General features: G+C 43.8%; 2 protein-coding genes and 1 pseudogene across 3 annotated transcripts; all 3 read left to right on the forward strand.

The window, feature by feature from the left end:
* Positions 1–23,148: 23,148 nt before the first annotated feature.
* On the forward strand, positions 23,149–27,480 carry LOC136536788 (poly(ADP-ribose) glycohydrolase 1-like; annotated as a pseudogene).
* Positions 27,481–28,288: 808 nt separating this feature from the next.
* On the forward strand, positions 28,289–30,762 carry LOC136526755 (transmembrane E3 ubiquitin-protein ligase FLY2-like). Of its 2 annotated transcripts, none has more exons than XM_066519341.1 (4): positions 28,289–28,433; positions 28,538–28,631; positions 28,985–29,152; positions 29,659–30,762. In XM_066519341.1, the coding sequence occupies exons 1-4, from the start codon at positions 28,410–28,412 to the stop codon at positions 29,910–29,912; spliced, it is 540 nt and encodes a 179-aa protein (XP_066375438.1). In that variant the 5' UTR covers positions 28,289–28,409; the 3' UTR covers positions 29,913–30,762. The 2 variants fall into 2 exon arrangements, with proteins under 2 accessions (XP_066375438.1, XP_066375448.1); XM_066519351.1 differs by having other exon boundaries at positions 28,985–29,054; positions 29,659–29,790.
* A 1,468-nt stretch (positions 30,763–32,230) lies between these two features.
* Positions 32,231–33,078, forward strand: LOC136536789 (ethylene-responsive transcription factor RAP2-4-like). Its single transcript, XM_066528969.1, has 2 exons — positions 32,231–32,801; positions 32,882–33,078. The coding sequence occupies exons 1-2, from the start codon at positions 32,231–32,233 to the stop codon at positions 33,076–33,078; spliced, it is 768 nt and encodes a 255-aa protein (XP_066385066.1).
* Positions 33,079–72,089: the final 39,011 nt, after the last annotated feature.

A 72,089-nucleotide genomic window follows, 5' to 3' on the forward strand; every position in this document is an offset into this window, starting at 1 on the left:
TTGAGGTCGATTTCTTTGCAGCCCAGGGAGGATGATGCAGACAAATAAACTCAAATAATGTGTCAGTTACTTTTCTCAGGAAGCCTAGTAGCTATAGTATTTATTTTTCCAATAAAGCTTAAGACTGTATACATGCATTAGTTGTAAGCTTTTCAGCTGCTATCTTAATGGTCCTGCATAGTCCATAGCTCTATGGAGGTGTTTGGTTCTTTAGTCGCTCCTAAAATTCATGTTACATCAAATGTTTAGATACTAATAAAGAACATTAAATATAGATTAATTACAAAACCAATTACATAGATAGAGGCTAATTTACGAGACAATTATTTTAAGCCTAGTTAATCTGTCATTAGCACATGTTTACTGTAGCACCACATTGTCAAATCATGGACTAATTAGACTTAAAAGATTCGTCTTACAAATTAGTCGCAAGTTATGTAATTAGTTTCGTAATTAGTCTATATTTAATACTCCATGCATGTGTCTAAATATTCGATGTGATATAAATTTTAAAAGGATATGTAGAAACCAAACACCCCCTATATATGTTAGGAGATTTAGGAAGGAGAACAATAATTTTTTGGAGATAATAAAATTACTTACCATTATTGGTGACGACTACAAGAGAATTGTGAGTTACGAGTGCGGTCATTGCCAGGCCATGTCAAAATAAGCTGGCACGATAGTATGCCACCTAGCAGGTCCGTGATGGACGCCGTGACATCATCGCCGAGCTGTTGTCCCATGGCCATCAGTATATGAACTTTTATTTGCGTTTACAGTGCTGAACCAAACAAAATCAGTGATCTATTGATCCACATATATTGAAGTGGATTGAAATAAAATTTAGTTTAATTTCACTTAAATACACTTTAACACACGAGTAGATTAAAATAAATGCTTACGTATCTAAACAAGATCTAAGCATTATCGCTGTTTCTTATTCCCTTTGCATTTGTATTTTACAGTTCTCAAGCAAACACCACCAACCCGCGGCATTGGATATGACCTCGTTTGGTAGGGCTTTTCTTTGGAGCTGTTTTTTTTTTGTCGAACGGGATAAAGTGAAATAGGGACGGAGCACTAGATTCGCTACGGCGTCCCTCACCGACTCACCGTGCGGTGGGCGAACACCACCCCCCACATGCCGACATAATTCCACGCCGCCCCCACCACCCGGACGAGACGAGGGCGCGACCATTATTCCTCTTCGCACCGCCCGCAGCCCATCTACCCACGCATCCGCATCCGCATCCGCATCCGCATCCTTCCCTTCCCCACCTACACTTCACTGATTCCACTCTCGCTCTCCCAGTCCCAGCCGCAGAGCCGCTCGTGTCGGTGCCGAAGGGCGAAGGCAAAAGGCAATGGCACCCCTCCGCGCGTCCTTCCTCCTCGCCGCGGCGCTGTGCGCGCTCGCGGCGACGCCGGCCTCCGCGTCGCGCGACCTCCGCCCGCTCTGGGCGGGCTTCGTTGTGCGCGGCCGCGTCTGGTGCGACAACTGCCGCGCGGGCTTCGAGACCCCCGCATCCACCTACATTGCTGGTGCGACGCCTCATCATCCCCTCCCTCTCGTCTCGTATGACTTGCCTTTGCTACTCTTGTGCTTGCTTGAATTCGGATGAACTTGTTTCCCCTTCAACCTTCTGGATCTGACCGTGCACATACTGGTTGCATTATGGGAGTGTTGTTTGGATGCGCTCCACTGCTCTGGGCGTGTGAGGATGGCGTCGAGCCTCGTGCGTCCTTAAACTACAAAGTCGGCTGCATGTTTAGTGTTGGTTTGTGCAGAAGGTTAGCTTTCTGCTAGCGCTCGTCCTCCTCGTCCATGACAACGGTGCACGTGTAACTTGTTGGATTCCACAGGTTTGTTCTAGTTAGATCCACTTGTGATTTCTTTCTCTCTCTCTCTCTCATTTGAACGGATATCTCGTTCTGATTCGAAATGTCTAGTTGGTCTAGGAGATCTAGCAGATGTGCGCTAAGTCAGTACATGCTAGCTAAATGGACATGAGTGTGCAATGTATGGATCCATATGCTTCAAATCTTTCGGTGGTGATGAATAGTCAAGCGAGATCTAGGGTCTTAGGCCCTCCGACCATTGTTCATGGACCGTGGATTTCTTGGTCGGGACATCGAATAGTGGATGATTCAGTGTACTCAGTACTCAGTAGTACATTGTTGGACATTGGGGTCTGGATCAGGCCATATTCCTCATGTTTGATGTGCTGCCAATCAATGAATCAGAACCATGAGTCATCTTTAGATCTCTGCACTTGGAAATAGATTAATTATATATCATAGATGGACCAAGCATGTTGATAAGAACCCGCTAGGGTTTATGGATGATCTTTCGATGAGAGGCGTGAGACAACTCGATTTGGTGGATGGAGATGACGTTCACGGCCCGACTACAGCCTTCCAAGACTGCGCCTTAGCAACCGATACACCACCTCCAAAGGCCGTCACGATCTTGTGTAGCGCGACAACCAGCCACTAGGGCTCCCGTCCTACAAGCAATCGAAGAACTAGCAAGAACAACGAAACAAGCACTGAATTTTGCAAGATGAAATTGAAAGCCTCAAACTGAATCTTATTATGAGTGGGGTTCCGAAGACAAGGAGACGGGTGGCTGGATCAGCACGCGCGCCTACAAGCAAGTAGCAAAGGCTAAACTTGATCTAAACAAAACCCAAGTGTTCCTGGTGGCGGCTAAGGGGTATATGACGTGTGGAGGACGACCACAAGAGAGTTTGGGTCGTGCTCCAACCCTAGGACGTGTCCCTACTGGACTCTAAATGATACAAGCCCATTGGGCTAACTTAAGGTGGCGCAGCACCCTAGACAGAATAGACCTCTCGGTGATTTTTGGACTGTTGACGCCGCTTCTGAGTAGGTATGAGTACGAGGTCAGATCCGTATGAAAGTAGACTTTATTAGCTTTCCAACAAGTCCAGAATCACCCAATCCGACTCCGTATGTAGCCATGGCGACCGTCGCAAGTTGGAGGTGTGCTGCAGTCTGAATCCAGCCTACGCGAGTCCTTTTCCCTTTCGGTCTTCTCCTTGATTCCTAATCAAAACAAGAGTGCACGTGTCTCTAAGATCTAAACAGGATGGACAAGAGCTCAAGAAGGAACTCACTTGATGATTAACTTTTCGAGCACGAGCACGAGTAATAGGACCAGCAGGTGTCGGCGTGGACGGCGTGGATGTATGATCGGTGTTGATGTCCTCATCATCCTCCCTTTCTTGAATTTGAGTCGTCCTCGACTCAAGCTCATCTTCCTCACCCAAATAAGGCTTCAAATCTGCAATGTTAAATGTGGGACTAACCCCAAAATCTGCAGGAAGATCAAGCTTATATGCATTCTCATTTATTCATTGCATCACTTTAAAAGGACCATCCGCTCTAGGCATCAATTTAGATTTTCTTAATTCCGGAAACCTATCCTTTCGCAAATGCAACCAAACCAAATCTCCAGGTTCAAGAATCAATTCCCTTCTACCTTTATCTCTAGCAAATTTGTACTTAGCATTCATGCGCTCTATGTTTTCTTTAGTGGTTTCATGTAGTTTTAGCATCAATTCAGCACGTTGCTTAGCATCAAAATTCAACTTTTCAGAACTTGGCAATGGCATTAAATCAATACGAGCACGTGGTAACAAGCCATAAACAATCTCAAAGGGACACATCTTCGTAGTAGAATGCACCGAACGATTATAAGAAAACTCAATATGAGGCAAACAATCTTCCCACATCTTAATATTCTTCTTTAAAATAGTCCTTAACATAGTAGACAAAGTTCTATTCACAACTTCAGTTTGACCATCAGTTTGGGGGTGACAAGTGGTGGAAAATAAAAGCTTAGTCCCCAATTTGGCCCATAAAGTTCTCCAAAAATGGCTAAGAAATTTAGCATCACGATCAGAAACAATTGTATTTGGCACACCATGCAAGCGAACAACTTCTCGAAAGAACAAATCAGCAATATTTGTAGCATCATCAGTTTTATGACATGGTATGAAATGTGCCATTTTAGAGAATCGATCCACAACCACAAAAACACTATCTCGCCCTTTCCTAGTCTATGGCAATCCCAACACAAAATCCATAGAAATATCCTCCCAAGGAGCACTAGGAACAGAAAGAGGCATATACAAACTGTGTGGATTCAACCGGGACTTAGCCTTTTGACATGTTGTGCAGCGAGCAACAAATCTCTCCACGTCTCGTCGCATCTTTGGCCAAAAGAAATGACCAGCAAGAATGTCCTCCGTCTTCTTCGCTCCAAAATGCACCATCAAGCCACCTCCATGCGCTTCCTGAGCAACAACAAGCGAACGGAGCTAGCTGGAATGCATAGCTTGTTAGCTCTAAACACAAACCCATCATTGACGATGAATTTGTTCCACGTTTTCCCATCTTTACAATGCAGCAGCACTTCTTTAAAATCAGCATCATGAGCATATCGGTCTTTAATTGTTTCTAACCCAAAGATCTTGTAATCAAGTTGATTCAGCAAAGTATATCTCCTAGACAATGCATCTGCAATGATATTATCCTTCCCTTTCTTGTATTTGATAACATAAGGAAAAGATTCAATAAATTCAACCCATTTTGCATGTCTACGATTCAGTTTTCCTTGACTACGAATATGCTTCAAAGATTCATGATCAGAATGTATAACAAATTCTTTGGGCCACAGATAATGCTGCCATGTTTCTAATGTCCGCACTAGAGCATATAATTCCTTATCATATGTAGAATAATTAAGAATAGGCCCGCTCAATTTCTCACTAAAGTATGCAACATGTTTGTCTTCTTGTAACAAAACACCATCCAATCCAATTCCACTCGCATCACATTCAAGCTCGAAAGTCTTATTAAAATCAGGGAGTTGGAGTAGAGGTGCATGTGTTAACTTATCTTTCAGCACATGGAAGGCGTGCTCTTGTGCTTTGCCCCAAGAAAAGGGCACTCCCTTCTTTGTAAGCTCATTCAATGGTGCAGCAATGGTGCTGAAGTCCTTCATAAAACGGCGATAGAAACCAGCAAGTCCTAGGAAACTCCGCACTTGTGTGACCGTCGTGGGTACATGCCATCCTTGTATAGCTTCCACCTTGGCTTTATCAACCTCAATTCCCTGTGGAGTGACAACATAGCCAAGAAACGATACTCGATCGGTGCAGAAAGTGCACTTCTCAAGGTTACCAAACAAACGCGCATCACGTAGAGCATTGAAAACAGCACGTAAGTGATCAAGGTGTTCATCCATAGATTTGCTATAAATCAGTATATCATCAAAGTAGACGACAACAAATTTCCCAATGAAAGCACGTAAAACCTCGTTCATTAATCTCATGAAAGTACTAGGTGCATTAGTTAACCCAAAAGACATGACTAACCACTCATATAGACCGAACTTAGTTTTGAAAGCAGTTTTCCATTCATCTCCCAATTTCATACGAATCTGGTGGTACCCACTACGCAAATCAACCTTTGAAAACACAACAGCACCACTCAATTCATCAAGCATATCATCTAATCGTGGAATAGGGTGTCGATATCGAATGGTGATATTATTAATAGCCCTACAATCAACACACATGCGCCATGTTCCATCTTTCTTAGGCACTAAAATCACTGGAACAGCACAAGGACTAAGAGACTCACGCACATAACCTTTGTCTAGTAGTTCTTACACTTGTCGCTGAATTTCCTTTGTTTCTTCCAGATTGGTCCTGTATGGCGCACGGTTTGGGAAAGATGCTCCAGGGATAAGATCAATTTGGTGCTCAATCCCGCGTATTGGTGGCAGCCCCGCTGGTATCTCAATGGGGAACACATCAGAATACTCCTACAAAATGTTAGCAACAGCAGGGGGCAAAGAACGTTGCATATCCTCCAATGAAATCAAAGCATCCTTGCATACCAAAGCATAAGCAACAGAGGTGGATGCATTGAACTCATTAATATCAGATTTTATAGCAAGCATACAACGCCCTTTCAATTTTATCTCATCTTTGTCATCAACAACAGATTTGTCATTTTTATTGCTCTCGCTCTTTGCTTTTGCAGCCTTAGTAACATCAGATTGCATAATAGCTTCAGGAGACATAGGATGCAACACAATTTTTCGATCATGGTATAGAAACGAATATTGATTTGATCTACCATGATGCATCGAATCTCTATCAAATTACCATGGTCTACCTAGCAGAATATTACAAGCTTACATAGGCACAACATCACATTCAACAATATCTTTGTATGATCCGATGGCAAAATCGATTCGCACAAGTCTCGTTACCTTTGCCTTACCACTGTTGTTCAGCCATTGGATGTAGTAGGGATGGGGGTGTGGTTTGGTGGTGAGGGCGAGCTTCTGTACCATGTCGCTACTTGCCAAGTTGTTGCAGCTACCTCCATCAATGATCATGCGGCACGAACGCTCCTTGATGACACACTTTGTTTGGAATAAAGTGTGTCGCTGATTTTGCTCCGCCTTCTCCATTTGTGCACTAAGCACTCGCTGTACAATCAAGCTCTCATAGTGCTCCGCGTCACCTGCATTAATGTGTTCTTCTATGTGTTCCTCACTACCTGCATAGTCAACCGCAAGCAATGCAAGTGTATCTTCATCAAAATCACTAGCAGATGAGCACTCACCATCATCTTTGACAATCATAACACGCTTGTTTGGGCAATCACGCATCATATGGCCATATCCCTTGCACCGATGATATTGTATGTTGCTTGTTCTACCTGTCGATGCCACGGATGAAGTACTCGCAGCCGGCTTTTGCGTTGTCTTCGCTACTGAATTGGTGGGGGCAGCTCGAGTCTTGTCACTAGATGATGGCGTAGGAGTACGTGTAGACGGAGTTGTAGACGTGTGCTGCTGCCATGAACTAGCTTTCCCTGCAGAAACATTAGTCCTTGCACTAGCACGTCGTCCCTGCACTTCCCGTTCAGCTTTACAAGCAAGATGAAACAGTTTGGTTACGTTATTGTATTCTTTGTAAGCGAGGATATCCTGAATTTCCCGATTTAACCCACCTAAAAATCTAGCCATAGTAGGTTCCTCATCCTCCTCTAATTTATAACGCAACATACCTGTTTGTAATTCCTGATAGTATTCTTCTACACTTTTAGAACCTTGTCTCAATTGCTGCAACTTATTTATCATATCACGGGCATAGTAAGATGGAACAAATCTAGCTCTTATGGCTCGTTTCAGCGCATCCCAAGTTTTAGGTATGTTATTAGGATTTTTCTTGTCATATTCGATCCACCAAACAGAAGCAAAATCTATGAACTCACTAGTAGCAGCCCTAACACGTGTGTTCTCAGGAAATTCATGGCATGCAAACTTTTGATCAACAGCAATCTCCCAAGTAATGTATGCATCAGGGTCATATTTACCATCAAAAGGAGGTATTTTAAATTTAATTTTACTGAAAGCATCATCATTATTGTGTACCTCGCGTCGGCGGCGGCCACCCATACCTCTACAGTTGTGACGTAGGCGACGTCGATCACGAGTGTCTCGATCATCATGTTCAGTATCACCTGTGTATTCTTCATCATAACTACCATCCTCTCGATCGTCCTCCTTTTCTTCTTTATGCTGGTCTTTATCATTGTTGTGGAGGTCATCAAAACGCTTCAACAGAGCAGCAAGGCTTTTGTCCACACTAGCAATGGACTTCTCCAAACCTGCAAGCTTGTTGTTTGCGGCAATCTGCGTAGCCTCCAACTGCCCAAGTTTGTCATTTATCACCTGCAAGTCATTATCAAGTCCCTTCGTGTGCAACTTCACTTTCCTTTCAAAATGTTGTATGATGCCCTTTGTGCGAGGCGAATGTGGAATTTGGTTATCTTCGTCGGACCCTGGCATGGTTCAAAGACAAAGACAACAAGAAGACAAGTGAAGAAATAAAAGCCCTACAACTACTAGGATGTAGCTACAGCAAGTCGCTCACTCTCCACCTGTTACATAAGTTCTTACCAGTTCTTACCTTGCTCGATAGGAGGGGTCGTCTACCAACAAGTCTGCAGCAATGGATGAAGTGTATCGGTGCCGCAGCACGAGACCTGTCAAGCTGTAGAATATGTGGAGCTATAGGTGGGCTGAAACAAGGAATGAACTAGCACCACGTTAGTTACAAAAAGCAAGCTGAATAATCGTTCAACCGGTGGTACTATGCTGGTCCTAGCCTAGACTGTGCTAGAGACGCGAGCCTGGACACAAAGGAGAGCACAACACACCACCCAAAGTGAACGAAAAATCTCTAAGATCAGCCCCTTTCTCTTCTTTTCTTTTGCTTCTTTCTCTTTTTTTTCTTTCTTTTTTTTGAATATATATATATATATTTTTTCAGGGGGCACTCAAAACTGATTATATGAACAAGAACACTCCCAAAGAGTAACTCAGCACACACACTTTTTCCGAAAGGGCAGGGGTATTCCGGTAAAAAAAAGATACTCTCTCTCTCTCTCTCTAGAGTAAGCCACTCGTTTAGATATGAATACTTGCTGCGTGGTTAGTTTGATATTTGTAGCACAGGGTGAACTGATTCCTCGTCCGATTGGAACTTCCAATTCTACTCGGACTTGGCCAACAACGAGGAATAACCGATTCCTTGATCCAACTCAAACTTGAAAACCTACTTGGATTCGGCCAACAGAGAGGAACAGCCGATTCCTTGTCTGATTCAAACTTCAAACCCTACTTGGATTCGGCCAACAGAGAGACTATATGATAGCGCGTGTTGTGATAGGAAAGTGACAAGAACTCGAAACTCTAAGGGAATAAACTAAGACCAGCAATCCGACACACCCGATGCAACCGAATATTCAACAAGCCCTAACTAGGTAGCACTAGCCACGGCTCAAAGGTCTATAGGATTGCAGGAAACTAATATACTATTTTTTTGGCTTTTCTGGACTATAGGAAAAATAAAACAGTGAAGGATTGGAAGTCTCTCACCGATAAACCTTGCTCTAATACCAATTGACAAGAACCCGCTAGGGTTTATGGATGATCTTTCGATGAGAGGCGTGAGACAACTCGATTTGGTGGATGGAGATGACATTCACGGCCCGACTACAACCTTCCAAGACTGCGCCTTAGCAACCGATACACCACCTCCAAAGGCCGTCACGATCTTGTGGAGCGCGACAACCAGCCACTAGGGCTCCCGTCCTGCAAGCAATCGAAGAACTAGCAAGAACAACGAAACAAGCACTGAATTTTGCAAGATGAAATTGAAAGCCTCAAACTGAATCTTATTATGAGTGGGGTTCCGAAGACAAGGAGACGGGCGGCTGGATCAGCACGCGCGTCTACAAGCAAGTAGCAAAGGCTAAACTTGATCTAAACAAAACCCAAGTGTTCCTGGTGGCGGCTAAGGGGTATATGACGTGTGGAGGACGACCACAAGAGAGTTTGGGTCGTGCTCCAACCCTAGGACGCGTCCCTACTGGACTCTAAATGATACAAGCCCATTGGGCTAACTTAAGGTGGCGCAGCACCCTGGACAGAATAGATCTCTCGGTGATTTTTGGACTGTTGACGCCGCTTCTGAGCAGGTATGAGTACGAGGTCAGATCCGTATGAAAGTAGACTTTATTAGCTTTCCAACAAGTCCAGAATCACCCAATCCGACTCCGTATGTAACCATGGCGACCGTCGCAAGTCGAAGGTGTGCTGCAGTCCGAATCCAGCCTACGCGAGTCCTTTTCCCTTTCGGTCTTCTCCTTGATTCCTAATCAAAACAAGAGTGCACGTGTCTCCAAGATCTAAACAGGATGGACAAGAGCTCAAGAAGGAACTCACTTGATGATTAACTTTTCGAGCACGAGCACGAGTAATAGGACCAGCAGGTGTCGGTGTGGACGGCGTGGATGTATGATCGGTGTTGATGTCCTCATCACATGTTTCTATGGAATGCATGTTTATCTGGTTGTCTAGGCTCTAGGGAGGCAGTCATCACAGAACATGAATAAAAAATTAGAAATACTCAATCTTTGTTGTTCAAACTGTGAAGTTATTGATGTCAAATCGGCCAATATTGAAATGATGTTGACTATCCCAGACTGACATCCATACATCGGACAATATAAAAATGATGTTGACTATCCCACACTGACATCCATACGAAGACTGGTGTTATATTTGTAGCTGGAGAAGTTTTTCTGAATTTGAGTGAATACGTTAGTTTGCCCCAGGAAGTGCCAAAGTGGTATGTGGCTTAACCTGGCTTAACCTGTATAACTGCTGTCATTCTGGAAGGAGATAATTGCTATCTCTTTTGTTGTATTTATACCAGGGAATATGTCACTTTATTCTTTTGGAAGGACAGTTATTTTTGCCTTTCAACAGAACTATACAGTAACATAGCATGAAATTCAACTGCTCTGTATTTTCTGAACTGCAGCTGCGCATGATTCATCTTGCCTGTGTACTGCAAAACAAAGAAATGGAATTAGTGGTCTTCAAGACCATAGGATCTTTTAAATTAGGTGCAACTACAAAACAGTTTTGAGAAGCAATAACTGGCCAAAAGTAAAGTGAAAACAGTACATCCAATTGAAATAAATACCTCTTACGATCCATTCAATTTCTAAGAAACCATTGCCCTCCTTATAGACATGCGCAAAAGACCCCTTTTTTCCCTCTTTAGCTGTAAGTTGCATATAATCATGCTACTGGAACATGCATCTACTTATTCTCATTCAAAGGGCAACTATAATTGATAACCATTGGTCAGGGACAGGCAGCCTCGACCTGCAGGGGGTAAGATAGCCCCAAGTGGCACCGTTGCCCATGTGAGAACGACCATGACCGGAGCTGGACCTTAGACTTGTGCTTTGGTGTCAGACAGACAAGGAGATTTTTTTAACCCCAGCCTGAAATTCACTCCCAGGGGGAGTTGAACCGAGGACCTGAGTAGTGCTACTAGAGCCACCTAACCAACTCAGCTAGAGCCCTTTTGCTTTTCTAGTATCAGTGAGAAATGAAAAAAGTATTGTTTAGAGGCATATAGGTTACAATATGTGGCTTCAGAAAGTTTTCAGGTTATTTATATCATGGAGCAAATTTTGTAAGCTGGGCCAGGCCTCGCAAAACCTGGCCATTATTAGAAGGGAAAACGGTGTTTTTTTGCCCCTGTCTAGAAGTTCAATTGTAATTTTACCCTTATTTTTTTTAACTTTGTGATTTTACCCCTATTATTTTGAAACGAAGGAGCAGTTTGCCCCTGGTTTGGATGCCGGTTATTTAGAGGTTGATTAAACGATTTAAAAAAAATAAAATACATAAAATCAGATGCGAAATGACTGAAATGCCCTTATCACAGTTATCCCATCTGGTCTGTGTCCACCGCTGCCTATTGGGCAGGGCGCGCGACATCGATGGGGGAGTCATGGCCGGCGGGCTCGCGGCGGTGGGTGCGGCGGCCGCGATGGGGGCGCGGCTGGGCGGGTGCTGCGGCCGTGCGAGCTAGGGGCGCGGTGCGCGCAGCTGGGCGGGCGCGGCAAGGCAGGCGCTGCGGTGGGTGCGGCGGCCGCGTCGGGGGCGCGGCTAGGCGGGAGCTGCGGCCGTGCGAGCTCACGGCGCGGTGGGTGCCGCTGGGTGGGCGTCGCGGCATGGTCGGCGGGTGCGCATGCGCGCAGCTGGGCAGGCGCGGCAAGGCTGGCACTGCGGTGGGTGCGGCGGCCGCGTCTGGGGCGGTGCGGCCGTGCGAGCTTGCCCACAGCGGGTGCCGCTGGGTGGGCGTCGCGGTATGGCCGGTGGGCGCGCTGCGTTGGGCGGGGTGCGCAGGCGTGTGGTTGTGCCCATATAAAACGGTGGACGTTCGCCAAGGTCTACCTCGCGCGGCCGGTCGCCGGCGGCGAGGCCGTCGCGGTGAAGGTGCTCGACAAGGCCGAGGTCATGGGCACGGCGGGCATGGCGCCGCGCGTGCTTCGGGAGGTGACGGCCATGCGCCTGCTGCGCCACCCTAACGTGCTCCGTCTCCACGAGGTGCCCGCCACGCGAGCCAAGATCTACCTCGTCATGTAGCTCACGACGGGCGGGGACCTGCTGTCCAGGCTCGCCGTGCTCCCGCGGCGCCGCCTCCCGGAGCACACCGCGCGCCGCATCTTTGTGCAGCTTGTCGCCACGCTCTCCTACTGCCACGCGCGCGGCGTCACGCGCCGCGACGTCAAGCCTCAGAACGACGTCCTCGACGACGATGGCAACCTCAAGGTCTCCAACTTCGCCCTCTCCACGCTCCCGGACTTGCTCTGCAACGACGGCCGCCTCCACACGGCCTGCGGCACCCTAGCCTACGCGCCTGCGAACGACATTGGCAAGTAGCACAGGCTGCAGGCAAGGTGTTCGCCGGAATGCAACAATGGACTTGACTTGCTGATTTCGTTTGTTATTTTGCTCCTAACTTTTTTGGTATCACAGTCAGGACAGGACTACTATAGACACCCAACATATGATTTGTGAATAATTTTTTCAATATTAAATTTGAATTGACCAAATATAATAACCATTTTTTTTCAAAATACAGTATATGTGTCTTATTCCATGTAAGGGGTAAAATCACAAATAGCCCTAAAAACCAGGGGCAAAATCACAAGGGCATATTTGTCCTTTGGTACAAAAGTTAACACCATTAGTGGAGGATGACGGAATAGGGGCAAAGTGGTGTTTCGTTTTGAATAAGCAGGGGCAAATTCACAAAGTTAAAAAACACAGGGGTAAAATCATAATATCGATATAAAATAGGGGTATGGATGCAATAGCCCCTTATTAGAATATTATATTGCTTTGAAAACAGGGCAATACCTGGCTGGCATGGTATGCATGTTTCATCTATAATGTTCTACTATCAATGTAACATGACTGCATGACATGCATTGAAGACTAAAAGAAGCAGCAGCATTCCTGGAAATGGAATAGACTCATGATGCAAAAAAAATGTTATTTTGTTTTATGGCTAACTGTCATATTGCTTGGTTTACAATACCTTTTGGTTTTGTTGGGAGCATGATTATTAATGCGGTATGGCAAGGCGTGCTGACCCACCCCCTTTCAGATGCCTAGGCGAATAAGGTGTGGTGAGGCGATGCCATACACATACCCTCACGTACAATAGAGAAGAACAAACGTACATTGATACATAGCAGTGTTATTAAGGCGTTGCTTAGGCGTCGCCTAAGCGACGCTTAAGCGTCGGGGCGCTCCAGGCTCGCCTCAGGGGTAAGGCAGCGCCTTATCGCCTTATGCGCATGCTGACGCGCCTTATCGCCGCGCATGCTGACGCACCCTCAATTCCGCCTTCTCTCGATTTTGATGCTGGCCTGCTCGATTCCGCCATCTTCTCGTCGATTCTGTTGTTGGCCTGCTCGATTCTGCCATCTCCCGCTCGATCTGGAAGGGGACGGCGGCGGCTGTAGAGCTGAGCGCTGAGCAGCAAGGGAGGGGAAGCAGAGGGGCGGAGGGAAGCAGAGCAGCGCATCCGGAGAGGGGCGAGCGAAGCAGAGCAGCGCGCATCTGGAGAGGGGTGAGCGAAGCAGAGCAGCGCGCATCTGGAGAGGGGCGAGTGAAGCAGAGGGGAGAACGAGAGAGAGAGAGATGGCAGCGACGGTGCTTGAGCGAGATCGGGAGATTTGGGAATGAGAGAGAGAGAGAGAGGGGAGCAACCACGCCAGGAGGGGGAGGGGCACATGGGCTGCCTGGTGGGTTGGGCCAGTCCATTTGTTACTCCTTTCTTTTTTCTTCATCAACTATTGCTCTAAGCTGATGCTTTAAGTTTTGCTTAAATTCTTAAGGCGTCGCCTGGCCTCACGCTTTAGTCGCCTAAGCGTAAGGCGGTAGTCCGTCGCCACGCCTCGCCTTACCGCCTTAATAACCATGATACATAGCTTTCTCCTGCCAATTCTAGAGCCCATGCACAAACAGTCACCACCCACTAGCCTCATGCCCAATGCAACTATCCAAGCACAAGCAGCATACCACATCACAGGAGTATATCCAAGTCCAAGATCCAAGCAAGCATGAGAAATATAGTTCAGACTTCTGAACAGAGGAAGGGAGCGGAAGAGCAGAGGAGGGGTGAAGCTGAGGTACCTGTGAGCCTATATGAAGGGTGCTGGGCTGCTGGCAGGAAAGTGAGCAGAGGAAAGAGACGCTTAGCCCATGTAGAAATGGAAGCAGGCATGAATTGATGGGGCAGAGGTCGGAGGCGTGCATCGGCAAGCAGAGGTTGGATGTCAGAGGCATGAGTTGACAAAGTGGAGGTCAGAGGTGAAATCAGTGGAGCCTGCAGAGCATAATCTTAGTACTTATAATTAAGTCACATTATACAAAGTTACAACCGACGACAAAATAGCTGAGCATAAAAAATTCTCTAAAGAAAGCAACATAAAATCTCGATTGACAACAAAATATTACTCAAATAGCTACTTCTAGTACGCATGCTATGTAGATTTTATAGGTTGACAGTCAGAAAGGCAAAAAGATAGAAGAATCAACAAGACGCAGAGCAACAGAAGCAAAGAAAACAGGCTAACGGAGTAACGGCTGAGCGGTGGGAGCACTACTGTATATACGATTGCTGTGTGCGGGGCATGGCCGGTCACTGCTACTGCTAGCGGTGACTCGCAAACGCAGAGCGCAGGGATATGCAGTGGAGTAGCAGAGGCTTGTGGGCTTCAGAAAATCACAGAGGGGGGGGGGGGGGGGGGGGGGGGGGGGGGGGGGGGGGGGGCATGGACCATTATAGCCCCCACGTAGCTCCACCAGTGGTGGAGCAGCAGCAGGATCTGCGAATCCGTGGAGCAGAAGGGGCGGGAGCAGCCGTGGATCGGCAGGCGGAGGTTGGATGTTAGAGGCATAAGTTGACAGAGCGGAGGTCGGAAGCGAAATCAGTGGAGGCTGTGGAGCAGCTGCAGCAGCTGTGAATCATAGAACGGAAGGGGCCGGAGCAGCTGGATGGAGGTGGGCAGGCGCTCTTCCCCTCTCTTCTCTCTTTCCCTCCACCTCTCTCAATTGGTGAGTTGCTATGGGGCACATTCTCATGGGGAGGTATAGGCGCACAATTTCCCCCTGTGCGTGAAGCTCCCCTGCGAGTGCATTGCGTCGCGCATCCCTGTGTGTGCCTTTTCACACATGTGGCATCTGTAGATGTCTTGGTGACAAATTTCCATGTGAGGCTACACCATACGCACGCATGGAGGTTGTGGCAGATATGGTGCTTCGATTGGAAAAGCAGCCAGATGACTAGGTGACGCCTAGGCGGGCATTTAGCTGTCATTGACCTTTTTTGTTTCCTGAACATTTGTACTGCTTGGTTTTATTTTCATTAAAATTTCAGTAGGGGCTTACACCCCTCCTGTTCCATCAAAAAAACATTTAGCTGCCATTTACTAGTCATCTATTTGTTTCTTTGCCGACTGTTAGTGATATGGCATTCTTCTATTTCTTTCTTTCAGACTGTTAGTGATATGGCATTCTTTGTTATTACAGGAGCTTAAGGTGAGAGTCGACTGCAAATCGAAAACCACTGGGGCAAAGACATGCAGCTTCGAGGGACATACTGACCGCACTGGCACCTACAACATCCTTGTTGCTGATGAGCATGAGCATGAGCTCTGCGAGTCGGTCCTCGTGAGCAGCCCGGACAAGGGGTGTGCCAATGTTGTGGCTGGTCGTGAGAGGGCCCCTGTCTTCCTTACCAGCAACAATGGGATTGCATCCAACATTCGTTTGGCAAATGCTCTGGGGTTCCAGAAGGACGCTGCCCTTCCTAGATGCGCATGGATCCTCAAGATGTACCAGGATGAGGATGACCGTGTGTAATTACGCCTGAGTTTACATGTACTTGGCGAGTTACATATTTATGTGGTGTCTGAAATGTTCTAGAACCTCTATATCTATTACTAAGAGCAATGATATTGTCGCTTCTTAAGTCATATATCTTGGCACTAAAGTGTGGGCATGACTGCATGTTTACTGCAGATGTTATGAGCTAATAAATATATCTGGCTAATGTGATGCAGTTAAAAATACTGGTATGGCTGGGGTTATGACTGTCTAAAGTTTTGATGATCCTTGAGAACACACGATACTATTGCAGGCGCTTTTAGCTATACAATTTTTTTTTCATTCGTAATATGATAATACAACATATAGTTGTACTAGTACAAGTTAGATTATAGGATGTACAATTCATATAAAAGACAGTCAAAGCTACAACAGAAAAATACTTAGAAGAACAGTAAAACTATTATGGTCTGTTTGGATTCATTCATTTTGGTTGAATTGCAATCTACTATATGGATTTGGCTATTTGGTTTGGAATTTGATATTCTATTCAAAGTTTAGATACTGGCTTGTGTCAAATTTGCAAGGTGAGAAACAGAAACAGCTTCTGTCAACCCCCACACTATTCTGCTCAGCACCTGCACACGCATCTGCAGCAGCACACAAATACCTCCCCATATGGATACGCAAACACGCAGGATTTGTACCAGGTTGTGACATTTAGAATGGGTTTTATTTGTAAAGATCCAAATGGGGCCTTATGATTATCTTAAATAAGACAACAATAATTCAGTGCTTTGTTTTTTTCTCTTCTTCTCAGAACTCAATAAATGCTTGTTAAACAGCATTCTAACACCTAAAATCTGAAAGTATGCAAGTACTTAGAACTACAAGTTTAGAACCCTAACAGTAACAGGCTAACAATCTAAAATGCTAAACAAATAACTGATACACGATGTATATGGATCGAGGGACTGTGAGATCACGAGGACGGCACAATCCGTGACTTTCTGCTTTCTAGGCGAACTGTTGTGTTTTTGTTCTTGGGCTTTCAATTGTTGGCTTATGCATACATCGGCACATAGGGACATGTTTAGTTGGAGCCATGGTAAAATTGTCTGACCCAGATAATTTCACCGAACCATAGGTAATCAAAATCGGACACCCCAGATTGTTGATAGGGCAGACAACTGTCTCCAGGTCTCAACTAAACAACAGCATGTTCATTTGGCTGTGGCTTGTCGTAAACGATCGTAAATTTCCAGCCAGAACAGTATTTTTCTCTCACAAGAACTAGCCAGCAGTATTTCTTCACGAACCAGCAACGATACGAACCAGCCAACCGAACAGGCTGCAGATCCATGGGGCCCTCGACGGCATGGACCCTAGACGGTCGCTTGCCAGAGCCATCCTTGGCTATGGTGGTGGAATGCTTTCTGAGGAGCAAACATAGTTTTGTATGCTTCATAGCTCATTTTCATTGGTTGTACACCTCACAAATATTAAGAAACCAAATATGTTCTAAGTCAAAGTTTCTAAGTTTGACTAATTTTATGGAAAAGAATAATAATATCAGCATCATTTGTTCAACTTACTCCCCCAACTATTTCAGTTAATAAGCTCTCCTTTTTGTTTTCCTCTGGACAAGCTATGTTTTAATTTCAAGTTTTGTGAAATGGTATAGAAAATCATGGTTTGTGTTAAAAATATATTAAGAAAGTTTTACTATTATGTTTCATAGAATTTAGTATCTGCAGTGTTAATATATCGCTAACTTATCAAAACAATGATACGATGTTCAATATCAGCTTATAAAAGTAGTGATTAAAACCCAACTTTATAAACGAAGAAGCCAAAATAATAAATTTAGTTAAGTCCTAAATACTAGGACCAACTGAAATAGTTGGGAGAGTAAATCAAATCAACCATTAGTTTTTAAGGCAATAATTCAGACTTTTTTCCAAAAAAAAAAAATCATGGAGAGCTATGGCCTATGGAGCTCGACAGCCCCTAACAAGCGCTCTATTGGTGACCTTTACTGCACATCTGCAATTACAAGCTAGCCAGTTTAGCCACGTAAGATGTCAATCTTAATACCTCTACAGACTGTCGTAACCCCTAGATTGTCTGACGCCGTATCCTTACGCCCTCCTGTCCCCTTCCAGCATTTCTTAATAACTCTTATCATCTCATTTCTTTAACCACCCTTTTGCCCTTTATTAACGGAACGCTGAAAAAGCGCTGCCTCCATGGCATCACTGGACCTGTCACCAGGCTGCTGCGGCTGAAGCGCTGATGCAGACCCATTCGTTTCGTAGGCTGCATGATTGGGCCCTAATTCTTTTTTGCATCCGGGGTCCGGGCTGCTTGGTGACCACTAATCAGTCATGCATTTGTTAAAGCCCGCCCTGATGAACCCAGGCCACAAGCTTGCTTTACAAAGTTATCTACTTTGTGGCTTCCTGTTTTGTTTTTAGACCCAGAGATTAACAAGGTTATCACCACTCATATAATGTTTCTGAAATGCTTGGGCAGATGACAGGTTGTGGAGACGGACCAACTAACAGTTTTGGAAGTAGTAGACAACAATAGATTTGCCAATGGTTTCTTTTCGGTGTTCTTGGATTAGCTGCAAGGATCTAATTGAAACTGCTGACGCCTGTGGACAGGTTTTGGGGCAAGTTGAAGTTGTTACTGCCTTTTGACTAGATTTAACCTTTTTTTTCTGAGAAAGATTCATGCATATTGATTTATAAAGTATTATATTATGATGGTTGTTAATCTCTTTGCTCTTGCACAATTCTTGACTTTTTATTGTTTTAGAATTCAGGTTGCATTTATTGTATTCCTCCGTTTCCAAATCATAGTTTGCTTTCTATGTTCTGAGTCAAACTTCTAACTTTGAAACAATTTCTCTATGAAAATATATTGTATGAAGAACCTAATGAACCAAATTTGATGTTATAGATGTTGCTGGATTTTTCTACAAATTCCGTCAAAGCTAAATGTGTTTGACTTAGAACAAAGAAAAAAGTAAAGGTACAATTTAGAATGAGGGGTGTAGTACATATTTTTTTCGCTAAGAAAAGATAATAGTTCAACTTCTTAAATATTTGAAGTATCTTTCAATTCTTGAAAAGGTCTTTTCTGTTCTTTTCGCTGTTCCATGTATATATAAAACTGAGACGTGCATAGTCCTCCCATCTCCCATGTTGTTTTCCATTTGCCCACGTCTTGGAGAACGACAGCACATAATCTTTTGTATGTGTTTAACCACAAGTATTTTGTACTCCCTCTGTTCCTAAAAAAATCAATTTCTAGGCCAAAATTTTATCTGTAAAAGAATCGATTTCTGGAGATGAACGGTCCACCGATCCACATTAATCCCTTTTGTAGTTTGGGTTGCATTTAACACAATCTCCCCCGCCTGCGTTGCTACTGGATACTCCAAACGACACTACTTAATTAGGCTTCTACGAAGGTTCAACAGTTTAATGAGAGATAACATGGTCTTTTATTTTGTTTGCTAATCTGTCCTAAAATTGCTAGGAATTTATTCTTTTATGAACAAAGGGAGTGCTATATAGGTGTACATCCCAATATATGCACTACATTTGTAGACAGTCTATATTTTCCTTTTTATTTAAATAGTTATTAGAAAATCCTATCTCAAGCTGTTCTCCTTTTTTGTGTATTGATACCCTGTTTTTTTCACAAAGCAAACGATCCTAAACAACAAAACACGTACATTTGTACTTAAAAAAAAATAAAAAAGGAAAGAATAACCGATAACACAACAAAGGTACAGAAAGAAAAGGTTGTTTGAACTGTATCACTTTTCTGCATTCTTGGCTGAGATTGAAAGTTGAAGCAATGAACTGTTGGCCTGCATTATTCGTTGTGGTTACACAACGCCACAACGGATCCTGCATGCCATGTCGAGTCAACCAGAAATCGTTGTGAAGAGCGGCCTTCTGTGCATCAAATCCAAATGCATTGGCGGCGCTGCGTCACCATCACATCATCATCATTGTAGAAGTACTCCTAGATCAGAGCCCTAGGCCCTCAGCCCCAGCCATAAGGATGACAACGGGGATGTACCCGTCGGGTATCGTCGGAACGTTCTCTTCTCTGCTACGGAGAATTCAACTCGTCCCCATCTCCGTCCCCGTTAACTGTCTTGGGTATAGATTCTTGCCCATTCCCGTACCCGTTGGGCATCAGTCGGGTAACAGATACCCGATGAGTACTGCATACCCGATAAACAAGGACACTTGGGGTCGTAGCTTTGCAATCGGAGACGTTTCTTCTTCACCCGGGTATAAGTGTCGGAGTCTCGGAGATACCGAGGAGAAGGAGCGAGGTTGCGAGAAGGACGAGCAAAGGTGGCAGAGAGACCGAACTGAGGAAGCGAGGGGCACGAGCGCTCGTGAGGCAGGCGTGCTTGTGCTGCTGGCAGAGATGGTGAGGAAAAATTGAACTAGGGTTCCTAAAACACACAAACTATATATATGATTGTTCAGATTTGGGCGAAAATACCTATGTTGAGCTTCTTTGGGCGTAATACTCGCATGGCAGCTCAAATAGTCGGGTTCCCCAACGGGTAACGGGAACGGGTAAACAGGGAATGTTCCCGTACCCGCTATACCCGTCGGAGATAGATTCTTGTCCATTTAGATGCCCGTAGGTAAAAATATGATACCATCTTCATCCCCTAATAAATCAAATACCCATCGGGTATCGAGTATCGGGGCTCCGTTACTATCTTTACCCAGCCCCCAGCCCCCAGCCCCAGACCGTGATGCCTCTTCATCAGCGGCCAATTTCTTGTAATAATTCCTCTACATTGTTGTACTAGCTTGGAAGCAACGAGTTCCAGATCAGAATTAATCGTGTATTACCTTTGAGCCCATAACTGGTTAATGTTGTTGCAAAATCTTCTTAGTTTCTGTTAAGGCCGGTTCTTTGGATCCTTGGAATTTAATTTAATTTAATAATTATAATTTAGGCATAAATTAATTAAACTAATATGGTTATATATAATAATATATTTGTATATACTATTGTTAACCATGCAATAGAGATGCTTATATGTTGAATTTCTAAGCGAGTTGAAGAACATGCTATGTTGCAGAGTAGAAACATAGCATATTAATTTCCATCCCTCGTCCTATAAATTTAAGATAGGCTTATATGTGACCTTAGAAAGTTAGATAATGTTAGCCAAATAGTCTAATCCATTAACTAGATTCCATTTCTTAAAAAATAAGAAGATTCAAACGGTCCCTAAAAGTTTTTTATATATTAGAAAATTATTGTAAATTCCGATACTAGTCTGCTGACCTTCATGCATGGTCAATGCAGGATTGCACCTTGGAGCCTGCAATCACCAGCTTCCAAGTGCCCCTCATGTCACACAAGCTCCTATCATATGGGACCTTTTGCCACGTAGCACAGTAGACCACTTGGCAGTAGCGAGTGCCGCTGCTGCCTCCCTGCCTACAAAAACTCCCAAGCCATTGCAGCATATTCATTCCGCATTAAAGATATGAAGGCACGCCGAATCGGCGGCCTTCTAGGATGTCCACGTCACTTCTTTTTATTTGGTGCGTTAGATTGAAATTCCACGACTCAGATGAACCACGTTACAGCCAGCCTTCGTCCATGTGTTCCGATGGCTTTGTCGGCACGCATGCGAGTACGTATGTTGGGGCCTAGGAAAGCGTGGGTGGTCGGCACCGTCCATTCAATGAATTCTCGGCATGCATTCAATGAACTGGAGCATGCGTACTATTTGGCGGACTTCACACTTATCCTCTACTCCCTCCCTCACTCTCAGCAGCGGCGCAGGAGCTCTGGCGCGGCCAGGCAGTTCCGGCGCAGCGGCCACCGGCACAGGAGGACCCCAGCGCGAGCGAGGCCTCGCTCACGCTGCCGGCGTGCGCCCTCGCCTAGGGCGGGGCCCCACGCGGAGGTGGCGCGGCGGCGCGGGGGGAGCGCGCAGCGGGCGTGGCGGCGTAGCGCCGCTGTTCGAGCGGGGCTCCCACGCAGAGGCGGAGGCGGCGTTGCTGCTGTGGCGCGCGGCGAGCAGCTGTTCTAGGCGCTAGCGGCCGCGGGCGGGCGGGTCTTCTCCGCGCACCAGGACGGCCGCGTCCGCGTCTGGCGCGTCTCCCGCCGCTCCCGCTCCGAGAACGCCTTCAAGCTCGTCGCCGCGCTGCCCACCACCAGGGACTACCTAGGCCGGGTGTTCCGCCAGCCCAGCTACATGCAGACGACGGCGCGGTGCAGCCACCGGCGCCTCTGGATCGAGCGCGCCGACAACATCTCCTGCCTCGCCGTCGCCGCCACCGTGCACAACGCCGCATCCTCCTCCGACTGAGATCACTGCGCGTGCCGCCGGCGCCATGGCCGCGCCACCACCGTCGCCAGCCAAAATCCACTAGCAGCGCGTCGCGTCGCGGGTGCACCTGCGGCCGATCTAGGTTCGTGCGCGCTACCACTTCCCTCGCTTTCTGCTCCCGCCGATGTGATCTTGTAGCTCCAGATTGCATCTCCCTCTCCTCGTTCTTTCGGCTCGGGCAGAATGCTTCTTTCCTTGCTCGCAGGCTGCGGTTTATGCTCAAGAGTGCGATCTTTACGCTCGGAATAGCTTCGTTGCAGGAGGCAGGGATTTCTTCTCGCCCTTTTCCTTGCCCGACGCTGTGGAATACGGGCCTAGATTTGCTCGTGAGTGAGAGGGGTAATAGAGTGACGGAGGCGCACGGGGAGAAGATGGCTGCGGAAATGGTGAAGGCGGCGACGAGCGACAAGCTCAAGGAGATGGATTGGGCAAAGAACATCGAAATCTGCGAGCTCGTGGCGTAGGATCCTTGGTATGCTTGCCATTCCCCCCTTTCGGTTCCCTTTCTCCCCCTGTTTTTTCCCCTTTCGGAACCATTGGTTACCGAGTAGCATTGGAACTTTGCTGGTGGGCGTGTGGATCCGGTTGCCAAGGGCCATACGCGCACGGAAACGTACGCAAAGGTATCCCTGAGTCTGATCCGCCCCCTTCAATTTTAATCTGTTTCGATCTACTGGTTCCATGGATCTCTCATCCTTCAATTTTGGTTTCGTTTTGCTTTGATCTACTGATTCCATGAATCCATGCTCTTTTTAGCCGTAGATCCTTTGTCCTCTAGTCCTGAGAGTTAGCAGCCGGGGTTGATTAGACAAAAGAAGCAGACCGCCGATGCCCCTTGGAGGTGCTGATGGCTGATGCAGAACCGCTGCCCTCCCCTACGACAACCTCGTCTCCGTGCCCTACCCTGCCCTGTGAGGAGCTGATGGCCATGTGCGTGACCTGTAACGAGCCAACGACAACGGATTACTACCTCATGTTTGTTTTGTTGTTGCCTATCAATGGTAAGTTAGAACTCTTTAACAACATCTTTTCACCATCTGTTCATCGTTTTTTTATGTATTTGCACATCAGTAAGGAGCTCAATTGGGTTGCAGAACACTCTTTGAAGTTGATGGGACCAAGGACGAAACAATCAAGCTTGAATCCTCCTCAGTAAGCTTGCTGCATGCAGTGCAGGTTTATGGAATAGGTTTTTTACAGAAAAAATTCTAGAATGCCATTAGATTTTACAGAAAAGTTTATGATTAAAGAAGTATCAGAAGGAACTGACTGAGATTAGTAGATTCCCATTGAATAGTCTATTATTTTGGTGCTAAAGTTTTTAAATCTGGAACCTGAGTGCATTATTCATGTCTCAGATCAATTCCATTGTTTAGCTATGTTTGTGCAGTGGCCATTCGAGATTACCTTACTATGCATTGCTTTAATAGCTTGTGTGACTTCTTCAGCATGGTGGTTCCATCTTATGGTAGAATCAGCTCAGCGTGTAGTAGTATTTTTTATATCACCATCTATATTGTTTCTTGCACAATTTACCTTTTTTTTGTTACAAACAGAACATCATTCGTCTGTTAGATGATTGTTTTGTAATGCTGACTGACTGATAGCTGTAAAATAAAAGACTAAATGCAACTTGTCTTGTTAAAAGGTAACATCATGCTGGGCTTTTTGCAGCAAAAAGGTACTTGGCGGATGGTGATTCATTTCTTGCTAGGCACCACATGGAATTTTCTGGCAGCATGATTAGAAAAGGAGTAAAACAATGCTTGCATGTTGCAGCTTAGATATTGTACTCTCTTATTATTGTCGTTTCTTTTGAGTGTACGGTGAATTGATCTGGAAGCGCTACCAGTTTTTCGTTGCCAGTTGGCTATGATTTTTTTTTGCATATAAGTGGTGGTTCATCGGTTGCCATTTGGAAAGGGTGTTTTTTGTTTACTTGAATGATGTGTTAATTTTCTGTTCCCTGTTACTGTCACCAGGAATGCCTCGAGTACATCCGCGCCCACGACGACGCGAGTACCTATGTTCATGTTCTGTTCACCGATTGCAGGGCGCTGATTCACCGATCGCAAAGCCAGGAGCACAAAGTGAGGTGCCTTGCTGTTTCGAGATGGTGACTGATTCTACACCTACTGGTTTCGTTTCGTTTGAGCGCAAAGTTCTTCCCCGCCGAGGCCTCTCTGATAGCATTCCCTACCCTGACATCCATGCGTGGTTGGCATCTAGTGCACCCCTCTGCCAATTCCAGGTAAGAGACCACTGTATACTGATTTACTGATACTGAGTAATATGTTTGTGTTGTAATGGTTATAAAATTGCTTTCAGGTTATAAATTTTTCTGATTATCTGGTTCCTTTTCATTAGTAGGTATTTTCCTCAGGTTTTATAGAAGATGAGGAACAAGAAGCTCTTCAAGTTGACTTTGCAAATAAATATTTGGGAGGAGGTGCCCTTTCCAGGGGTTGTGTGCAGGTACCTTTCTTTTGATTGGCAGATTTTTAGTTTACCCAATCTTAGATTTCGTAGCAACTACTTTGGTTAGGGTCTGTGTGATCATGTGATGATGTTCATTTTCAGCAGTTTTCAGATGAATTTGTGCATCAGCACAGTACGAATTGCAATTTATCCACCATTTCCTATTTGTGCTTAAAAAAGTCCTTCGCGTTCTGCTGTGAATTGAAAACTTTTCAAATAGATTACATATGTTACAATGCTCTCTTGTGGTTTTGTGTAACCACTCTGTGTTTTCCTCTATGGTACAGGAAGAGATCCGCTTCATGATAAACCCCGAATTGATTGTGGGTATGCTATTCATGGCTTCTATGGAAGATAATGAGGCTATAGAAATTTTTGGTGCACAACGGTTCTCACAGTATATGGGGTTAGTGAAAACCCTATCCACCTTTTGCTTAATTTAGTTCATAGATTCGATGAAGTGACTGATATGATCCTTGTATGATTTCCCTTGTGTGATACTATGAATTCAGTACCTATTTCTCCTTGCAGTTATGGTTCCTCCTTCCACTTTGTCGATGACTATTTAGATACCGAACCCTTTGATTCAATGGGGAGACGGAGAACTAGGATAGCGGCAATTGATGCTTTGGATTGTCCAGCTAGGTTACACTATGAATCTGGTTGTCTCCTAAGGTAATAAGTTACTTTTTTTGAATGTCACAGTTGTCAGTGATGATATCCTTTGTAAGCAGATAATATTTATGGTTCCACTGTTTCTAACTATCCTTTGTTCAGGGAAGTGAACAAGGCTTTCTTGTGGATTTTTTGTTCAATCAAAAACCAGCTTTATGTGAAGCTTTTCCAGGTTGTTTAACTAATCACTCCATTGAGTTTCACTCAACAGCGCTTTCCTTTTATTTTTGCAGCCAATATGGCCTTAGTCAACATTGCAACTTTTAGTTTCTTTCTTGTGTTCTGCCAATGATGTAACTAAATGCAGATAAAAAAATGGCACTCTGGTGCTGTAATCTCAAGAAATGCCCAAACATTAAGCCTGTATATGCATAGCATCAGAGGTATGATAGATGTGTCATATATTTGCTGATTATGTTTTCCATTTTTAAATACTGTTCAGGATTCACACAACAAGGGTGACTTTCCAAGTATCAATTCCAATGAGTACATAGGAGTTTCAACAGGAAATTGGGGTTGTGGTGCTTTTGGTGGAAACCCTGGAATCAAGAGCATGATTCAGTGGATTGCTGCATGACAGGTACAAGATACATGTGTTTCCATTTAGATGCAGGTGGCTGATTGATGCATAGGGATCAAATAAATCTGTATGCCTTTTTTTTTGGGGGGTGAAATCTGTATTTTCTTAATCATATAGGCTCTCCGCCCTTTTGTTAATTACTACACCTTTGAGGATGCACTTTGGAAAGATTAGAGGTGTACTATACATCCCTTCCACATTTTTTTTCTTACGCCACATGATTAGAAAGTTAAACTCTTGCTGTACAACTTCTAAAGTTGGTGTACCCTTTATAGAGAGTGAGGATCCTCGTTCGGTACAGTTTAGTGGAGCCTCTCCTAGAGATAACTACTAATTGGGCCTGATACATTTTTAGAAATGCAGAACAAGTAGCTTGTACGATGCACAACAAAATTTATTTTGAATCAATTACCACGAGCCTCACTAATTTTTATTGATAAAAGAAGAGTTACAAAGTTTGCTCCCTCCGGTGATGAGGAGGATCCTTGCAGGGGCGCCGTGGATTGATCCTCTTCGAGCTCCGGCCTTCATCCTCCACCCCATCGATGGTGTCAGCGGCCCTCACGCTGCCGGTGGCGTCTCTGCGTCTACGTGCCGTGGTTGGTGGCCGCACTGATGGGCGGATCCCCCGGCTTCCCCCGCAGGAGGCCGGACGCATCGGCGGCAGGTGGCCAGCGCTCCGAAGCTGCTCCTCCTCTTCTGCGATGGCATGCCCAGGCCCGTGCGCTCGGCGTTCCCTGGTGGCGTGGTCTCCTCTGGCGGCGGTGTCATCGAATCGCGTTCTCAACCAGGACGGCATGGCTCCCCGGCGACCGGTAGTGGCCCTGCATGGCTGCACCACAACAGCGATGGCGGTGTCGTCCTGGTTCTCCCCCGGTAGCAAGATCCGGCGTCCTGGGTCTCTGGTGGCCAACGGAGGAGCAGATTCTGTCTTTTCTTTTTGCGAATAGCATCTCCCATCATGGATCTGAAGAGCATCGGCTCTCTCTCTTTCTCTGTCTCTCTCTCAACTGCTACTGATGTGCTTGATTTCAGAAATTTTGTTTTCACGATGAATCTAATTGTTTTTTGTGCAAATGTGATGAATCTGATTGTTTTTTGTGCAAATGGCGGGGGAGGAGGAGAGGAAGCGGGTGCTGGTGACCAACCCTTGAGCTAACTATGATTATGGATGTTGTTGCAAGATTGATCCTTTTCCTCAGTATGTTGTACTCACTGGTTACTTTCCTTACATGTTCAGGGTTCAATTACATTCCATGATGTCATTGACAATGCCCACGATGGTGGAGTGGCTCAAATAAGGTTAGAAGGAGTGTACATATGGCCTTTTAGACAACTCCGCATGGTAGCAAACAGGTAACTGCCTTATTTTCTCTTTGTAACTGAAGGTCTGTTTGAATTTCATTCTCCCGTGGAAAGTTTCTTGTTAAATATAAATATTTTAGACGCCCTCCTTTTGTTGTATGACCTAGTGAAACTTTATTTTGTCCTTTTTACTTTTTAGTGGCGCAGATGGTGAACCACTTCAGGAAGAGGATTACTTTTTGTCAAATCCATACCATTTGGTAAGCTCACAAATTTAGCTTGTTTTGTTTTTGATGAGTAGTACATATGGATATTATTTCATAATGTATCATTCAAAATTCTGTTTTTGCTTCCTGAGTTTTCACAAGCTTCTTGGTATCCATCATACCTTTGTCTAAGTTGTCTTCAAATCAAATGTGCATTTATCTAGTACCCAGAAGATCTCTTATAATTAATGAGCATGTTTATGAAATATACTTTTACTTGGTTGATTTGTAACAGCTGCGGATTTTCTCCTCTCAAGTGTTCCAAGAATCTTCTGAAGAGAAGAGCCAAAGGAAGAATTGTAAGATTCAAATTGTACACTCAAATACTATATATCGCCTCCTGCAATTTTTGATGTGTGTTATTTCCACCTTATCAGCTCTCACATATGACATGGAGAAACATTGCAACACAGAAATAGCTGCTAAGGTTGTTCGTGTGTCATCTAACCCAAATGGTATGTAATTCCTTTATTCCACAATCAATTTGTTGTGTTTCATCATAATTTACATGTGGCAATACTAAACTGTTAGTTGGTAATTTCCTCATATTCAGTTACAGCTGAAACAGTATGTGCTTTTGTAAAAACTTTTTGTTTAGCTAGATGGAGAACACGAGAAGTACCGTTTGGAGGGTTTGGTGGAGAGTCCAGCTGTCCATGATGATGGGGAATGCTTCTCTCCTATCTTATTGAATGCAACTTCTTTGAATGTTGAAGTTTATTACAACAAAGCAGTTAGCTACACATTGATGGTCACTTTTGTATCCTCTGTGCCTGTTTTTTATGTTGGTTTTATCTTTATTGGTCTGTCCAGTCTGTGAATTCCTTAACTAGGGTATGGTAGATCTCTTTCCTTCAAGTTTTGCTGCTGATTAGACAAATGGAGCATAGCAACACTCAATCCGTAAGCGCTTCTTTTCCCTTTGTGAAACATTTAGTAAAACAAAACCACTTGCATTACATGGCTTCCAAGCTCATTTGCTTGGGTTGCTTATGTATTGCTTACAGGGAGCTGCTAAGGTTTCTATTTTAATGATTGGCCAACAAGTTATCATGGATGCATATCTCTGTCTACTTCACCTGACTGCTGGGATATTGGTTGGTGAGTACTGTGACTTGCATAATTTGTTTGTGCTCTGTTCTCTGACTTGTAACATCTGCTAATAAACTAAAACATGACCAAGTAGGATTTCAGTTTTTTTTGTTCAAGAATTTGTGCCTTTGTGGTCTATATTTGGTTATATTTTCTTCAATGTTCAGTTCCCTTCTGGTCAGTCACTCAATGCATTATTCTAAAAACCTGGTCAAAGTTAGAGAAATTTGGCATAGGACAAAGCTAAAGTGAACTATATTGGGACATGGAGGGAGTATTGGCCTGCTTAACTTTTATTACCACTTCTGCATTGTGATTATAATTTACTCGAATAACACTCTTATGTGTTTAACTTTCTACAGAGTCAATCTTTAACGCCTTCGCAACGGCTGCATTCTTCAAATTTGTTGTATTTTCTATTTTTGAAATGAGGTACCTTCTCGCCATATGGAAAGCAAGTAGTCCTTTAAACAGTGGAGAAGGTTGGGAGATAATGAGGCGAGAGCTGTCTGTACTTTACAGCCGCTTTTGTAAGTAGTAACTATGCTCATTTGGTTTCTTTTCACTAAGAATCACGCCGATTGGAATGAATCCTAATCAACATAGTTTGCATACAGAGTGGTGGCATGCTTCTTGCCATACATTTGTTTCTATTAGAACTTACATGTGCAATCAATCTGACCTTTCCCCTGTTAGCTGGTTCTTGTCTACAGCATACCTTTGTTGCACCCTTACCTGCTGCATGTAAATCACATTTACCCATGTTTTAGTTGGTAGGTGAAGTACTTGGTGCTTGCTATAAATGGAAACCTGGATATTCTGTTAGAGCTTTTAGAGTGTTCATTTCCTTTGTTAACTTGATACAAGATATCTTACCCCCTCCCCACCAAGGGAAAAAACACTTGAAAGAACTTATAGTAGTATGTCATTATTTCAAGAGATGTGAGCTTGTTTGCATCTTCCACATACGGTACAAATTTTTACTTTTTTCTTATCCAACTTTAAGGTATTCTTTAATTTGCTTTGTGCTATGCAGATGTCATTCTTTTGGGAGGAATCCTTCTAATGTATGAGCTGCACAATTTCTTACGCCCACTTCTTCTCCTGATGTACTCCTTTTGGGTACCTCAAATTATGACAAGTGTCATCAGGGACACAAGAAAACCTCTGCACCCGCAATATATTTTAGGCATGACAGTTACCCGCCTTGCTATTCCATTGTACATGCTTCTGCTTCAGCACTATCTTGGTTCTCGCTGCTTTATTCCTCGCCAGGTATTAACTATATAAGGTTTACCATCGCGCATGCATTGTGTTCTGCTGTATCATAGATGCATTTTAGTTGCCATTCATGCAGCTAATCTGTTCCTTCGAAGGCTGTTTAGGTTGCCACTGCTGTATCGAGCTGTTCCTTATATTGATGTTTATAGTGTATTTTATTAGTATCAGTTTTTAGAAGTAATCTATTGTGTCAGTTTTTAGAAGTAAACTGTTCCATGATGACATTCCGAGAGTCTGAAACCTATACTTCTCTACCATGACCAAATTTATTTTGCTTTTTTTCTAAGTCAAACTTCTCTACCGCTACAAATAGTTATGCATGCATAGGTTCATGCAGCGGGCAAGGTGATTGATGGCAGCGGGTGACCCTGGTCTGGTCTACCACGCCACAGCACACCATGCATGCACCTGCAATTGGTCGGTGCAGAGGCGGACCAGACCATGCACCTCGGGGCGACGCGCGCGGGACTCCAGAGCACGCGTCGTGCACAGGCGCGGGAGGCTGTCCGTGCTGGATCGGTTCTGGATCGTACCCGTAGAAAATCGAGTGCTCACCGCTCGAGAAACACTCGAGTACGGTATAGTTTTACCGAAAAAAGGTAAAAAAAGATGTGGGTATCAGGGTGTGGTATAGATAGACAACAGAGCAAAGCAAAGGGAGCCATGCCTGAACAGAGGTCACTGGCATCCTCATGGTTCAGATAATTCTGAAAAGATGTTGCGATCTCACTTCATACAAAGGTTGGCGCATATTGTGGACAAGGAAGGGAAGGAAAGAAGAACACCTAGGAAAAGTTAGTCTTGGATAGTAGGGAGTGCTTAGAAAAGCCTGAGTGGATGTCAAGTCCCAAGCACTGTGCCCAGCTCGACCACACTACGCACGTCGGGTCACTGTCACCATGTTCCCTGCGGACGCCATCGGTGTCGGGCCCGTTAGCACCTTGTCCTCTCATGGCCACGACATCATGCCGCACTCGCCGTCCTCGTGCACTGTGCGCTTCTACTTTTCCCGTCCTCCGGTCCACTTTTGACACTCGCCCTCGTCCCCGTACCGGACCCTCCTCCCTTCTTTCTTCTTTTGGGGACAAGGCCGCCTGCACGCCTCCCTCATCGAGCGAACCCTCTCTCCTCTCCTTTATCCCCCCTCCGCTCGCTTGCGTAGGAAGCACGCCATGGCCGACTGTATCCCCACAATGTGAACCAGCAGTGTATCCCATCCATGCCATCTCCACTTTCGGTGCGCTGCGCCCTATCTACGTTCGCCACTATAAGATGCCCTTGGTCCTTCCTCTTCTCCTTCATCCTCATCCCTCTCGAATCTGAAGCAGAGCTAAGAGATCCAGTCGTCATTGTGGAACTAGGTTCGTCTGACAGAGGTGATGGTGTAATCTGAGAAGAAAGGATCTGGTTTTCAAAGAAGTTCAAGTCTACCGTTGGTTAGTTTGGTCTTAGGGTTAACGATGTTTTACTTCTCAGTCTCCTGTTTCTGGATCTGTTGGTCATACGCCATGTTTTGGATAATCATTATCTTGTTGTTTCTCCATTGCCCTCGTCTATCCCAACTTCTGGACTAAGCCTTGGTTATACTAGGTTGCTCTTAACCATGTAACTTTAAATCCCGGTGTAATTTAGTGTTCGACGCCGTGTAGTCTTTCGTGTGATTCTAGATTTACGAAATGTGTTGTAGTTTTGCCTAAGAAAAGTGGATCCTAATTCACTCTTTTGTAAACCCTCACGTTTCGCTTGGAGGAATTCTGGAGGAATTTGGATGAATCTGGAGGAATTTGTGAGAGAAAAACACTATTCTGGATGAAAAAAGAAGCGGATCAAGCTGGGTTTAAGGGCACGCGAACGGGGCCTTGTGTTGTAGTTTTTGCTCTTTTCACCTATAATGCAATCCTAGCCAATGTTGTGCTTTGAATCTAAGTGTCTTAGTTGCTTGAGTCCAACTCCATCAAATACTTCTTTCCACTAACATGTCATTGATTTGCTGGCCTACAATAGGCACTATGTAATGACAACCAACCTCTATGTTCGTTTACAACATTGTAATGAAAAAAGCCATGTTATATTTCCTTCCCGTATTTACCCGTTTAATGTACCAAATAGACCAACCTTTTGTACCAACGCGATGAGGAACATATTAAACATATGAGCCACCTATACCAAGCACATCACCCGCAGCGAAGCGCGGGCAGCAATGGCTAGTTCTTATAAACATCCAAAAGAATCCATATATGAACCAGACGGCCAAGAACTAGCTAATTCTTGGTTTCCTGCATAGTTATTCTTATTCCTGAGTGATCCAAGAAGCCATGACTACGGCCATGGATCACAGGGAATGGCGCCGCCTTCAAGCTACTGCCAGTACTCCGTCGCCACTCGGCGCCGTGCAGTACAGAGAGCTAATCCACTCCCTAGCCACCCCAGTGCAAGCTGCTCCAACTCCAATCATGGTGGACACCGAGCAGGGCCAAGCCATGGCTATCGTCGGCGCCAGCAGAAGCAGGTGCTACCACCTCATCACGCCGGCGCAGGCGGCTTGCTATTGCTACTACCGCGTCGGCGGGCGCTTGGGACCGGCGCCGCGCGTGATGAAGCCGTACCGCGGTCTGGGCGCGTCGGCACCCTCGATGACGACGAAGCTGTACCGCGGCGTGCGTCAGCGGCACTGGGGCAAGTGGGTGGCGGAGATCAGGCTGCCGCGCAACCGGACACGCCTGTGGCTCGGCACATACGACACCGCCGAGGAGGCCGCGCTTGCCTACGACGGCGCCGCGTTCTGGCTGCGCGGCGATGCCGCCCGCCTCAACTTCTCGGAGCTCCGGCTAGGCGGTAGGCACCTCGCACCGCCGCTCCACCCGACCGTCGATGCCAAGCTCCAAGCCGTGGCATCCGCGCCGCCGACCGCCTCGCCGCGACCCGAGAGCCCGGATATCAAGAACGAGCAAGGCTGCGGCTTTGGCTCGGAGGCCTCACGACCACCATGGCAACGACCGACGGCGCAGGCCTCCCTCCATCGTCCACCGGGTCGTCGTCGTTGGCCGCTAAGGCGACGCCACTGCCGGATATGCAGGAGCTGGACTTCTCGGAGGCGCCGTGGGATGAGGCTGACGGCGTCGCGCTCCGCATGTACCCGTCGTTGGAAATCGACTGGGACGCCATCCTCTCATGATGTAATGTAACCGTGCAACCACAAACCAGCACACAAGAAAATTAGCATTGGACGATCAATGTGTCACCTGTCCAGGCCTGTGCTTGCACTATGTAAAAAAACGATTTTTAGCAATAGTTTAATTTTTTTTATAGGAACGACTGGTGATGGAGCCACTCCTACAGTGGCGTGCTCGGGTGCCCAGACACCAGCCGCCCCTACAAATGACCCACATATAATACAGCTGCAGCACCTTCTTCCTCCTCGGGTCACTCACTCCAATCCATGAAAGAAAGGTGGAGAGGCCTTGGACACCTCCCAAAAATTGCTCTACTAAGAGAGGAAGGTTTGTTCTCAAATCCTTTGGTGGAGAGGTTGTAGAAGGTAAAAAATGCTATTCCACATTTTTTTGAAGTTTTAATGGTTGGTTAGTGAGTAATTAGAGTTTTATTTTTTTCTCTTTTCTATGGTGCTTGAGCTACTTATGAAGTAAATTAGACCTAAGTTTTAAATGTACTAGGACAAATTAGAGAGGGAAACAAGATCATACCCTTATTTGGTCCATGTTTCTTGATTTTAGTGAACAATTAGTTAGTTTTATGGATGTTTCATGTGCATGTGGATCTAAATCTAGCGTTTGGTTTTTTTATTAATTTTATTTTTATAAATTTATGTTTGATGAAATTGGACTAGGGTTTGTATGAAAGATATTGGGTAAAGTATAATTGTTGTCTTTGAAATTGTTTATTGTAATCAATAAATATGTATTTTAATTATTTATGGATAAATGGGCCATTACTTAATTTTCCTTTACCATGGTGTGGTTGTATGCTTCATGTAATTATATTAGATTTATATTCATATATACCTGAAGTATATACAATTATTCTCAAGTAATTATTAATTTGATTTATTTTTATATATATCTGAATAATTAGTCCTTTAATATTTATTTTGTTGTTGTCGTAAAAGATGGAGTACAGGAACTCTTGGATGTATGGTTCGTTAAGGTTCAAGGTAGGTTTCCGTGAAGAGGTGAATAAATTTATTGAAGCTGTAAAGAAGCATGCAACGGTATTGAAAGAGAATTAGGATACAATTATTTGTCCCTATAAAGATTGCAAGAACCATATGGCATGGACAGATGTGACTATCATCAGATTACATTTGATTATGCGAGGATTTATTGAGGACTACACAGTGTGGATTCATCATGTTGAAACGGTTATTGTTAACGACGAGGATGAGGAGGAATACGACGACGAAACCATAGAATCCCTATCGCAATATTCAGCAAAGCTTGATGCACGAATGAATTTCGAGTTTGGTAATGAACAAGATGGTGATGCTGGTGGTTGGGATGATAACGACGAAGGTAGTGCTAATAATGATGGTAGAGCACGTGTCAGGGATGAAGAAGATTTAGAGGACATGATTTGAGCCCTTAGACTAGAGATTTTACTAAATAGTCCGAAAGGTCTAGAAAATTTAGAAAGGGTGACAAAAGCATCGAAGGAGACTGTATATGCTGTTGAAAAGGGCTGTCTGACACATTGGACATTGCTACGTTTTGTACTTGAGCTGCTCATCCTGAAGGCTAAGTACGGCTGGTTAGACTATAGTTTCAATGATCTATTGCATCTTCTGTCATGGGTGCTGCCACAACCAAACTCAGTTTCCGCCAACACATACCAAGCGAAGAAGGTCATAAGTCCATTGACAATTGGGGTTGAAAAAAATCCATGCATGCCCCAACCACTGTATACTTTTTCGTGGCGAAACATTCAAGTCACTAAATAAATGACCCCAGTGTGGGGCCAGCCGGTACAAGAACAATGATCTTTACGGTGGGGACAAACCCTCCACCGGGAAAAAGAGAAATAAGAAGGGTACAAAAAAGGTGGTACAAGAATCTCAGCTCTTAGAGGACACTCCATTAGGCAACGATGCAAAGCAGAGAAGAATTCTTGCCTTGGTAATGTGGTACCTGCCAGTGACCGATCGCTTGAGACGTATCTTCCTAAACCCTAAAGAAGCCGCACTCATGACATGGTGGGATGATGAGCGCAAGGTGGATGATGATAAGATTGCACACCCGGCTGATTGTAGTCAGTGGCAAAGGTTTGATGAGAAGCACAAAGAATTCAGCGATGACTCAAGGAATGTATGATTTGGCTTGAGCACCGATGGAATGAATCTCTTCAATAAGAGGATGAGCGACAACAACATATGACTAGTGATCTTGACCATGTACAACATCCTAACATAGTTGTATCAGAAGAGAAAGTACCTTCTCCTCACTATTCTCATTTCTGGCCCTAAACAACCAGGCATTGATATAGACGTGTTCCTCAAGCCTTTGATGCAAGAAATGGAGAGGCTATAGAGGTATGGGGAGCAGATGTACGATGCATTCCAAAAGGAGGACTTCATATGTAGAGCAATAATATTTATTACTACCAATAATTATCCCGCGCTGTTTGCTTTGTCTGGATAGATCAAAGGAAAGACGGGATGCTTGGTTTGCTTGGATAGTACTACATGGGTGTACCTAGATGCATCCAAGAAGATAGTTTACCTAAGGAACCAACGCTTTTTAAAGACAAGTCACAAGTACCGCAACAAATTGTTCTTTAGATTTTATGACAACGCCCGGAGATTGAACCTCCTTCGGAGAGACGTCATAACGGAGAACACGTGTACAGAATGGTGAAAAACATACACGTCATCTATGGAAAATTGTCTTTGACTTCAATGATATGCACACATGCTTTCACCTAGGAGAAATGGAGATGAATCTAATTCGCACGTGGTGCCTATAAGTCCTTGTCCTCTTGATATGATATGAATGTAATCTTTGAATTTTGTTGTAACTAACCGTGATTTATAGAATGTAAGTGCACATTGTCAAACAAATGCCAAGTGTGAAAGCCGGGTATCTAGACCCTCAAGCTATAGCCCAGACAAATTTTAATTACCCTAAACGGTTGACACTGGATGCCAAAAAGCTAGCTGCTACAAAGACTCTTCGAGAGAAAGAGCGCATTCGTATGACGAAACTAAGAGAAGAGTCCCTTAAGGTTGCGGCATACATTGCCCTAGCTTTCAAAAATCTCCAACAACACTCTACTATATGGCTACCATACAACTTCGAGTAAGTTCAACTCTATACTTAAAGCTTTGTTCGATATATTTTATTCGATGCAAAAGAGCTTATCTAGTTCTATGATTAAATCCATGCAGCAACCACTGTATTTGTATAGCCGTCGATGTCGGGAGGAGCATGGCATGGGTCTTTGATTCAATAGATAGGGACCTGGTGACATACAAAAACTTCATATCGATTCTCAAGACGTATACATATCGACAATCCTCATTAGCTTATATGTTTGTATACATACTTGTAACGTTCACTTTTGGATTCTAACCAGTTGTATTTGCTAAAATAATTCGAACAGAACATTTAGGTTCTATGTCACTAATCATTATGGAAGGCATGATCCAGCAAGGAAGGGAAAGCTGGCTATAAAAACACTATATGCGGTAAGTGTAACTTACTTCTTCAGTACTCCGATACATGGCTGTCAAAAGCATTACTTAACATTTTCATATGCAAAACACACAGTGCCCCAAGCAGAAGCCTGAGAGTGTACATTGTGGATACTATATATGTTCTATGATGAGTAACACTGGTGCCTACAAGAGACCCCTTAAGGGTAAGTTTGAACCTCTTCACCCGTAGTATAAAAAATTCGTACATGGTATGAAATACTAAACCGAAACTTGTTCTCTTGTAGTAGAGAGAAGAGAAATGAATGAAAAGAGACCTATACAAAGATGACCAACTCTTAGAGCTCGTCGACGACCTTTACAACTTCATATTGGACCAGATTGTACATGTAAGAGGCGCGTACCATGACCGAGAGTCTAACTTAGGTACAAATCCTCAGTACCAACACCTTTGTGAGACTAAAAGGCTAGCTCTAGGACGTTGATAACAATATGTATGGAATTTGTATATTTAATGATGGATTGTATATATTCTTGTGAATTGAACTTGTAATTGTAGTTTATATAATACTCGCTTGTAGTCACGGTCGCGGGGCATTCGGCAACGCAAACGCGGTTTGAAACGTTGGTCGCGGGGCGTTCGGCAACGCGAACGCGGTTCGAAACGTTGGTCGTGGGGCGTTCGGCAACACGAACGTGGTTCGGAACGTTGGTCGCGGGACATTTGGCAACGCGATTTTGAATTGTAAATTTGAATTTTTTTTGCGGGAAATCAATTTGTAGGGGCGACTGATAATACATGCCACCCCTACAAATCGATTTGTAGGGGCGACTGGTAATACGAGCCGCCCCTACAAATTGATTTGTAGGGACGACTGAAAACACCAGCCGCCCCTACAAATCGGTTTGTAGGGGCGCCCTGGGAACCGCCCCTACAAATACATGATTTGTAGAGACGGTTCGGTAGGGGCGGCTGAGCAAACCGCCCCTGTAAAGGCTTACCAGTCATCCCTAGAAATGGTTTTCTTAGTAGTGTTTTTTTTTCGGTGGCGTCGTGCATGAGGAATTGGTTGCAGTAAGCTGCTGTTGCTGTTTTGCACGGAATGCTCTGCGAGTTGGCGTCGTTTTCACAAACAAAAGCCTATATACACATATGCAAGTATGTACCATGTGGTGGATGCCGCTGCTCTAACCGAAGAAATACTGGTTAATGAAAATTCTTGAATTGAAATAAAATGTACTTTTTTTTTAATAAACTCTTGAATCGAACAATGTACTTTTCTTAATTACAGAAAAGTGCTGGCCTCTGCGATCACATACAATCAAATCTTTATAATGTTTTCGGTTCTTGACAACCACAAGAGCCAAAAGACGCACAAGCATAGATTGTTAGATTTATTATGGGCTAGGCCCATTTATATATCTAATAAATCAATAACTCTATGGCTTGTAATTGTATGTATTATTATTTATACCGGATTGGAAGTTAAAAGGACATTGACTCAACTTAAATGATTGGAATGGATCCTTCTAATTTGAGAGGTTGAGAAACGGACAAGGGCGTGCCACACGTGCGCGCGCCGCCGCCGCCGGCCGGGCTCGGGCTCGGGGCGTGGCGTGGCGTGGCGTGGCGAGGCGGGCGTGATGTTAATTTTTAGCACCCACTCGACCTGACGCTGACGCTTGATCTCCCTTAGTCTCTCGGTCTTCCTGGCGCATGCCTCCGAGGCTTCTCGGCTTCCCTTGTTATTTTCTTCCAACTCCAGTTAAAAAGAGAGAGCACATTCCAGAAACGAGTTCAGTTGTTCGATAGCTTTCCTCATCTCGTAACTCTGCGCGCACGGAGGAGCGAGAGGGCAGATGCCTCCGAAGCCCTTGTCGTTCGGGACCTTGCACGGGGGATCGGCAATTAGGTTTTTGGGGAGCGTCTACGCGACTACCCAAGAGTCTTCGTCTTCTTCCCGATCACCGGCGTCTTCTTCGTCGAGGATTCTTCTCCTACAGCATGTCGCTTCGGAATCACGGACGGGAGGGTATGATCGTTTCATCCTCTCTCAGTTTGTTCCCTATGTTCAGTTTTACCAGTTTGTTTCTGTTAAATATATGCTGCATATATGTGCTTTATCGTTACAGTCATGTTGCTTCATATGTAGCCTTATGCTTGTTGAAAATCTGAGATGTATATCATACCAGTTTCTCTATGTTATGATTTATGAATCAATTTCACATGTTTCTGTTTTTCATATGTTTCACATGATACATGATCTAGCATGTATTTTCACCATGGATATAAACGATATCATGATTTCAATGATTAATATTTCTGTATGTGTCATCATCATGCTGTTAAATTATGGAATTAAAATGACATGGAAATTGCCTATTATTCTAACAATCCAAAAACCTAATTATAGGCATTTTTCTATCAGAGGTTTTGCTGCTGTGTTAAAGCCTGATCCTTTTGATGGTAAAAACTTCTTGGTTTGGAAAGCTAAGATGGAATTGTGGCTCACTGCAATGTCATGTTATCACATCTCTGATGGCAAACCTGCTAACTTGCCTCCTGAGGATGAGGCTAAGTTTAAGGCTGATGACAACCTCTTTCGAGGTGTAGTGATTAGCGCACTTGATCCAAAATTCCAGAAAAACTATATCATCCTTCCTACAGGGAAAGAGCTGTGGGATGCACTTGTGGGAAAGTTTGGAGTTACCGATGCTGGTAGCGAGTTGTATCTCATGGAACAGCTGTATGACTACAAGATGGTTGAGAACCGATCTGTAGTGGAACAGGCTCATGAGATTCAGGCACTAGCTAAGGAACTTGAGCTCTTTCCATGTGTCTTACCTGACAAGTTTGTGGCTGGCGGTATAATCGCCAAGTTACCACCTTCTTGGAAGGACTTTGCTACCTCACTCAAACATAAGAGACATGAGTTCAATGTTGAAGAGCTCATTGGTACTCTTGATGTTGAGGAGAGAGCAAGAGCAAAGGACAATGGAAAGAATGTTGAGACCTCTACTACTAATGTGGTACAGAAGAGAAACTCTGGATTTCGCAAGTATAAAAAGAAGAAAAACTAGAACAAGCAAGAGAACACAACTAAGCCTGTTCAAACAGCACAGTTTAAAAAGAAGAAGAACAACAAGAGAGATGGAGGCTGCTTTGTTTGTGGCAGTGAACAATACTGGGCAAGTGAGTGTCCTGAGCGCAAGTTCAAGCAGGAAATGAAATCAGCAAATGTTGTCACTACTGATACTGGAGAAGGAGCAACTGGGTATGGTAATTCTTTACCATTTGTTCTTTCAGTATGTAATTCACCTGAGTGGTGGATGGATAGTGGTGCAAATATTCATGTGTGTGCTGATGTTTCTCTGTTTTCTTCCTACCAGGTCGAGAGGTCTAGCGCCTTGTTGATGGGAAATGGGTCGCATGCTCATGTTCTTGGTGTTGGTACGGTCATTCTGAAGTTTACTTCGGGAAATACGGTGCCATTGAAGAGCGTGCAGCATGTGCCCTCCATCAAGAAGAATCTTGTTAGTGCGTCTATGCTATGTTGAGATGGCTACAAAATTGTTCTAGAGTTGAATAAATGTGTTGTGTCGAAACATGGTTCCTTCGTTGGTAAAGGATATGATTGCAGAGGCTTGTTCCGCTTATCAATGCATGATGTGTGTAATAAAATGGTGAATTGTGTTAATATTTCTGATGAGTCGGATTTATGGCATTCACGTTTCTATCATGCAAGTTTTGGCTGTCTTATGCGGTTAGCAAATCTAAATTTAATTCCTAAATTCAATTTGGTCAAAAAGTCTAAGTGCCATGTATGTGTTGAATCAAAACAACCCCGCAAGCCTCACAAGGCTGCTGAGGCGAGGAATTTAGCACCTCTACATTCTGATTTGTGCGAAATGAATGGAATTTTGACTAAAGGCAATAAAAGATACTTCATCATGTTTATAGATGACTCCACCAGGTTTTGCTATGTGTATCTCTTAAAAACAAAGGATGAAGCATTTAATTATTTTAAGACCTATAAAGCTGAAGTTGAGAACCAACTTGAGAGGAAAATAAAGCAGTTAAGGTCCGATAGAGGTGGAGAATATTTCTCTAATGTCTTCGATGAGTTTTGTGTGAAACATGGTATTGTTCATGAGAGGACACCGCCATTCTCACCGCAATCCAATGGGATTGCTGAAAGGAAAAACCGCACTCTAACAGAGTTAGTGAATGCCATGTTGAGTACAGCAGGATTATCCAAGGAATGGTGGGGTGAGGCGATTTTGACAGCATGTCATGTCCTGAACAGAGTTCCAACAAAGAACAAAGAGATCACACCATTTGAGGAATGGGAAAAGAGAAGATTAAATCTCGCATATTTGCACACTTGGGGTTTCTTGGCTAAAGTAAACATGCCAATCAACAAAAAGCATAAACTTGGGCCTAAAACTGTTGATTGTATTTTCCTTGGTTATGCATTTCATAGCATTGGTTATAGGTTCTTAATTATAAAATCTGAAGTTCCTGATATGTATGTTGATACAATCATGGAATCTAGAGATGCTACATTTTTTGAGAATGAATTTCCAATGAAGAATACACCTAGTGAAACAAGTCATGAGACTATAATTCCCCATGAACATGAACTGTCTATTCCAATAGATCATGCTGAAGATTCTCATGTGCACATCCCTGAGGAGGATGACACTATAGTCACTCGAAAGAGCAAGAGACAGAGGGTTGCAAAATCCTTTGGTGATGACTATTTAGTGTACCTTGTGGAAGACATACCAACCACCATTAGAGAGGCATATTCTTCTCCTAATGCTGACTTGTGGAAGGAAGTAGTAAGGAGTGAGATGGATTCTATTATGTCTAATGGAACTTGGGAGGTCGTTGACCATCCTTATGGTTGTCAACCTATAGGTTGCAAATGGATTTTCAAGAAAAAGCTTAGGCCTGATGGTACAATTGAGAGGTACAAGGCAAGGCTTGTGGCCAAAGGATATACCCAAAAAGAGGGTAAAGATTTCTTTGATACCTATTCACCAGTTGCTCGATTGACTACAATTTGCACCTTAATTGCCGTGGCTGCCTCTTATGGTCTTATCATTCATCAGATGGATATTAAGATAGCTTTCCTGAATGGAGAGTTAGAAGAGGAGATCTATATGGATCAGCCAGAAGGGTTCATTGCATATGGTTAGGAGAACAAGGTGTGCAGGTTGTTAAAATCATTATATGGCCTAAAACAAGCACCAAAGCAATGGCATGAAAGGTTTGATAATACTTTAACATCTAACGGTTTCTCTGTGAATGAAGCTGACACGTGTGTATTATCGATATGGTGGGGGTGAAGCTGTTATGCTGTGCCTATATGTTGATGACATCCTGATCTTTGGATCAAATCTCAATGTGATTATGGAAGTAAAGAAACTTCTGTCGAGCAATTTTGAGATGAAAGATTTAGGAGAAGCTAATGTTATTTTAAACATCAAGCTTATTAGAGAAGGTGATGGTGGGGTAACTCTGTTACAGTCCCACTATGTGGAAAATGTATTAAGTCGCTTTGGTTTTAGTGACTGTGATCCTGCTCCCACGCCGTATGATCCTAGCGTGCTATTGAGGAAAAATCAAAGAATAGCAAGGGATCAACTGACATACTCCCAGATCATTGGCTTACTCATGTACCTTGCTAGTGCGACAAGGCCTGACATCTCATATGCTGTGAGCAAGCTGAGCCGGTTTGTGTCAAACCCAGGAGATGATCACTGGCATGCTCTTGAGAGAGTGTTGCGTTATCTGAAAGGTACTATGACTTATGGTATTCATTATACTGGACATCCAAAAGTGCTGGAAGGCTATTGTGATGCCAACTGGATTTCTGATGCTGATGAGCTGTATGCCACGAGCGGATATGTGTTTTTGCTTGCAGGTGGCGCTGTTTCCTAGAAGTCTTGCAAGCAGACTATCTTAACGAAGTCTACAATGGAAGCAGAACTCACTGCATTAGACACTGCTGGAGCTGAGGCCGAGTGGCTTCGTGATTTCCTGTTGGATTTACCGGTAGTTGAAAAACCAATACCGGCTATTTTAATGAACTGTGACAACCAGACTGTGATTACAAAGGTCAACAGTTCCAGGAATAACATGAAGTCCACAAGGCATGTTAAAAGAAGATTAAAGACTGTCAGAAAGTTGAAAACCTCCGAAGTTATAACGTTGGACTATGTTCACACGTCGAATAATCTGGCAGATCAATTCACTAAGGGACTATCACAAAATGTGATAGAAAGTGCATCGAGAGAGATGGGTATGAGACCCATGTGAAAGTCTACTATAGTGGTAACCTGCTCTATGTGATCGGAGATCCCATGAAGTAGAGTGGTGAAACAAGCTATAAGTAGATTGAGAGGAAAGTTCCCTATGAACCTATCTCTAATGCATATCTTTCTTTCTGTAAGGCAAGATGGTGTTTACCTTAATGTATTTCGAGAGTCTAATAAAGATGAGATGTTGTCCTACAGAACATCTTTTGAGAAGTACACCTATATGAGTCAGACTGCTGGTCACAGTCTATGGGCCCTAGGTTATCCCTAAACACTCATGAAAGGCATAGAAGTGTGACTTATATGCTTCAAACAATGGGGATGCTTGTTGCAACCTAGTACCAGCAAAGGACTTGAGTGAATCTCACCTCACACAAAACTGTCAATTCAAGGCATAGTCCATTGTTCAGTTGTGACTGAGTGAAACTCTTGTTCTAGGTGGATGTTCAACTTAACAGTCTCCATCGAAACACTGGTATATCAAAGAATTGTGATTCTAGAACTATACAGTTATAAACCCTAGAGTTTGGTGGGGATTGTTGGATTTATTATGGGCTAGGCCCATTTATATATCTAATAAATCAATAACTCTATGGCTTGTAATTGTGTGTATTATTATTTGTACTGGATTAGAAGTTAAAAGGACGTTGACTCAACTTAAATGATTGGAATGGATCCTTCTAATTTGAGAGGTTGAGAAACTGGATTGGCCGGGCTCGGGCTCGGGCCAGGCCGGGGTGTGGCGTGGCATGACGTGGCGAGGCGAGGCAGGCAGGCAGGCAGGCGGGCGGGCGGGCGGGCAGGCAGGCGGGCGTGGTGTGGTGTGTTAATTTTAGCACCCACTCGACCTGACGCTTGATCTCCCTGAGTCTCTCGGTCTTCCCGGCGCATGCCTCCGAGGCTTCTCGGCTTCCCTTGTTATTTTCTTCCAACTCCAGTTAAAAAGAGAGAGCACATTCCAGAAACAAGTTCAGTTGTTCGATAGCTTTTCTCATCTCGTAACTCTGCGCGCACGGAGGAGCGAGAGGGCAGGTGCCTCCGAAGCCCTTGTCATTCGGGACCTTGCACGGGGGATCGGCAATTAGGTTTTTGGAGAGCATCTACGCGACTGCCCAAGAGTCTTCGTCTTCTTCCCGATCACCGGCGTCTTCTTCGTCGAGGATTCTTCTCCTACAGCATGTCGACTTCAGAATCAAGGACGGGAGGGTATGATCGTTTCATCCTCTCTTAGTTTGTTCCCTATGTTCAGTTTTACCAGTTTGTTTCTGTCAAATATATGCTCCATATATGTGCTTTATCGTTACAGTCATGTTGCTTCATATGCAGCCTTATGCTTGTTGAAAATCTGAGATGTATATCATGTCAGTTTCTCTCTGTTATGATTTATGAATCAATTTCACATGTTTCTGTTTTTCATATGTTTCACATGATACATGATCTAGCATGTATTTTCACCATGGATATAAACGATATCATGATTTCAATGATTAATATTTCTGTATATGTCATCATCATGCTGTTAAATTATGGAATTAAAATGACATAGAAATTGCCTATTATTCTAACATAGAAATGAAAGGAAATAAACCAAAACAACGTCTATTATTGTTTTCCATCCATTTTTAGCAAAGATGTCCCGAATGATGATCTCCAAAGCTGTCATCACCAAGCAGATTATCTCCCTTTTGCCCAGAGAGTTGAACCACTGTTTTGAAGATAATTGATGCTAGATGTACATGTGTTCCACCTAAAACATTGTTCATAGCACCACTATATATCAAAATAGATGGATATAATGTTTCATGAAAAATAGAGAGCATATTCCAAACCTCCACCATTTCAATTAAAAAAATTCTAATCAAAGCGCATGTCTTAATATTACTAACTGAGACCACAAATAGAGAAATCATATTAATCTTTACAAGAGACGCTAGGAAGAAAGGCAAATCCTAAAGTTTCTCATAATAATTTGAAACATCTGATCTTTTATTTGATGAACTCTAATTATCACAATCATTAATATCTATTGGATCTATTCAATATTCAAAAACTACCCACCTCAGCTGTTATGAAAAATACATAAATTAATCCCCCAAATTTACATCAAAATTATACACCTTTGCCATTACCAAAATAGCGCTTTACCCTAGATGTCTAGTCAACTGATGCACCTCAATGCATTTCAGGGAGAACCAGCTATCTCTGGTTTCAAGTGGCATTTCACCCTCTAACCACAACTTATCCATTGATTCTTCAACATGATTCGGACCTCTGCTTAGTTTCATCCAAGCTTCATCCTGGTCATGGATAGATCACCCAGGTTTAGGTCCATAAGTACTGACAATTGCCCTATGAAGAATCATTTTTGCTACGACTTCGGTGGATTCCATTCCCTCAACCAAGCCACTGCTTATGAGTCATTGACACAATCTTTAATAGGCACATGGTCAATATAATATAAACATCCCTAAAGTTGTATCTAAATAGCCTAACATTTTCATTATGAAAGATAGTTTAAAATAACTCTCTAAATGTGCATCTAAATTACCTACCCCACCGTGTAAAGGATAATTTAAAACAACCCGCTAAATTTGCTTTTTAATTACCCATATCTACCATTATTAAAAATGATATAAAGCAACTCCTTTAATTGATATCTAAATTAACATCGTCTATTATATTAACAATGAACTAAATGCCCCCCAAATCTACATATAAATACCTATATAACCTACTATAAAAAATAGGTTAATAATAACCATAAAAGTACACTATATATGTTTCACAATTACACACTTTGACCTTTATTAAATTAAAAGGTGAAATAAATGATATGTGACACCATGTAGGCCAAGTAATACATGCACTCACATAAATATTTATTTTAATAGTTATCGATCATGGTAAAAATATTCCCTTAACAAATCATGTACCAATGCCACTAACAATTTATTTTAAATTATGTTAGTACTCCATGACAATAAAATTTGTAAGTTAGAACTTTAGATAAGTTTATACATTTAGACTAAAACATATCACATATTGTTACTAATAATTTAATTTTAATCACTCAACACATATAATTTTTTAATATAACAAATTCAACATGTGTTGAGTACCATGGTGTAGTTCTAGGCTAAAACAACTATTAATGATATTATAGTAACTAAAAGTGTAGCCTTGATCTAGAATATGTGTTTTAATATAATACAAAAGGGACATTTTGAATAAAAACAATAAGTACTAGAGTTTCAACTTAACACATGGGTAAAATAAACCTCAACAATTAATAAGATTAAAAGTTAAAAATCCAAGTATAGTTCATATATCAAAGACACATGAGGTCCAATGCAATGGAATATAACACATACCAAAAACATGATCGGCGAGGGCAAAGTTGCTCCTGCGCATTCTGATAAGAAGACCTTCTCATGTAGCTCGAGAAAACCCCTGCCCCACCCTTACACAACATAATTTGTTGCCCATGTGAGAACTAGGCCAGGCCTTAGACCTGTGCTTTGGTGTGAAATGGATGGGAGGATTTTTTAACCCACCCTAAAATTCACCCCACGGGGGAAGCCCTTAATAAGGCCTCCACATTAATCCTCACAAGATGATTTATAAGAAACATAAATTCTAAAATTTCTCATAATAACAAGAAACATCTGGCCACTGACAATACTATTTATTCTATTTTGTAAAAATAATTTATGACATTATGAGAAAACATAAATAACCCTCTAGATCTACATCCAATCTATAAAACCCTTCCATTATTAGGGACCATTTAAAGTAAAACCTAAATTTAGTTTTAAATTATCCACCTCTGCTATTAACAAAGATAATGTAAAGTAGCCCCTTTAGTTTGCATCTATATATGTTGCTATAAAACATAAAGTGGAGGAACACATTCAATTTTGTGTATCAACTCTTTCCTTAGTCTAATTTTGATGTCCAACTATAAAGCCACATAACTTTGGCAACTCAACTATCAAAACAATATAGTTTTGACCCCCATGAGCGAGCCTATTTTGAATGTTTTTTAGGTGGTTTAGGCCCACCTATCAACTTGGACCCAACAGTAATATTTATGAAATGGTTTTTGTGCATTGCCACATCGAATTTTAGGGTTAGCTTTGGATATTCCTTAGGGTCCTTTCAACAAAATGACCATAAAGGTGCTCCTCCACTATTCCTCCTCATCTGCCACTACCACAATGAACTCATCCTACCTCCTTGACTTTGTCATCATCTGTGTTGACTTCATATCCCTGATGAGCACTCCTCCTCGGAGTTATCCCTGTTGGTGTCATCCTCTCCAACTGTGTATGCCCATGGGGTCTTCTCATAGATCACGTGCATCGTGCTCAACAGAATCATGAAGCCCATCTAGGCACTCCACAAAAGAATACAATTATGGGATGTGTGCCGGTCAAACTTTTTTAACTTTGACCAACATTGTAGTAAATAGTATTGGCATGTATGTCTCCAAATAAATTTATTATGAAAATATATTCTATAACTAATCTGATGGTATATATTTTGCATTATAAATTTTAATACCCTTTCATATAATTTTAGTCAAAGTTTATACTGTTTGACTTCTCGATAAGCGAGAATTATATTCTTTTGTGGACGGAGGGAGTATATGGTTAGATCATTCAAGGACTTCCGACTCCTTCACGTCGAGCTTGAAATGACCATACCTACCACGATCAATGGTGTTTTGGCTCGCCCATGCCTGGTGGTAGGACATGGTGGAGTTAGCGATGGCGGGCCATTGCATGAGAGAGGTGACTCACAATAGAGGGTCGTTCTTGGGGGTCAAGGCGCACGTGTAGGCTATGTCCACTCACGAGGACAACAAGTGATGCTGCAGGTGGGGTGAGGGTGGCTAGCGTGGCCATTGACAGCAACTTGGCCTACATTGACGTGCATGTGTGTGGGGTGAGGCACACCAATGAGTAGGTGGAGTCCAACAATGCATTGGCCGTGAATGTGGCAGTTTGGGCTCCAAGATGATTGGCGGCACTATGGATCAATTGCATTAAGAGTGGATAAGGTTGACGTTGGGTATGGCCGGGAGAGAGACAGGGAAAGGGAATAGGGAAGGGGGGATGGAGGCAGCAATGGTGATAGAGAGAGGGAGAGAAGAGGGGTGGTAGGGTATATATAATAGGTGGCACCAAGCCACCTGATAACCACTCAAACAGCCTCAGGGTCAAAACTAAACTATTTTGATAGTTGAGGTACCAAAGTTACTAAGTTTTGTAGTGGGGTCAATATTAAATAAAGACAAGAGTTAAGTTGACAAAAGTTGACATGTTCCTAAAATAAGGTCATGTTTGGATCCATAGGACTAACAACGAGTTCAGTAATTTTTAGTCCCTAGGGATTCAAACAGATGGACTAATTGTTAGCCCACTAGTCATGAATTAGTTGTTAGTCCACTAGTTTACAGATAGGAGCTACTATGACTAGTTGTTAGTCGCATGGATCCATTCAGGGCCTAAAATACCCCCAATCTATGTTTAAAACATATTGGCCCCGTTTGACTTGCTGAAACTTGGCTGAAACTGACTGAAAAACTCTGTTCTGGCTGAATTGTTGTGAGAGGAAAACACTGTTCCGGCTGAAAAAACAAGCCAAACAAGCCGGTTTCTGGATAAGCCGAACGGGGCCATTAACATAAGCTTTTTGGAAAAGTAATTAAAAATCATATACTATAACTGTTTCTAAATTACCAAGTTCTATCACTATTAAATTCTAAGTTAACATAAGTTTTATCTATGCTTGTGTGTACCAAGTTCTATCACTATTAACCATGAAAGAATACCTTAACAAACCCAATACCAAAGACCCTAATAATTCAGTTTTGAATTATATTAAAATCTATGACTATAAATTTTATAAGTTGTTACTTTAGATATGAAACTACATTTTAACTGAAATATCATGACATTTCAATACTGATAGTTTAACCACAAGCACTCTATTTTCTTATAAAGTAATACTACTATACATATAATTATGTGATAGAGAAAATTCAACATCTTAAGTGCCATGGTATATGTTTGAAACAATTATTTATGCTGTTAAACTAGCTAGTAGTGGAGTCTAGGAGCTAGAAACAATTGTTGTTTCATCACATACAAACAATGCACAACAGTTCGAGCTTCAAACATGGATAAAAATGCGACGACTAATAAGAATAAAAGATGAAGGCCAAAATATAAATTCATGAACTTACACAAAGATGATAAAAGATCCTACATAACTAATGTTTTAACTAAATACATATGAAAAGCCCATGAAGGTACAACACAAAGATGAAGATACATATACAACAATTGGTAATTTATTCCAAATAAATATAGACTGCTAGGAAATAAATATGGGGAGATTAAAGACAATCTATTTTTTGATTAGTTGTATGTACTCGCAAAAACCTTCATTGGACAACTATCAAGAAATGAAGCCAAATGGAGGCTGCTGTGCAGCACCGAATTGGTCTATTGGCAGCAAAGTATGGGCACCGGACTATGCGTGCACCACTACGTGAAAAATAGTTTGCAGCAATGGGGCAAATTTTTTGTAGGGGCGGCTGGTGATGGAGCCGCCCCTACAGTGGCATGCTCGAGAGCCTAGAAACCAGCCGCCCCTACAAATAGAACAGCAGGGGTGGCTAGTGATACGAGCCACCCCTACAAATAGGTCGGATTTGTAGGGGCAGCTCAATAACCAGCCACACCTACAAATGCTGCACGGAAGCCATCAAATAGCCCAACAAATAAATACTCAGCTTCAGTTGTTCCAGAGGCTTCTTCACTATCTCCCTCCCTCGCTCTCCCGACGCTGACAGGGCGAATGGTCGTTGGCGCGCGCGGTGCGGCCGCTACGGCCGCCCCCTCCTCTTCCTCCTCCCGTCTCGTGTCATCCCGGTCGGCCCCCCACCAGCTGGCTCCCCATGCGAGGCTGCTAGTGGCACGACGGTGCCCCCTGGCCGCTACGCTCGGGAGCGCCGACCACCGTCATCACCCCCCAGGCGAGGTCGCCTCCACCAAACGCCGCGGCCCCCTCCGAACTGCACATCGACCTAGGTGGATGGCCCCTAGCAGTGGCCACACCATCCTAGGGTTTGGCCGCCCATCGGCGCGTAGGCCATGCCGCCGCCATGGTACCTAGTTCTTCGTTGTGCCCTTCACCGACAACAAGCACCCAGGTATGCTGGCCCCTTCATTTTCCTTCCTGCTGCGCGAAACCGAGCACCCAAACCCTAACTGCGGAGGTCGAATCTGATGAGCAGTCAGCCCACACGGGGGGAGCAGACGCTCAGCATGGCCCTCGGTAGATCTGGCATGGTGTTGTCTTGGCTTGGTGAATGCGCTACCTGATGCTAGATCTGGCAAGTTGGTGGCTTGACCAGGTGAAGGCCCTGGCCGACGATGGATCTAGGTGGAGGCTTGCCACCGCCTTCCTAGATCGACTATGTGGCATGGCACTCCATGCCTAGTGGTCGTTGTCGCCCTAGATCGACCATGCATGTAGCACCCCTATACCCAGAGGTACGTGCATCTGTGCTAGCTTGTCCCTCCCCACTCTCGCATCGGATAACTAGAGCTTGTGCTTGCATAGCGGGTTTGTCAGCAGGACCCTAGTTGGGGATGTGACACCATGCTAGCAACCCTAGAGGTACTAACGACAAAGTTGGTGGTGGCATAATTCTAGATGAGGCCGTGAATAGACCTAGCGGAACTACAGGAGTGGTATGTATTACTCTCTCCTCATCAATCTGCATTAATAGTTTTGCCTAGAGGAATCCTACCTATTTGCCAATGGAATTGAGATAGGATTCATGACTAATTTCTATGTAAAATAATGGCAATTGGAATTACAAGATGCCGCTATAGTAGTCTTTCTAAATTAAACTAGTAGGGCTCTTATGCCTCTAGTTTCAGTATGATGTAATGAATACATGCCATCTAGTTTTTCCTGGTGCTATGATGGCTGATTTGTGCGGTAACTTTCTCGCTAATTCATTTCAGAGATTTTTAATAGTTTGTTGATTAGCCAGTGCTAGTACTTATGACATAACACAATAAGTGCACTTTGTGACCTGATTTGTAATTACTTTTCTTTGCTCAACAGGTCATCATGGGCCTAGTGTAGCTAACTCAATCTGCTGTTCTTGGATGGCGCTAGGAAACATCCTAGGCTATTCATCTGGTTCCACAAACAATTGGCACAAGTAAGTCCACCACCACTCCTACATAAATGTTATCTGATTTTCTATTCTGAACATTGGTTTACTAAAAAATGTGCATTCTGAATTATTACTGATATCATCACATACAGGTGGTTTCCCTTCCTCAAAACAAATACCTATTGTGAGGCCTGTGCAAACCTGAAAGGTGCATTTCTAGTGGCTGTGGTAAGTTTTACCATTCCTTCTAAACATTTGTGCAATATTTTGCTTTTCCCATGTCGCAAATAGAGACACATTTTATGTCTTTCAACAGGTGTTCCTAGTCATATGCTTGGTTGTAACCCTAATCTTCGCCAAGGAAGTACCATATAGAGGAAACAAGAACCTCCCAACAAAAGCAAATGGCGAGGTTGAAGCTGAGCCTACCGGGCCACTTGCAGTGTTGAAGGGCTTCAAGAATTTGCCCCCTGGGATGCCGTCCGTGCTTCTCGTAACTAGTCTCACCTGGGTATGCCATTGCCATACAGAGCTATCTAGTCACTGGTTTTAGAGTGTTTTTGAATGGATCAAACATATGAATGTAGGGCATGCTCCACTAGAGATGATTCCACTAGAGACTGAATGTAAGATTGAATGTGGCATGTTTCTTTGCAGATCAAGGAAGAAGAGGAAGCGACGAAGCTCATGGAGAGCACAGACGAAGCTCATGGCGTGTTTAGTCACCCTAATTATTTTAGTTTTCTGATTTATGTTTGTATACATACTTGTAACGTTCACTTAGGTAGAAATCCTTAGGACCAACACCTTGTGCCCTTCTACTTGTGGTCAGATTTGAATTATATATGTTTTGGTCGAATTTGAATTGTTTTTGTTGGAAAAATGTACTGTAGGGGCGGTTCTATACTGAACCGCCGCTACAAATAGGTATTATAGGGGTGGCTGGTACTATAGCCACCCCTAGAAATCAATTTTGTAGAGGTGGCTAGTGTTACCAGCCGTCCCTACAAATTGATTTGTAGGGGTGGCTGATGTTACAAATTGATTTGTAGGGGCAGGTCTGGGAATTGCCTCTACAAATTGGTGATTTGTAGCCACCCTTTGGTAGGGGCAGGCTAGCCAAACCGCCCCTACAAGTGCCCATGAGCCACCCCTACAAATGATATCTATAGTAGTGCACACTATTTAGCAGGGTAGGTGTGATAGGAGCACCGGAATTGCTCTGGTGCAGAGTGCAAAGGAGCATCGAAATGCAAGGTGTTGGCAAGGGAAGGAGCACAACGATGGAAGACTCACCGGATTAATAAAGTGATGGCACCATAGTGCGTACTAGACTGCTTGTTCAGGGATGGTTGCAGCAAAGATGGGAGGGTGATTCAACACACCTAGATTGCTCGGTGCCACACTAGAGGTTGCACTAGTTCAGAAGACCTCGAACAGTCAGATACCAATGGCTACTAGTCTATCAGAGAGCATCGGATTGCTCTAGTGACACCCACTAGACCATTCGTTGAGTGTGTAGAATCTATGTTCTACCTCCAAAGGCTAGCTTTGCTTTGGGGATATATATACCCGCCTTGGCTGGCCATTTGGGAAAAGTAGGAGCTAAGGACATACCAAAGGAGTTGTTGCTCTATTTTAGTGCTCTTGCCCACATAGTGCTTAGTGAAATCACTCAGTGATTAGTGTAGGTGTTTTGCGAAGTGCTAAGACTCATTAGAGCAGTAGCTAATACACTTCCTCTTGGTTTAGGTCTAGTGTTTAGTGAGGTCTACATATCTCATGCCACTCGGTGCTTGTGCGCATCATCGTTGTATACTCAGAGGGGCTTTTAGTCTTGCAAGACCACACCAATCACGTTTCGTGGTGTGGTCACCACCATGTACCGAAGGGAATAAGGTCCGCAGTGATGTGGCTAGAAGCTCGATAGTGAAGACTGCGGGGAGAAGTTTGGAAGAGGCCATCTCGGAGACCCAATTGCGTATGGGGAAGGCCCTGGGGCTATCCTCGGAGTTATCTGACCAGGAGCTTGGCCCTTGCGAGGGCATCCTTACGAGTGCTCCAACGAGGACTAGGGGGAAGTATGAGCTTCTTGATCTTTAGTAAAATACAGGAGTCATCAATGGGAGTTTGCACTCTATCTCATTTAAGCTTTCACATTTAATTTGTGTACCTAGTTTGTATGCTTATATTTCTAGTTTAGCTTACTAGGCTAGTTAATAGAATTGGAACCTAGGTTGCATAACATTTTTGGGATAGAGATAGCAACACACAGCAAAATTTAGTTGCACATTTAGATAGATTACTTTATTGCATAGGTTTTGATACACTACTATAGATTGATATATTGCTATACCATTTTCACTCCTCATTCGAAGGAGATCATCACAAGCAAGATCAATTGAGCCCCTATTCAGGTAGAATAGATTGGTTCTTTTAGATTGTTATTCTTGGGGTGGCCAGTAGCGTAACAAAAGACCGAGCACTCATGCATGAAAGAGTCAACCAATTAACATTACTACAGATTGATTTATCACCATCGTTACTTTCACTGTCGTAGCGATAGAAGCAATGGTGTGACACTTCCACCGTCAGTTGGAACTGATAGCGAGGCCTCCTAGGAATGAAACTGGTAGTTCAGGCTTCTACCATAGATGAGTTAATGATAGATGTGGCAGTGGTATTGGGGTTGCATTTACTCTGTCGCATGAAAAGCTGGGCTGACTAGGATACGCATTTTGCCCGTCGGCCCTAAACTAGTGTTTGGTCAACTGATAGTAAATTCAGCATGAGTGTTGAATTGCCTCAACTTTCAAGGCCGTCAAATCACCATTACTTCCGCTGCCTGAAGCCTAAGAGCCATGTACCCACTATTCTACATATACTTCAAGCCCAGTGCCCTCTGAAATGACCCCTCTTCTTTATCCATCATCCTCTTCTCTTCTAATCTACAAAGAAAATGCTAGACAACCCCATCAAGTTTCTAAGCAGTCCGTCGTCCAGCGAGGATGAATTGCCTTCCTACCACTCCTCCGAGGAGAACGTCTCCTCCGACGATTAGATGTCGTCTGATTATAGTCCTCCATGGAGACCCGAGAAGGAGGACTCAGAGGAGGAGGATGAGGATGACACCAACACTAATGCCGACACCAACTCAAACTCCAACTCCTACTCTAACTCTGACTCTGATGACTCTGACTCCTACTCCAACTCTGACTTCGACTTGCCTCCTCCCAAGCGAGCGAGGGAAGCATATTTAGATTAAGTAGATTATAGTTAGTATAAGTAGTTTTAATAGTTTAGGTTAGTTATTATGCTTCTAGACGAGTACAATCATATACTCGTCCAAATTGTATTTATATGTTAGATATATATAATGAATCAATGAAAAAATTATGTTCGTGCAAATTTGATCTCTTTAATGCCACATTTTTATATGAAATGCAAAGCAAGTTCTTTCCAATACTACTTCCAAAATGCCAGTGCACAGATTTGATCTCTTGACTAATGTTTTTTGTTTTTCTGTATATATATGAATGAATGAATGAAAAGGAAAAAAAACTATCATGCACGGTTGCGGTTGTCTCTAGGAGAATCTAAAAGCAATTTAACCGTTGACAATTGCCATATTATAGCGTTGGATTAGCGTGACAATGGTCGACTTAATACACACAATATTTAACTTATCCCGTGCCATCCGTTCGCGCTGCCGATCAATCTGGACTATCCATTTGGCAACAAACCTAGAAGCGCCCGGCCTGTTCCCAACGCCCCTCAGGCCCTATCGGTGCCTTGGCGGCAATTCGACCAACTAAAAAACCCCAATACGAATCCATTATTTCTCCCCACCCGTTGTTGCTTCATCTTCATTCTCCCCACCCATTGTTTCATTTTCATTTTGACCCATCACCTATACTTGCCCTACCTCCAACACCTTGCATTGTCATCATGGACAGCGCCACATGAAGGTTAGATGGATTCAGTCATCCCCGTATTTGCATTTGGTTCTAATTGATTTTGGGTTATGTATTAGTTTTATTCATATTAGGAATTTCTTCATTGCAACAGATGTCTTACTTCAAGCCATTTTAATATGAGTAACCTTGCGTTTTGGTGGCTAGGGGTGTCACCAGGACCCCTAGATGATGTTGTTTGCTACTTGGGGAGGGAGCATTCACCCGGACCGACTATTGATTGTTGAAGCCATGTTGTTCATCACCTTCTCGGACCACAAAATTTGACAAGAATGATCCAAGACCCTATTTGTAGAGAGATTTTTGTGCTTTACTGGACTAGATAGGAAGTAGACATACTTTATAGACACAACGTGTCTCTAGATGGAGATGCTATCATCTTCACTACTGGTTCACTACCTCTAGGCTTTATGGACCGCATCAACAAATTGAGTACCTTAGCAAATGCCTACCCATCCGACATTAAGTCTTATAATTTATGAAACTTTTATGTTAATGAAGTTTATATGTACTAATGAAGCCTCAGGATTAATATGTATGAGTACTGCATAATCATTGAACTGTTAGTTTCGGTTGAAGTGTTAATTGAATCAGTTGGTCTTGATTGTGATCCACATGTACACCTCTATGTAAGCATAGAGGATCTAAAACGAGCGAGGGTTTTCAAGGACGTTTTGGCGCCTTGGAGGGAGGCAAAAGCAGTACACAAAAGACATGGGCTGACCTCTTTAGTCAGAGTGTAAAACACTTTGAGCCCTTACTACTCCATGGATGCATCTAGCTCCAACTCTTCCTAGTGGTCGGCACCATCCCAGGGCACCATCAGCGAGAAGAACATTGGCTTCTAGCGGAGGAGGCTATAATAGGAGGGGGCCAGCCCATCCCATGTGTTGACGGTAGTTAACAACCATTATAAACCATCAATATAACATGAATAATCAAATAAATATAATCACCAGCGAAGGATTAGGGGGTTAAACTAACAAATTCCATGAGTTTTGGTGAATTTGTATTTTCTGCAGGGTTTATTCATAAAATCATCAAGGTGGACCTACATGTTAGATTTAATCACGCTTATCCATAGCAAAATGGACACCAGAAGATTCTAGAAGACTCAAGAGGACTCCATGCCAAGGCAGAGGGGCAAAGGCTGCCAAGTGGGGCCGTCCGACCCCACCTTTAGTCCGCCCGACCCCCTAGGGCCCACATGTCAGCCCCTCCTTTCGAATGTCAGTTTCTCCACCGCCTCCTAGGTTGCGTCTACATCATCCTTTAAACTCGGTTTGGTCCAAGGGCTCACATTGGATGCTCTGGCCTATATATATCAGCCACTGCCACCCCTTGAGGCATATTGCATAAGTCATTTGAGAAAATAGAAACCCCAATCATCCTCAGACCTCCACCATATTCTAGGGCATAGCTAGTTAGGCTAGGTCTATAGGGAGGCAAGTAGGCTTCAGCTGGGATTCCCATCATGTCAAGAGCGTGGTTTGGTATAATCTTTAGTACCCCCTCTCTTTTGTACCTCCATTATTTTTATATGCTAGGTACAATTGTTATGACAATATTAGTATTCATCTTATTCATGTTCTTTGTTATAATGTTCAATGTCTACTTTGATTATATACTTAGTATAACTAGTTTATTATTATGTTTATGCATAAGTTCGTATAGCGCTCACTCTAAAGTACACGGGGTGGGTGGTAGACATTGTGTAAGCATGGTGCTTATACGTTGTTTACCTATGGATACACCCTATATTCTGGGTCATTGTGGTAGATCTTGGATGTGACACTCCCATTGAGTCCTTTGTATTCCACTCCTTGAATATAGGCAGTACGTAGGGTCTGGTTACGAAGGAAGAGCAAGCTCTGTTCTTAATCTTCCTTAGTAATATCGCTTATGTGTAGATATGAGGATGATCTTAGCAATGACTACTAGGTACAATTGCACTAATCAATGTATGCTTCGACTTGTAATTAAGAATAACTTAGGAATTATTTCTCTAATATTCTACCTGACCATGGTAATGCCATAGAAAGGAGTACTCTGAGTGATTTATCATTATCATTGATCAATACTTATCATATATATATATTATCCTATGACTTACCCCTGTTATGAGTAGAACATTGGTTATGGTTTATTTCTCCTTCAATACTATAAGTAATAAATACATGTCCATGCTAGACCTTCCTTGTGCTAAAAATATAAATAACGATACCTAGAATACTCTCGGGTAAAGTGCTATAATGGTATATTTTCTATGCGCTTGCAGATCCTTTTCAATCATATATTTATATAGATATTTAAAATAAATGACATGTTAATAAATACCAATATGGGTCTTGTTAGGAAAACCTCAATGCGTCTTAATACAGCTTCAGGAGGTTCGTTCTTGTATGTCTCCACCAATTCGGGGAGAAGCATTCATACCAAAATATTTGAGAACACCCCTGAAGAAGTAGAAAAGAAGCCATTAGAGGAGGATCCCAGATAGTTGAACCTAAATCCTTACTAGACCCATCACCAACTTAAGCTGTCCCAAATCCTAAACCATCGGAAAAGGAGGAAACTCCAATTTTGGATTTTATACTTGAATTTGAGGTTGGACCTTTTGATGAATATGGAAACACCTTGAAATACCATACCATAAGGAGACCCTAGAAGTCTAGGAAATCATCATTGCATGAAGAACCTTTAGACCCATCTGAGGAAGCTTTCCTTAAAAAGACTACGAAAGAGCTAGTATCTATTATAAGCAATGAATGGATAGAAGAATCAGAGCTTTTCTCTGATGTGATTCACTTAAATTCACCTTCTATATCCATTCGTTGCAAATTAATAAAGCTCATTTCGAATGCTCTTTACAATCTAGTCATGGGTGTTAACATCATGTCTACATCTTTTGCTCATGATTTATTAAAACACATGCCATTAACACCAGCAACAAAGTTATTGAAAAATCTTTCAGGATACCTCTCCCAAGTTTGGGAATACTTTATATCCTCCCTATCCCGGTAAAAGGAACTAAAGTTCATTTGAGCTTCTATCTTTGATATTATGTAGTTTGACCTGTTGATAGGACAACCAATTGAAAGACTTATCCAAGAGAGACAAACTGGGAAGTTGAATATAAGACTTGGGAAAAACTTTAAGCTTTCTATACCCATTACTCATTCTCTAAATGCTAAGAGTGAGCCAATTCCCGAAGAAGACCCATTGGAAGAGGTTAAGGTTGCATCTCTTGATGACTTGATTGAATCCAACCTTGAAGATGATGCCCAGTTCTTCATCGAGGAGGAAGAAGAAAATCCTACGGAGTCTGAACCTCTAGATGATTGGCTAGAACCACCTAAGCCCACCATTGAGCTTAAACCCCTACCTTCTGGTCTTAGATATGCTTTTCTTAATAATGATCAGGATTCTCCTGTGATCAGTGTTTTCCTAAATGCTAAACGGTAAATAGTCAGTCACCTACCGTTTAGCCATTATTCAGGCAAAACGTCCCATTAAATGGGCTAAACGGCCAATTAAACGGGGTAAATGGGTGATTAAACAGAAATGGCGCACCACCGTGTAGCGTTTACACGATGTTTAAATGGGCTAAATGACCGTTTAGGCGAACAATGCCTGTGATCATAAGTAATAAACTTTGTCAAGAAGAATCCCTTCGCCTGCTAACTGTCCTAGAAAAGCATTGTTCGGCTTTTGGCTACTCGCTCCAAGACCTTAAGGGAATCAACCCTGCTCTTTGTACCCATCGTATCCCTACATATCATGATTTCATACCTTCGAGGGAGCCCCAACATAGGCTTAACAATGTGATGAGATAGGTTGTTAAGAAAGAAAGTTTTGAAACTCCTAAACGTCGGGATCATCTATCCTATGCCGCATAGTGAGTGAGTAAGCCATGTTCAAGTTGTGCCTAAAAAGGGAGGCATGACTGTTGTTAAAAATAAAAAGAATGAATTAAACCCCCAAAGAATCGTCACTAGGTGGCGGATGTGTATTGACTACCAAAAACTTAACAAGGCAACCAAGAAAGATCACTTTCCATTGCCCTTCATTGATGAAATGTTGGAGCGACTAGCAAATCACTCTTTCTTTTATTTCCTTGATGGGTATTTAGGCTATCACCAGATTCTGATTCATCTAGATGACCAAAGCAAAACCACCTTTACATGTCCATATGGAACTTATGTTTATTGTGAACCACCACCATGCCTACAGTGCTGCCATGGCTAGCACAGTAGCACCATGTCTCACCATGCCATGACATGGCCACAAGACCATGATGACAACCACGCACAGATGTGTTCCACAAGATGGTGTAGCTTGCAAGCCAAGTTAGTAGGACCTCCCTCAGGCTCACGACCCTTTAGTCAAGAGAACCTTCTTCTTTGTATATGCCCTAGCCCTAAACTCTATATAAGGGTAGCCAGGGCACCCATCTTGGGGATCCAACTCTCATTCATTCATTCTTACTCCATAGAAGGGCTTCGTCCACAGTCAGGTTTGAGCCCAATGCACTTTATTTTCATATGTTTTGCTTTCAACCAAATTGAAAATCCTTTGATAAAACAACTTTAAAACCTAAGGAATGATTATTTCAGTCATGACTTGAGGATTGATTGACTTAATACTTTTCATGGAAGTCTTGCTACTATTGGGAACTTATTATTGTCCCAAGGTGGTCGATGGCCTCTTGCTCCATCATTGTTGTCGTCGTCTAGCTTTTGAGCCTGGAACTTCTTAGCCAAGCCAAGGCAGTCCTTCATCTTATGCTTGCTGTTCTTATGGAGGGGGCATGGGCCTTTGAGGATCTTCTTGTACTGTTCATCATAGTTGCGCTTGGTGTGAGGTTCATCAACGGCGGCGATAATGTGGTCTGGTCGGCGGCGGTGATATTGACCAAATTTGGATCCTTCTGGCCGATCACGGCCATTGTCCCAATGGTAACTGCGGTCATCATAGCGGTAGTCACTATGGCATCAGTCATCGAGTCACTCGTCGCTGCGGTGAGTTGGGCGATGAGTGCCCGCATCCTCATTGAAATGTACTTTAGCTTCTTCGGCGTCGGTGTACTGATCGGCGGTCATAATCATCTCACCAATCCCCTTAGATGGCTTGCGATTGAACTTAGAGCAGAGGTTACAGTGATGGAGTCCTTGGATGAATGCGGTGATGACCTCTACTTCCATGATGTTGGGAATAGAATTCCTCATCTTAGAAAAGCGTCCGATGTAGCTATGGAGGAGCTCAGATGACTTCTAGTAGATGTAGTTTAGATCATGCTTGGTGCTTGGCTGAGTACACGTAGCCAGGTAGTTATCGGTGAAGACCTTCTTTAGCTCTTCCCAAGATCCAATGGAGTCTGGGGCAAGGCTTGTGAACTAGTTCATCGCAGTTGGCATGAGCATGATGGGAAGATAGTTCGCTATGATGCTTGTATCTCCTCCAACGGTGCACACAGTAGTGGCATAGGCTTGTTGCCACTGTGTGGGGTTCATCCATCCCTCATAGGGCTCGACCCTAGTGATTTTGAAACCATGGGTCCACTAGAGTGTTTGGAGTGCCCTCATGAATGCTCGGGCCCTTCATGATCGTCGCCGTCATGATCTATGGCATTGCCGATGTTGATTGTCTGGAGGGCTGAGTCCAGATTACTGAACTCTTGCTCGTATTCTTGATGGTGGCATACTTCTTCATGGCAAGAGAAATGATGCTCGTCGATATGTCATCACACGTCTCGGAGATTATTGAGGTGTGCTCGGATGTCCTGGTTGACTTCTTGGTTGTGTTTGTGAGGGTGGTCGATGCAGTTGCCCCTAGCTCCCCCTAGAGAGGTTGTCCATTGTCATGGTGCTGGTCGGCGAAATGACATTGTCTAGGGCTGCGATTAGATCTTGGCATGGTAGATCGGTGAATCAAGCTCGTCGGGTAGGAAGGTCTCTAATCCTGGCAGATCTCATTAACCTGGTAGTGCGCCACTTTAAGCATGGTGACGATCTTGGCGACCTCTGGTGTTTGTGGGAGCCAGGGGAGCTTATTGGCAGCCACGAACAAGTTGATGCTTGGGGTCTTGTAGATGTCATGGTCATCAACACGGACAAATTCATCCTCGAGGTTGCATTGGAGTGGGCGTGGCCTTCCTTGTGAGTCAAGCTGATCATTGTGAGCAGCCTTGGCTAGCACAAGGGCTGCCTCATTTGCTTGGCACTATGCATGGTTGACATTCCTATTGACGCGAGCAGCACGGTCCTCCTCGGTTTCCCCATCCCATGGGGGGCTATCGATGCTGACATTGAAAATTCCGCCACCACGGAAGGGAGGGAAAGGAGGTTATATGGTGGTGGTTTTGGTGACTATCTCCGTAGAGCCCTAGGACTCAGAGTCTGGATTTTCCTCCAGGATGGTTTGGAGGGAGGCTTCGGGGCATCGACCGATGTGTAGCATGTTGACAGTCGGTGAGAGCTGGTCAGCGATTTGGTCGGCAAGAGGATGGATATCTCCAACCTGTTCGGCAAATTTGCCCCTAGGGCATCTTGATTGGTGGCAGTGATGCTGGTGAGCCCAAAGGGTAGGGCCACAACCCCTAGAGTTTCCTGATTAGCCTTTGATAGATCTAGGTCAGAGGGTGGTCAGCACTAAACTAGAGTGGTCAGAGCTGATTCCATGATGGAGAGGCAATCGGTGAGCTTCTAGCCAACCTGATAGATGGATGTGATCAGATCATCAATATTGATTTGCCTCCTCGGGTAGCGGGGCAGCGAGCGGCAAATTGTCGATGAAGACGACCTTAGATGTGGTTCCGAGATTAGATATACAGTCGCAGGTGTTGGGGAGATCGGCGTGGAATCAATCTACACCAGCTTGATGAGCTCTCTAACTTCGCTAGCATTGATGATCTAGGAGATCGATCTGACTGTGAAGATATGCCGAGCTGTGGAAGTGACGAAGAGCCTACAAAACATACCATCTTGTTTGACATGGAAACAACACACACACCCCTACCTAGCGTGCCAACTATCGACAGAATATTGTCTACAGTCCTCCGAGGGGTATCCCACAAAGGTAGATTGAGTGGTAGAGATGCGTGTAATCAAGAACAAGAAGGCAATAGAGACACAAGAGTTAGACAGGTTTGGGCCATCAGCACGATGTAATACGCTATCCCTGTGGTCTGTTGGTTTCTATTGGCTATCATATGACATTGCATGTGTTTTGATGGGGTCCCTGCCCGCCTTATATAGTCTGGGGGGTAAGGTTACAAGTCGGTTAGATCTAGGAGATAACCGGAAAGTAATAACAAATTACAGGAATTATGGGATTATACGTATCCTAATAGATCTCGTAATATCTTCAAGATATCTTTCCGGTGTCTTGCGGGATGCGCCGAGCAGCACCATGCTCTGCAAGGCTTTGTCTTATGGGCTGGGCCACCCCTAGGGGCGCAACCCATGTGTTATGTCGTGGGTATCTAGGGTCGTACCCCCCACACTTAAGTTGTTGTGAAATGAGATATAGTAAAATAATAAGAACTTTATTCTTGATGTCTCATTATTGGAGAATTTTATTTCAAAAAGTAAAATGAATAGCTACACCTCTCCTTTGTGGTAAAGCAATGCCCTACCAGAGCTGAACATAATATGATAGACTAAAAAACCTTCTACATATACTACTTGTCATTGTATTGAGTTTGGTCAAATCTTGTGACCCTTGTTAAGAAACTTATCATGCTCTCAAGATCAAGATCACATACACTCCACATATATGTGCTGCTCCTACACTGGGAGTATGCAAAAACATGTTTTCCATCCACCCAAAAATGTTCTACTGCTATATTAGGAATAGACACAAAAATATGATTGTTAGGATAAATGCTCCAAGTTCTTGTAAATGTCTCTCTTGAAAAGTTTTAATTGTAGAAAAAGAGGCATGGGCTATGCAAGAGTTATTCAGAAAAAAGAAAAAATATTGAAAAATGGACAAGTGTCCATGATATCCAAATCAATGGGTATTTAGATGGCCGTCTGAAAAAAGAAGAAGAAAAAAGAGATAAATAAGATAGCCCATGTTTTCTTGCAAAGTGTTTTTCAAGTTTTAATCAAGAGAGATATATTTCAAGGAGCATAGTAGAATTAGGTTAGCCACCACATATATACCCACACACATACACATCTTGGTCTAAGAGTATGATATTTTTCTCCTTGGATCCTTGTTTGACTTTACAATATATGCAATTCAAGTTTGTTCTCATATCTATCCCTACCTGAGCTCCACATAAGCTTTTTAGAAGTAGGTAAAAAGAAGGCAAAGTCATCATTACCTTGGTGAGGATCCAAAAATACCATATATATAGAGTGATTTGAGAGTACTACAAAAGGATAAGGTAAGCTATGTTTTGTTTTCAAAAATCTTAAAATGTTTCTCCAATTGACTTCACTAAAGGAAGATGGTGATCTATTTTAAGCTATTCCATTCTTCAACCACCCAAAGTTTCATAGTAGACACTTTGAATCCTATAGTGCATGCATGACTAGGAATAGTTTTATGTTGATGACTTGTCCTAAGGTTATGTTTTGAGTAATCCATCCTTTTATCAAGGACGAGTAAATGCCTAAGTGTGGGGGAGTTTGTTGATGGTAGTTAACATTCATCATAAACCATCAATATAACTTGCATAAATGGCTAAAATAGATCACCAACATATACTTTGGGGTTTTCACTAACAAATTTTATGAGTTTTGGTGAATCTGTGTTTCCAGTAGGATTTAATCAGAAAACCATCAAGGAGGACCTATTCGTCAAAGGAAATTACGGAATTCCACCACATAAACAGCGTGGGAAGACTCTAGAAGACTCTAGGAGGCTCTCCACTAAAGCAGAGCCTGTGCACCTGACATGTGGGGCCGGCAGGCCCCACATGTAGGCCGGCCAGCCTATGGGCACCCATGTCGCATCCTGTTGCTATGTCGGTTCTCCACCGCCTTAAGGATTGCATCTTTGCTATTTATTCAAGTCGGTTTGATCCAAGGGCTCTAGATTGATGCTCTAGCCTATATATACCTGCTTGCACCCCCTCCATTGCATGCCAAGTTTGATCCTGAGAGCTAAAAAGCTAGAAACCCTAATTCATATTTCCACCAAGATTAGAGCTAGCAATCAAGAGAAGATTAGTCCTCAATAGGATCTAGTCTTGTATTAGAGATAGAGATAGAGTGAGAAGGAAGAGTTTTGGAGGAGTCCTATCCTATCGGTGCTATCTCTATGGCTTGTACCCTGACAGAATCAAGTTCTTCTTGAGCTTGCTTCTAAGATTTCTCTAGTAATCGACTTCTAATTCAAGTAAGCATCTTGTTCATATTGTTCTTTAGGTTTCCAACTCTCTTTTGAGTACTTTAATCCTTGTAGCTCCTGGGTTAAAGTAGTATTCATAGTGTAAGAGTGGTGCTTAGACTCAGTTTCTCGTGGATGTACCCTATTTTTCGGATTGGTGGTAGCTCGCGAGGGTGACTCTTATAGCCTCATTGAATCCTTTGTAGTCCACCTCCTGTTAGTAGGCCTAGCAAGACTTTGTTACTATAGGAAACATACTCTGCCTATGTTTTCTCTAGTAATATCCCTAGAATTGAGTAATAGAATACAAAGCTTATCAAAGTTAGAACTAGAAGACCTCTACGATCTCCTCTATGCTCCTATTATCTAGCCTTGATTGTGAAGTTGGGTTAAGTTAGATTTGGTTATTCTCACACACGTTTCCTCGAGTTCAATATAAAACTGGGTACTTTTGGTGAAGTGCTACATTGGTATAACATCCATGCGATTGCAAATTATTCTATGTGCATTAATTTATACCAAACAAGCATTTCTAGTGCCATTGCTAGGGAAACGATTGTTGAGTTAACTTTGAACCTAGCTTATCCTTGTATCATTATTCTTTATCTTTTCCTTTCCTTTTACCATGGATCTAGAATCCACCCCTAACTAACAATATGGTGCACCTACGAGCGCACACCTATAGCCACAAGAATCTTCAAAGCCTATCCTAACACCTAGCTATGAGCTGCGCCCACATTTAATTAACATGGTTCAGGATCTACCCTTTTTAGGTGAAGATGATGAAAACTCCTATTCCCACCTAAATGAGTTTGAGCAAACCTGTGCAAGCCTACACATAGCAGGCATGTCAGATGAAACCTTACGATGGAAGCTTTTTCCTTTCTCTTTGATGGGAAAAGCTAAACATTGGTACAATCTCACCATAGGGAGCAGACAAGGAGATTGGGAAGCCTTGTGTTCTAGCTTTTGCTTGCAATTCTTTCCCATCTCTAGGGTAGTCTGCCTTCATTCTGAGGTTCTATCTTTTAAATAAAAAGAAAAAGAATCTCTAGGCATGGCTTGGGAATGCTTTAGCGCTCTCATTAATACTGGCCCTGACCTTGCCATTTAAGACCCCATTCTTCTTGAACACTTCTATATGGGTCTTGATATGAAAACCTCAAGGCATCTTATATGGCTTTAAAAGGGTCGTTCTTGCATGTCTCCACCTATTTGGGGAGAAGCATTCTTACAAAAATCTTTGAGAACACCCCTGAAGAAGTAGAAAAGAAGCCATTAGAGGAGGAATCCTAGATAGCTGAACCTGAATCCTTATCACACCCATCACCAACTTCAGCTGTCCCAAATCCTTAACCACTAGAAAAGGAGGAAACTCCAATTTCAGATTTTATGCTTGAATTCGAGGATGGACTTTTTGATGAATATGGAAACACCTCGAATTACCACACCATAAGGAGACCCCCAGAAGTCTACAAAATCATCATTGTATGAAGAACCTTTAGACCCATCTAAGGAAGCTTTCCTGAGGAAGACCCAATGGTAGAGGTTAAGGTTGCATCTCTTGATTATTTGATTAAACCCAACCTTGAAGATGATGCGCCGTTCTTCATTAAGAAGGAAGAAGAAAATCCTATAGAGTTTGAATCTCTAGATGATTTGCTAGAACCACCTAAGCCCACCATTGAGCTTAAACCCCTACCTTCTGGTCTTAGATATGCTTTTCTCAATAATGATCAGGATTCTCCGATGATCATAAGTGATAAACTTTCTCAAGAAGAATCCCTTCGCCTGCTAACTGTCCTAGAAAAGCATTGTTTGGCTTTTGGCTACTCGCTCCAAAACCTTAAAGGAATCAGCCTTGCTCTTTGCACCCCTCGCATCCCTATAGATCCTGATTCTATACCTTCTAGGGAGCCCCAACGTAGGATTAACAATGCGATGAGAGAGGGTGTTAACAAAGAAGTCTTAAAACTCTTGCATGCTGGGATCATCTATCCTATGCCACATAGTGAGGGGGTAAGCCCTATTCAAGTTGTGCCTAAAAAGGGAGGCATGACTGTTGTTAAAAATGAAAAGAATGAATTAATTCCCCAAAGAACTATCACTGGGTGGTGGATGTGTATTGACTACTAAAAACTTAACAAGGCAACCAAGAAAGATCACTTTCTGTTGCCCTTCATTGGTGAAATGATGGAGTGACTGGCGAATCACTCTTTCTTCTATTTCCATGATGGGTATTTAGGTTATCACTAGATTCTGATTCATCCAGATGACCAAAGCAAAACCACCTTTACATGTACCCATGCTAGAGTCCTTGATTTGATGTTTGCAACATCAATCATTCGAGCATGGAAGACCATACCAAAGAATATCTAGAAGGATATATCTAGAAGGATAAGACCGTGCGCTATGGAGGACTACACAAAAGGAATATACAATCACCCTACTATAGCTAGGACAATTATTGAAGCATGTAGCTCTATCCAGTTGTCCAGGCAACAGTAAGAAGGAATAATTGAAGACTTTGCCAAGGCTCCTTCAGATGATAAGCATGAAGGACACTCCCTTCGTGCTATAAAGCGAGACGCCGAGCGCATTCGTGAAGTCATCAATCGAAGAAGCAAGAGCCAAGCATCACCAGCCTCAGACACACACTCTCATCCACCACCCACTCTACTAACTCCCCACTCACACATACACCATGAATACATGATCTTAGAAGGACTCTAAGAATCATCCACCATTAGTAGTAATCATCCATTACCATTGTATCACTCCACCTTTGTAAATTAGAGAATAAAGGAGGTCCCATGATCTTCCTGTGCTTGTAAGGTAATCCCTAAGGTTTGTGCTAAGTGCTTGGGGTTTCCTAAAAGGAAAAGCCATATGTAAGCTTGCTCTATGGAAATGAATTAAGCCTTCCTATTTTAATCCCTGCCTTCCTTTAAGCTCGTTCATATGGGGCGATGTCTCTATGCTAGGGACCCTAGAGGAGAGACCTCTGCATGTGTTGTTCTCGTGTTAGCCCTGGTAGCGGCGTTTGTAGAGAACCCTGTGTGTGCAAAGAAGTGTTCCCTTTAGGTGGAACTGCCTGGGGAGATGATAGAGCCTAAGTCCTATGTGTGCGTGGCTGTGGATAGCGAGGGAGGAGACCAAGTTAGCCAAGTTCCAAAGCGAGTTAGTGATGCATACGGTGAGTACCGAGTAGGACTGTCACAAGCATAGTTGCACGACTGGCTAAACTGTTGGTCTCACCAGCCTGTAAAAGATCCTCAGAAATATTTATCCGCATAAGAATATTCACTAAGCACTCTCATAACTAATTGCGAAAGCGACATCATGCCACATTTGTAGAGGCCTCATGCCTTGAATAGTAAAGTGGTTAAGCAACTCCCGGGTGAGTGCTCGCGCACTGTTCATATCCTGAATCTAAATAGTAACCTCAAATTTGAATAGTGAATGCTGAATTTGAATAGTAATTCAAAATTTTAGAATCTGAATTTTGAATCCATTTGGGTTCTCTATGAATACAGCCCCCTGTACGCAGTGGTATCAGAGCCTAATTATTAAATTTCTAATTTAAAGGATTTACTATAATCTGTTGAAGATTAAAAAGTTACATTATTTAAACTTAGAAGTTAATACAGGAAAGACAGACAATACTAAAGAGAATATAAATATATGGTGCAGACTAAATAGCTCTAAAGAACATACTTGGCATACCATGAAGCGACCTGATTTCCACGAAGGGAAATCCACAGAGTCGAAGTGTAATAAGACCATTGTAGATCATATTACCCAAATTTCTAGTCGAATACCACATCCATACAATGATAATATCAGAGTACAAATAGTACGGAATTACATAATTTACTACATCGCCGCATTGGCGGAATCAAAAGTAGCATTCATTCAGAACAGCTTGAAGATAAGATCACCAAACTCGAGCGTAGGCACGAACCCATTATCCGTCAAACTCCTTAGAGCTATACTCCTCAGTAGAACCTGTGTGCCAAAATTTATCAGTATGATTTGTACTGGCCAATCCCACCCTATGAGCTTTGCTTTGTGGAAATTGGATGCATGTCAGATATAATCAAAAGGAACCTATGAGGCTGGGGTTTCCTATGCAGTAGCATATCAAGTATATAATAATAGTTCGTCAAGTTTTAACACCATTCCCACACACCATCCACCCCATTTCCTTCCCCGAGCTAGGTTTCAATCCTAGGATCGATATACCACCATCTCCACACCATCACCATACCATCGCTCAGTCGACAGGCCAACTCCCTCTCGGCACTGTCTCAAGGCCCGTAGCCCCTGGCTACGATTGACACTCTCCCACGGGGGAAGAAGAGAAGGACTCATCTCACTATCTAGTTTAAGCGAAACCCAGGAAAGGTCCATAGCCGACAAGTCGGCACATGTATCAATCGATCAACCATACACTCTGCAGAGGTTTTACATAACCACAAGATCTACCTTCCTCGCTGACCGTCGTCAACTGGGCTGATTCTGGCCGCTAGCTAGCCTAGGATAATGCCACTCTACCATTCAGCCTTGGTACACCCCAAGTCTAGTCTGGGGTGGCTGAAACTGTGAGTCATGAGCCAGGTCCACAAGGTCTCCATGAAGTCTCAGAAGGGTGTGGGGGAAATCCTCCATGCCCCGTACCTCCTTACACTGTCCGCTATCAACCTAGCAGTAGTGGCAATATCCTACCAAGTAGTCCGGCCAACCCGCACCATATAGGGCAAGTGGTACGTAAGGCTTCCTGGTGAATCTAAGTACTAGTAAGTCCTTAGGGTTGACCAAGCCAGAATGTCTTCATCAGGGTTTCCATTTACCGTGGCACCATAGCACCTCCACCCCAGGCTCCTCCCATCATAGGTTCACACCTAGGGTCACCTCATATACCATTTACCCACCATAGGTATCCATTCCAGGGGTGCCTAGGTAGCACCACATGGCATGACTTGCCCTAGGCTCATCATATACTCCAACTTGGTCGACACAACCCTCACCCTCCACACACCCAAGTCACACACGCAGCACTCTCCCCATAGTCTAGATAACACCAGTTTCCACCACGCGTCAATGTAGTATAAGCGTAGTAGAAGTATGAGCAATGAAATATAGCAGCAAGCATGTGTCTAGCCTAATAGCAGGGTATGCAGGGGTAAGGTTGCGTTAAGGTAAAGGCCACCAAGTAAGCATACTACCATGCAAGTCCTATCATAGTATGATTATAATAGTAAAGTAAAGCAATAGTAGTTCTATATTAGCCATGCATAATAGGTGCTATGAGATTGGGTGGGATGTGGCACCTTCAGTGTAGTCGTCTCTGTTCTCCTCACGGTACTCACGGTCCTCGTCCGTCAGGTTCTCTGAGTCTGCAACGATCGTATTATAGTCGCGTTAGCGACGTCTATAGAATAGCACAAAGAAGCAATGAAATTTCAAAAGAGCCAAATGCACTCAAACATGGGTTCATTATGTAAAGCTCGATTTTAGATGAATTTTGGTCCTGGTTTTATATTTTTCTGAGGTCGTATGAATTAGTTATGAATTTCTGAAGTTTAAATCATTTCTAAAAATGGAAAAGGCCGAATTAATTCTAGGCTGACACGTGTCACGCTATGACTGGTCCACATGGTCATGCTGACATCATTGTCTCGGTTCTGAGCTGATAGGTGGGGTCCAGCTCACGTTAGCATGACGTCAGCATGACGTCATCAACGACATTAGTTTCGATAGGTGGGTCCAGGGGCTCTTGGGTCACTGACATGTGGGTCCAGTCAAAGTCAATGCTAGTCAACAGGCGAGTCAATGGTCAATGGTCAATGGACAGGGTCACTGACATGTGGGGCCAGGGCTGCTAACGTCAGTAGCTGATGTCATCATGGCGTTAGCATGATGTCACCCCGGCTGTGTTGGCTTCTGACATGTGGGTCCCATGTGATGTCAGCATCTGACATATGGGTCTAGAGTGTCTGTGCCACTAACATGTGGGGCCAGGTCAACGGTCAACATTGATCGGTCAATGGTCAACATGGGCCAGGTCCAAACTAGGCCGGTTGGGCCTAGATACGGGCTGGGCTTTGGCCCGCCATGTGGCATGCTATGGTGCTGCCATGTCACATCCTTGGGCCTCTACTGGGCTTCGTTTCTAGGCTGTGGGCGTGAGCGTGGCTCACGGTGGACCAAGAGGCGCTGGTCTATGGACCTAAGGCAGGGTGCATGGTGGACCAAGTCCACCTCTCTTTCCTCAGGCATGGTCTATGAGCACCGGGTTCATGCGTGGGTGGCCAGCGAGGGGAATTTCCCCTGTTTCTCCTACGGCCGTGCACTTGCCAGTGGCGAGCTCATTGGATGAGCCCCCACGATGGCGCTGGTGTCCAATTGAGGAGGGGAAAAGTTCCCTCACACCATGGTGACTACGATGGTGGGGGGCCGACTAATGGTTAAGGCTTCCCAGGGCTCTGGCCATGGCGAACGGTGGATCAGCATGGCGGTGCTCGTTGATGAGTCACAGACAGGGTGATGTGGTGGCTGGAAGCTTGCTTGGTAGGGCGCGTTAGCTCCCTGTGGCTCCAGTGAACGGGGCGGATGAGTCAAGGAAGCTCCAGGCACTTCCAGGGGTCCTAGCCATGGTGGTGGTGCATGGTGGAACTCCGGCCGGTGGTTTGGTGCTTATGGCTGGGGCGCTGTGGTCGGCTATCGATGACTCAGTCTACGCGACTATCCTCCAGACGTCACTGTGATCCTCTATGGCCGTGTTCTAGTCCGACGAGGTGGCCGGGTGCGTGAGTGGTGGTGCACGGCATGACGGCGGCATCGTGAGTGCAGCATGCACGCGCTCTGCTATGGCGTCCAAGGGCTTAGAGGTGGTCATGGGTGTGCGCATGAGTGTGCTATGCTTATGTGCCTAGAGGCCGGAGATGGCCTTGGCCTACGCGCTCATGGTATGGAGCGCCATGGCCGGAGTAGCAAAGTCCGGCGGCAAGCAGGGGAGAGTCGAGCGCTCACCGTAGGTGTCATGGAAGATTGGATGGTGATGCAGTGGTGAGTTACGGCCATGTAGCTCCAGAAGTAGCGCAGTGTCGTGCAGCGTCGTGGCGTCGGCTCCTACTCCAGTGGCTTCGGAGGTGTTCCGATGGCGCCTCCTTCTTTCTCCTCCCTCTCCCTTCCTTCTTCCTCTCCTTTCTCTGGCTCGGGTGTGCACGGGATGGCCACAAAGTGGTGGCGGGGCATTGAGAGCTTAGGGCACCAGGGCCAGGGCTTTATAGCCGATCAGGGAATAGCGGAGCCCGGTGATCGGCGGATGGGGAACAAGGGCGATCGAAGGCACGAGCTTGCATCCAATGGCCACGAGTGGTTGTGTGGGCACGGCGCCAAGGAGACAGGGCCATGCCCCGGGCATGACCCCCTGGCCTGCTCCTGCTAAGGCTGTTGGGGCTTGGTTAGAGGCATGAGCGGCGTGGGGGTGGAAGACGACACTGTGGACGGGGGTGGCTGACATGCGGGGCCCGTGTGGTAGCGGTAGCAAGGGAAGGCGGGGAGGTGTGTGGGCGTGAGTAGCACACTGGCTGGCTTGCTGGGCCTACGCAAGCTTGTGGGCCGGCCTGTTGCGGCTGTGCGTGGGTCAGTGAAGCCAGGAGGGCGAGTCT

This window comes from Miscanthus floridulus, chromosome 2 (assembly GCF_019320115.1).
Source record: "Miscanthus floridulus cultivar M001 chromosome 2, ASM1932011v1, whole genome shotgun sequence".
Lineage (NCBI taxonomy): Eukaryota > Viridiplantae > Streptophyta > Magnoliopsida > Poales > Poaceae > Miscanthus > Miscanthus floridulus.

Bases quoted from the DNA above. Each gene is read 5' to 3' on its own strand.
- LOC136526755 (XM_066519341.1), top strand. From the start codon at position 28,410: ATGGAGCATAGCAACACTCAATCC. The intron at 28,632-28,984 runs GTGAGTACTGTG...AACTTTCTACAG, and splicing joins GACTGCTGGGATATTGGTTG to AGTCAATCTTTAACGCCTTC. The intron at 29,153-29,658 runs GTAAGTAGTAAC...TGTGCTATGCAG, and splicing joins TGTACTTTACAGCCGCTTTT to ATGTCATTCTTTTGGGAGGA.
- LOC136536789 (XM_066528969.1), top strand. From the start codon at position 32,231: ATGGATCACAGGGAATGGCGCCGCCTTCAAGCTACTGCCAGTACTCCG. The intron at 32,802-32,881 runs CGCCGCCGACCG...TCGGAGGCCTCA, and splicing joins GCTCCAAGCCGTGGCATCCG to CGACCACCATGGCAACGACC.